The 66,574-nt window shown below is 37.3% G+C and overlaps 1 protein-coding gene across 1 annotated transcript; it reads left to right on the top strand.

Annotated features, from left to right (window-relative positions):
• The first annotated feature begins 17,045 nt into the window (after window positions 1–17,045).
• NMD3 (NMD3 ribosome export adaptor) lies at window positions 17,046–57,459 on the top strand. Its single transcript, XM_004281860.3, has 16 exons — window positions 17,046–17,179; window positions 17,737–17,793; window positions 18,895–19,029; window positions 21,162–21,258; window positions 25,512–25,592; window positions 28,235–28,363; window positions 28,640–28,730; window positions 36,216–36,294; window positions 36,982–37,078; window positions 39,904–40,021; window positions 46,047–46,192; window positions 52,393–52,505; window positions 53,313–53,385; window positions 54,651–54,757; window positions 55,689–55,759; window positions 56,081–57,459. Exons 2-16 carry the CDS (start codon window positions 17,750–17,752, stop codon window positions 56,209–56,211), a joined length of 1,512 nt encoding a protein of 503 aa, XP_004281908.1. The 5' UTR covers window positions 17,046–17,179; window positions 17,737–17,749; the 3' UTR covers window positions 56,212–57,459.
• The last annotated feature ends 9,115 nt before the right edge of the window (window positions 57,460–66,574 follow it).

Genomic DNA, 66,574 nt, shown 5'->3' on the forward strand with positions numbered 1-66,574 from the left:
TTTATTTATTTTAATTACTTTTAGGGTGCATTATCCTGTAAATAGGAATAACCAAATTGTCATGGTCCAGGAAATCTGTTGTTTTCTATTTTGAAAAAAAGGGTTAGTCACTCTATATTGACAAATAAATCTACTCTTTCTCACAAGCTTATACAAATAAATATTGACTTGTTCAATAGATAATCTGAATGTGTTATCAAAATTTGCTTTAATTTTATAAAATTAATATTTGAGAGAGAATAGTTTGCAAAGTTATCAAAAGATCTAATAATAAATATCTAGAAAAATAAGATGTTGACAGAAATGCTTATTTTATGACTTTCAGTGTCAAGGTGCTTGAGAAAGAGAAAAGAATGAAGGGACTGAGTGTGTAGAGCTGGTGGGGGTGGTGGGCAGGAGATTATACTCTCAGAGTCCAGCCCAGGGTCTTGTTCACGGTGGAAATAAATAAACATTGTTGATTGGAGGTGAGAAAAGTTGTTCCCTAACCAACTGAAATAAAATCTCTTCTGGATGAATTGCTAAGATGATTGCGGTGGTAAAATATCTGTAAAATGCAAAAATCCATTGTTTCATTTATCTAAAACTGTCCTGTAAGACTTACATGTTGACATTCCCTTGGATTTGACAAAAGAAATACTGAAATACAATGGTGGAAAGATGATCTTTTCAACGAATGGTTCTGGGCCTATTGGATAGCCATCTGGACAAAAAAAATGAATCTTAGCTTCTACCTCACACCATAAAGAAAAATCAATTCCAAGTGGATTGCAGATCTAAATGAGAAAGGTAAAACAGCAAAGCTTCTAGAAGAAAACACAGGCACCTCAGGGACAGCAAATATTTCTCAAACTGGACATGAACAGCACTAACCACAAAGTAAAAGGTTGATAGGTTGTAGTAACTGAAAATTCAGTACTTCTCTACATAGGGCTTCCCTGGTGGTGCAGTGGTAAGAATCTGCCTGCCAAGGCAGGGGACATGGGTTCAAGCCCTGGTGCAGGAAGATCCCACATGCTGCGGAGCAACGAAGCCCATGTGCCGCAACTACTGGGCCTGTGCTCTAGAGCCCCTGAGCCACAACTACTGAGCCCACGTGCCACAACTACTGAAGTCCATGTGCCTAGAGCCCATGCTCCGCAACAAGAGAAGCCCGCGCACCACAACAAAGAGTAGCTCCTGCTCGCCGCAACTAGAGAAAGCGCGTGCGCAGCAACAAAGACCCAATGCAGCCAAAAATAAATAAATAAAATAAATAAATTAAAAAAAGAACTTCTCTACATAAAAAACACCACTAGAAGACATTTGCAATACATATAGTCAATAAAGGACTTTTATCAAGAATACGTAAAGAAGGGACTTCCCTGGTGGCGCAGTGGTTAAGACTCCGCGCTCCCAATGCAGGGGGCCCGGGTTCGATCCCTGGTCAGGGAACTAGATCCCACATGCATGCCGCAACTAAGAGTTCACATACTGCAACTAAGGAGCCCACACGCTGCAACTAAGGAGCCTGCCTGCTGCAACTAAGACCCGGTGCAACCAAATAAATAAATATTAAAAAAAAAGAATACGTAAAGAATTCCTACAAATCAATAAGAAAATGAACACAGTAGAAAAATGACCAAAAGACTTAATAGGGACTTTATAAAAAAAAGACATTCTATTGATTGATAAACTTATGAAAATGTGTTCAACTTTCTTAGTCATCAGGGAAAGAAAACTTAAATCACAGTGTGACAGCACTATAACTAACGATATCCTGGTAAATATCAGACAATTGGCTTTCCAGAGGGTCAAAAAAGTGTGTACGTGTGTGTATCACAAATTGACAAATAAAAATAAAATATACAACATAATATATACTCTTCATTGTAAATTCCATATAGCCAACAGAATGCTTCTGTTGATTTTTGATGAACTTCTGTATCCTTATCTACAGTTGTAATTCAACCATGCTTCGATAATTGTTTTAGCTATTCACAAGATATCAACTACAAACACGACACTTTTAAGTTTAATCTGCATTATTAACGTTTCCCCCATCCCTATCTTAAGTCTGTATAAATCATCAGAACAATAAATCAAGCTCTGATTAGTAGCACTTCCCAGTTTCCATAGTGTAAATACTCCACTGTGGCCAATTTCAAACTACCTAGAGGATATCGCTGAAGAGATGCATATAGTATTATGCACTATATAGTATTTCCACCATACAGATACAATTACTGTAAATAACCTTAATAGCATAGATGATAGTCAAATGTAGTAAAATAATTAAGAGGTGGTGAATTTTGAATACTTATTATTTTTGTTTTAACATAACATTTATATTTATGTAAGTTAATTTTTTAAATAATGGTTGTATTTAATAACGAGCTCTCAAAATTACTACAAATTTAACCTTTGGCCCCTGAGAGCCGATCTAAGCCAACTCCAACAAAGGTGAACGTAAGGTAGGTTCACCTTTGCACCTACCAGAATGAAAAGATAGCCGATACCACATGAGGCCCTATGACCTGACAATTCCTAGATATATCCTCAAAAGAAATGAACACATATGTTCACCAGACATGTACAAGAATGTTCACAGCAGTACTATTCATTGTAGCCCTGAACAAAAAGCAACCCCAAAGGCCATCAACAGTAGTGCAGATAAGCAAATCATACTATATTCAATGAGAATGAACAGACTATTGTTACATGTGCCAGCATGGATGAATTTCATAAATGTAATGTTGAGTGAAATAAGCCAGACCCAAAGGTATACATGCTGTTTGTTTCCATTTATATAAAGTTCAAAACAGACAAAAGTAGTCTACAGTGTCAAATCAGGAGAGTGGCTACCTCTTCGGGTCAGGGCACAGGGAGACAACTGGGGTTCTGGTTATGTTCTTTTTCTCAGCTGGCACTGTTTCCACAGGTGTGTCTGGTTTGTGAAAATTCATTAAACTGTACAGCTTAAGATCTGTGTGATTTTCTGTGGATGTTGCATTTCAGAGTTTAAAACATTTTTTAAAACCCACTCCCTAGATTTAAAAAAGTAAAACTGACCTAACTGAAAATTCCAAGGTAAAATTAAGTTGGCTAATTTAATTATCCATAACTAAAGGAGTAGGGGAGTAGAAACCAGAAGGTTAAGTCATGGAGTCCCATTGTCTCACCATGAGACCCTGTGAAAGGATTTTTATTCCTTTTGTGACTCAACCTTTTCTACTACAAAACAGCAGTGAATTACAAAAACCAGAAAATTACTGAAAGACAGAGATTACCAAATCTCTATACTAATCTTAAAAATAGTTAAACTCTCCCTGGTGGCGCAGTGGTTGAGAGTCCGCCTGCCAATGCAGGGGACACGGGTTCGTGCCCCGGTCAGGGAGGATCCCACATGCCGTGGAGCGGCTGGGCCTGTGAGCCATGGCCGCTGAGCCTGCGCGTCCGGAGCCTGTGCTTCGCAACGGGAGAAGTCACAACAGTGAGAGGCCCGCGTACCGCAAAAAAAAATTACATACAAAAAGACATTACACTCTGTTGCTACATAAAGACCCTCCTTCTAGAAGTTTTACTGCTATAGCACATTTCACATTTCATAAATTTTCATGTCTGTTTTGCCCTAGACTTTCCTTTCTATGTGAGTTACTTAGCAGAACTTAGTTTAAGAATATGTGATATGTCTAAAAGAGTAATGGATGTGATAGAAAGAGATCCTTTCTTGAAGGTTCGTTCCTGTGAGCCTTACATTTTGTTCAAGGATAAGAACCATCACTAGAGCATCAGTTTCACCATAAATCTACCCATCTCCTTTGAAAAGAGTCTATAATCAGCAAATATCTTAGAATTATTCTAGACATTTGGCTCTGCACACACACCGACTTGACAAATGTGAATAATAGGCTCAGACTGACTGGACAACCAGAAGACGACAACATTTGGGTAAATCAAACAAGGTTTACGTATTTAAAGGTGCAGCATGAAGTCAGAACAGGTAGGCCGTGCAGTAGAGAGATCAGCTCTCATTTCCTATTAATGGACAGAAGTCCTTTTACTTGAGGACCCCTCAAAGGGGCCACACCAGCAGATACACAGTTGGGGGTGCTAAGTTTGAGCAAATGAGGCTCACATCAGACCTTGCAAAGATCAGCTGCCTCCTTCAGACCTAGTCTTGCATACATGGTGCTAAAGCAGTCCAAGATGTGGTCTTGGTCTTGCCTGGGTACACACTGTAGACAACTGCACCCTGGCCAGGTGTACTGCATCTATCAGGGAGTCATAGTACACACCCCAGGTTTGCAGGAGTACATAGGGCTCCACTGGGCTGGATATAATCCTGAATTCCATGCCATGGAGCTAGAGTAAGGATCTGTCACCCATATGGCCCTGGGAGTCATGCTAATGTACCCTTGGACCAGTTTTAGGATCTAATCTACAAGTCCAGACTTATGTTGACAAGGAATCATGAGATTGAAGAAGGAAAAAAAGACTGCAAAATATATGCCCCAACCATAGACAGTCCAATTATGGAGTCACTAAGCATTGTAAGACAACTTTTCTACGTCATAATGTTTTACATGTGTTTTTATTTTGCTTATTTGTTTTTGCCTTCTAAACCTATGCATTGAGACATGAGAAGGTTTCTATCTAGCTATCCTTCATCATCTGGGGGCATCCTTTCAACAGGTGAAACACCCTTTTGCTTTGGATGGTGTCCTTCCTTTCAACTCAGTTTTGAATGATAGGATGCCAAATTGCAGCGTCGCAATGAAATCCCTGCAATTTGGGCTTAATCCATGACATTTTCATTAGGGAAGAATTACTAAATGTTACATGTCTCTGCCTAAAGCTTAATATACCTTAACTGCTCCTTCATGCTGAAACCCTTACTCACCCTGGATCATTCTGCTGAGGCAGAGAGCTGATTTAGATCAGGAGCCAGGCTCAAACCCTGGCTTTACCATCTACTAGGCTTGTGATCTTCAGTAAGTCCCATAGACCTCGAGTTTTGCTTTCCTCATCAGTGAAGTGGGATTTAATCTACCTCATGAGTTTGTAGCGACAGTTCAGAGAATGTTTGTAACCTTGCCTTGAATGGTGCTTGACAGTCTGTGCTCAATAAATATAAATTGAGTCTAAATCTGACAGTTCAGTATTTGAAATATCTCACGTGCAAAAATTCTTTATTGTCTATAATTTTTACTGACATGCATGGGTTTTACTGAAAAGTCTCTAAATTTCAGCAATAAAATAATTGCTAGGATTTTAGAGGATGAGTTTGTTGAGCTCTGAACAGACATTAAAGTGCTTGCAGCTAAAAGCATTTCCTTGTATGTGAACTTAAGGCTTGCGACTACATGCCAAGCAACTCACGAATCAATATCATATTCTGGGCCACCACTTACCCTCTTGGAAGCTTTTTCAGAAAATTAGTAAGTGTAACCAAGAATTTGTTGAACTCAAGTAAATTTTCACTGAGCTGTTTGATTGCTCAGTCTTTTAGACGGATTAAAGGTTATTAGAGAGGGGCCGAGGTTGACAGTGCTGCTGATGGGCCAGGAAGCAATAAGCCTGCACAGTAATGAAGAGAAGGAAAATCATGCCATACAGGGATTAAGATTTTAATTGGTTTCTCAAGGCACTTGCAGACTCTATTCAGGAGCTAATTCTGAATTTTAAAAGAATATTGAAGGAGTGCAATCATGACCATTTAGGGCTTTCTGTTTTACATTTATAAATATTAATTGAATGCATCACCACTGTCTAAAAATAGCCCAATAAACATTTACCAAGAACATCTGGCTATTAGACTTCTTAACGCATCCAGCTATGTTAATTTCGGCAATGAATGTGCAAATCGCTAAGCTTGTTTAGGGATTCTAAACTTGGAAGGGGCAAAGGTTGGGGCGTAGGAGGTAGTTCTTTGAAAATTAGCAAGAAAGGGACTGGACTGTAGTGGTCAGTGGCTCAAACTCTGACTCAGCCTCTAGTTACTGCCCCATCTCCTTCATCTGCCCACACGATCTAGGTTCTGCTGATTACAGCTGCCAGCTCTGAACTTCTGAGTTAATGATGCAAAGAATCAGGACTGCAGGAAGCCTTATGGTAGGCACACAGAGTTCCTAGGGAAGCAGGGACTGAGGTTCTAGCAGCAGTAGCTGTGTCTGCAGGGCAGGCTGCAGTGTGTATCCTGTGGGAGTGATGTCTGTGTGGTTTTGACTGGATGAGTTGTGTGATTTTGAGTGGTGTTCCTTGCTGCATGACTCTGAGTCTTGTCTTCCTCCTTCCTTTGGATTCTGAAGCCTACCAAGAGCATGTCACAAATTCCTTTCTGCTAACTAAGCCACAGTCAGTTTCTCATGCTTCTATTTAAGAATATTATAGGATAAAGCAATTCATTCAATTTTTTAAAAGCCAATGTTAGACATTGTCAAAAAATTCCCATGCATTGGATTTGCTGTAGTACACCACTTTGAGTCCTCCCTTCTAAATTATAAGCTCCTGGGAATTCCCGGGTGGCCCCGTGGTTTGGACTCCGCTCTGTCACTGCCATGGCCCGGGTTCAATCCCTGGTCAGGGAACTAAGATCCCACAAGCCACACGGTATGGCTAAATAAATAAATTGTAAGCTTCTTCATAAATAAAGTGGGAGAAGAGAAAATATGAAGAGAATTCATACAAGTTGGGTTTCTTCATTTTTCCCCTCATTATCAAAGTAATACATCATCCTATCTTTTTAAAACAGTATTTTTAACAGAGTAATAATTATAAAGTAATTCTTTAACAAACTTATAGGATCAAAGAAAATGCAAAGGTCAGGGGGAAAATGGCTGGGTCATAGGGCACATCTAGTTTGCCTGAGTCCTTGACACACCATGCTGACAGGAAAATGCATATTCCGTAATGTTTAGAACAATGGGGTAGCCTGGTGAGAAAGACAAAGGAGGCTTTTCTCTTTCCTTCTTTTAACACATGCCAATTAGTAAATGTTGTTTACTTTGGGCAAAACATTGTGCTAGCAATCTGAAGAAACTCAAAGAAGTATGAATCACCTGACTGCCCTTCAAGGAAACTCATTCATTCACTCATTCATTCATTCATTCATCTTTCAAATGTTTATTAGACTCTCCTATATTAGACCTGATGGATATAAAGGCCTACAAGGTATAGTCCTTTTCTATTGAGGCTTATGGTTAATAGGTATAAACATCCACATGACTAGAGACCTGTGTGGCCTTGTGACATACAGGCACCTATTAGACATATATATATATATATATATATATATTTTTTTTTTTTTAGCTTATTTATTTTTGGTTAACATTTTAAGCATGTACAACCAATTACCATAACTTGTGTTTTTTTGAAATTGATATTCATTGCATATCTTGAGTTTACAGATTTAAGCAGTATATAATCAGAAAAGTTATAAATAAACTCGGATTATACAGGCAAAGGTATGTTCCCAAAGGTGACACGTACAAGTACATTATTAAAAGCAGGCATCTAAAATTGTGACCGAGCTCTTTTAAATGCATAAATGTAAAATTACACTTTTTTTTATTTTGCGGTATGCTGGCCTCTCACTGTTGTGGCCTCTCCCGTTGCGGAGCACAGGCTCCGGACGCACAGGCTCAGTGGCCATGGCTCACGGGCCCAGCTGCTCCGCGGCATGTGGGATCTTCCCGGACCAGGGCACGAACCCGTGTCCCCTGCATCGGCAGGCGGACTCTCAACCACTGCACCACCAGGGAAGCCCACACCTGCATTTTAATTGTCAATCTAGTGTTAAGCTAGTTCTGAAAAAGGTAATGCAACCGAAAGACTTCCAAACTCCAAATTAAAAATCTGCTAGGCCCAGATTAAATTATGGAATGCTGCAGATGAAAAATAAAGATACAATTGGATTACTGAATGGAATGAAAAATTGCTGACATTTCTCTGAACCTTGGAACTACTAAATTTCATTTCGTTAAATATTTCCATTATTTTTTCTTAGTGGTGTGAGTTATCTCAAATAGCTTACAAAATTATTCTCTACAAAGCACTTTTGTTTGCTGCTGTTCAGAAAGAACAAAAACTGTTCTGCGTTAACTTAACAATATATGTATACTTGTTACAAGATTTTATCATGATGGATAACTAATAGTTTTTCCATTAAGACAAAACAGTAAAATATTTTTGTTCCATTAGCACTGCATCTTAAAAATGTTAACATTAAATACAAAGAACCATTATCTTATTTGGCTATTAGATATTGAGTTGGAAAAACCTACAGTTCTGTGTTTCTTCTTTACTCTCACACTACTGCCACACTCATAACACTTCGGACACTTCCGGTCACCAAATGTTTGCATTTTTTTGCCCCACGCCAAGCAATTCTCCAGGAAGCCAGCTGGGTTTATGATTTAATTGAATTCTGGCACTGTCTACCTGGAGATAGAGTCAGATTCCACAGGTTAAGGGGTTCAATCCCACAAAACTGCTCCCGTCCCACTTCAGATGTCAGTTTCAAGTACTAGGTCCCTAGGTTACCGACGTCTATCTGACTTGGCTACAAATAGGAGGTTCTCACAGCTCCCTCTTTGGGTATTATTAATTTGCAAAAGTGGCTCACAGAACTCAAGGAAACACGTTTACCAGTTTATTAAAGCTATAATAGAGGATATAGGTGAACAGCCAGATGAAGATACATAGGGTGAAACCTGAGAGGGTCCTGAGCACAGGAGCTTCCGTCCCCATGAAGTGGGGTGTGTCAACCTCCGGTATGGTATGTGGATGTTCACCCACCTGGAAGCTTTGTGAACCCCTAACTATTGGAATTTTATGGAGGCTTCCTCACATAGGGATGGTCAATTATTAACTCCATTTCCAGTCCCTCTCCCCTCTCTGGAGGATGGGTGGTGAGGCTGAAAATTCCAAAATTCTAATCATGGCTTGGTCTTTCAGATGACCACCCTTCATGCAGAAGCCAGCCAGAAGCCTACCCAGAGTCTCCTGAATGGAATGAAAGATGCTTCTAGTGCTCTTACCACTTAGGAATTTACAAGGGTTTTAGAAGCCCTGGGTCAGGGATTGGAGATGAAGACCAAATGTATATTTCTTATTATAAATCACAATATCACAGATATATTTCAAATCTCTTACTAGAGAGAAAGCCTATGAAGAAAATGCAGAATTTCTTGAGGTTTAAAGGTTGAAGAACCCCCAAAGGCAAAATCCAATCAAGTGGTTTAGCAGCCTAGGAGGAGGTTAAAGCCATTTAAATATCTTAAGACCTGAGTCAGAATGGGCTTCTTCTCTTTCTAGGTATTGTACTGATGACAAATTGAAATTATAGTGGAGTGATCACAGTTCAGGTATACAAAAATGGGGTTGGGCGGCCATGGAGGTTCTGGTCTCAGACATGTCCCTGAACCACTGAGAACTGAACATTCTTTGAACTGTACCAGATCCAAGGACACAACCAGCTGTATTCAGAACAATACCTACCAAGTGCAACTTTATGTCCTCAAGGTCTCCCCTTATAACTATGAAACCATTTCAGACCCCAACCATTCCTTACCTAACAATCACCCTTACTTCTTGCCAGCTCCAATTATAATTCTTGATAAACAACTCATGCAATTAACTGTTACCTTGTGGGTTTTGCCTTTATAAGCCTCTCCCATTTTGTAGACTGGTAGAACACAATTCAAGTGCTTCTTGGATCTGTGTCTCATGGGATACAGTCCTAAGAAACCCCAAATGAACACCTGCTTATTTCAATCAGGTCTCCATTTCATAGGATTGTTGTGAAAATTAAACAGTGAGTGTCAGGTGTCTGGCTTATAGGAGGTAACTTAAACACTTACTCATTTTTCTTTTCTCTAGGAGCTTAAGATCTAGTTGGGATGATAAGCTGTAAACCCCTGAAGAGGTAAAGAAAAATCCAAGATTTAAGCCACAATTCACATGCAGTGAGGTGGCTGGAGAAGATGGTTTTTAATGTCATGTCCAGCTCTAAACATCGATTATTCTATGACAGCTGTAACAGAAGTGTCATGGGGCAGTGCATGATGAATTGGCAGTTGGGAGGTGCAGACAGTAAGTGCTATGAGGTCAAAGAAGGGAGCAACTGCCTTGGACTGGGATGGTTTAGGAAGACTATTAAAAAATTCTGAGCTGTCTGAGCTAGAACAAAAGTCCAATTCAATTAGGAGAGTGACTGGCAAGGGTCTGTTTATAAAACAAATTTAGCCCAAGCTGAGGAGAATAAGAAACATAAAATATTGTAGAGAAAGAAGAAAGGAAAAGGCAGTATCAGCAATTTGGTTTCTGAAACACACAGAGAATATAAAGCAGCTATCCTGTTTTTCATCCTTATAATAGTCTTATCATAGGTGAAGTGTATCAGCCCTGATGAGAATCTCCTGAGTAAGGAATCTGTTAGAAGTGTGTTTGGTTACAAATAATGGAAAACCTGGCCAATGGTGGCTTACACAAATAAAGTGTTTTGTTTTTTTTTATCCTTCAAGAGAAAGAACTCCAGGGTTGGTGCCACCACATAATAACACAGCCAAGACACAGGCTCTTTCTAGCTCTCTTCTGCCTCACCATACTCTGCTTGATAGCATTTGCCCTTATTGCTCTTTGCCTTATGGACAGGAGAGGGCTGCTGTGCCTCCAGGCATCACATTTGCGTTCCAGACAAGAGGCAGACAAAAGGGCAAAGGAGCAAAGAGTGAGGGCAAAATGGCTTCCATTGAGTCTGTGCCTTTTTATTAAGATAGCTAAAGTTTTCTGGAAGATTGCCCAATAGATTTCTCCTTGTAACCTGCTGGCCAAAACTGTGTCTTGTGGTTGCTCCTAGTGGTAAAGAGACTGGGGAGAAGGGGAATATGGTTGGGGTTAAGTCAGCCAACTGACGATGAAGAAAAAAGTGTTGAAGCATTGTGAAAAAAATTACTACAAATTCAATTTTCTTAGTAGTTATCAGGTTATTCAAACTATCTACTTCATTTTGTGTGAGTTGTGGTAGTTTGTGCTTTTTGAGGAATTGGTCTATTACACCTAAGTTTTCAAATTTTTGCGTGGAAATTTCTTCATAGTATTCCCTTATCAATATCCAACTATCTCCCAGATGTCTAACTCTTCAAGATATTCAGAAACATTGTATATGTCATCGATTTTTAGTTTCTTGTAGAGATCTCTCTCAGAGCCATCTGATTGCTCCAATCCAGATGAAGCTCCCTTTGTGTAGCATATAACTATCCCCTTGGGATTTTGCTTAACTTTTCTCATGTTTCCTGAGTCCTGTATCTTCCTTTTTCTTGGTTTACATCTGTCAGGAACTTCCTCAGAAGGGTGAAACTAAGAATATCTTTATTCAATCCTCACACTTTATTGACAGTTTGGTCTAGGATAGAATTCAAGGTTGGAAATAATTTTTCTTCAAAGTTTTCAAAGTATATCTTCATTACCTTCTTGTTTCTGTTGTTGCTGTTGAGAAGTCTGAAGGTATTCTGATCTTGATCCTCTGTATGTGACCTGTTTTTTTCTACTTGGAAACTTCAAGGATGTTTTCATCACTAGTGTTCTAAGCCTCATGACAATGATCTCTGGTGTGTACCAATTTTTTCCATTTTGATGAGAATACGGTGGATTCTTTTAATCTGTACATTCTTGTCCTTATGTTCTGCAAAAATATTTCTTGTATTATTTCTTCAATAATAATAATTTTTATAATAATTTGGGAAGTTTATTAGGAGGTCATGGTTCAACTAACTGAAAAGTATCCTAAAGTAAATCAGCTACAGAGCCAGACATTTTAGAAAGTGCTTTTTTCTGACATCCAAATTTGCTTACATACACTCCCTGTACATCCTTGGCAACTCCCCTGAAACTCAACTTCAGATGTTATAAAATGCCGACATAGGCAAAGTAAGTTTATTTCTAAACAGTTTTGGCAGGAAAATTCTCCCCATCACCTCCAGACAAGTACAGTTTTGTGTATCTTCCCCATTCTTGCTACAGGAGTGAAATAAAAAACAGAGCACCAAGTATCTTTGAGATCATCTGAGAGGAAGAGGTGAGCAGGCTTTTAGACCAATGAGACACTGACATGGTAGCAAGTACTGAAAAGAAGGATCAGAGCAAAAATGTCAGTTTCATATCCCCCAATTCTTAGTTCATTGGGACCCAGCACATATAAAGTTTTATTTTTAACATTTTTATTGGAGTATAGTTGATTTACAGTGTTGTGTTACTTTCTGCTGTACAGCAAAGTGAATCAGTTATACATATGCATATATCAACTCTTATTTAGATTCTTTTCCATATAGGTAATTATAGAGTACTGAACTGTACTGTGCTATACAGTAGTCCTTATTAGTTATCTATTTTATATATAGTAGTTTTATTGTTGAAAGTTATTTTGGTGCATCTAAATTTGTTCATGTTTTTTCCTTTGTTCATCTTCTCTTTTATAATACCTATAAAATTTATTTTTGTAAAATATTTCCTCATCTACTACTATAGTAGTTCTCTCCCATCACTAACATCTAAAGCGAGAAGTCCGTGATTACATCTTTGGAAAACTACAGTAGAACATTACAAATTTAATCTCCAATATTTTGCAATTTGCAAAAGTGGGGAAATTTCTCAAGTACTATTATAGTAATTTTATTATTTTATTTTTTCTGTTTTATTTACTGGGATTCTATGTGAGAGTTTATTTGTATTTTTAAAACTTTTTGTTAAGTATAATACACACGCAGACATATGCACGGATGTTATAGGTGAATGAATTTCACAAAATGAAAACTCAAATTTTATTTTGTTTATAATTTCTTTATCTGTAAATTAAGAGTGAAGCAAGATCACAAGTGTGATGTTTCAAATTCTATACATTGGATGTATCAAATGCTAACCATTCCTTGCCATTTAACTCAATTGCTGTTAAGGAGCTTCACCTGAGAATAACATAACTGTCCATAACAGCTTTTTATAGTTTACTAAGCACTTCTTTTTGCAGCTTACTAACATTTCTACATACCTTATCTCAATCATTTCTCACAATACTTTATGAGGGACAGATTATCACATAGTTTTAGAAAGAAGGAACCAACAAGGGCCTACTGTATAGCACAGGGAACTATACTCAATATCTTGTAATAACCTATAATGGAAAAGAATCTGAAAAACAATATATATATGTTTATATATGAATAACTGAATCACTTTGCTGTCCAAATGAAACTAACACAAAATTGTAAATCAACTACAATATATTTCAATAAAAATTAAAAAAAAAAAAGAAGGAAACTAAGGCTCAGAGAGGTGAAGCAACCCCTTGGGGGCAGAGGGTCTATAAGTCGCAAGTTATGGACATGAAGCAAGGCCCTGAGAGTCCAGGTCTAGTATCAATTCTATAGATAAACTGCTTTTGTGTGGTGCATCCCAGATCCCCTTTCAGAAATGAAGGACTTATTCCTCTGAATGGCTTATTCCTTATTCCTGCTGCTGGCAGAAAGCTCTGAGTCTCACCCACTTCTGGGACTGCCTTGGCTGAAGAAGGAAACCTCACCTGAGGTTACGCCTCCTTCCTTGAGCGGTCACATCCAATGACTCATCAATGAACAATGGCCCAGCCCCCTCAAGAAAACCCTCAAGTCATCTCAGCTTCAGAACTTCTGGCATTATGGTTGCTGAGGCCTCCATCAGACTGCAAGGCACCTCGGCTTCTTTCTCTACCCACTTGTGGTTCCCCTCCTTCCTTTGCACAGGTGTTGATTCTAAGTGTACTCCCTAATAAACCTCTCCTGCGCTAATCTCCAACCAATGACATCTTGATATCCCACACATGCTATCACATTTGATGGTGTGAAAAAAACCACACTCTGCATCTGAAAGTTCTGTGTAGAATTTCAGTGATTAACAGATATGAATGGAGCATTTACTACTTGCTAGGTATTGAAGATATTTAAAATTAATAAAACTCTACTTTTAAAACACTTATTCAGTCTGTCTCCAAGAAAGTTATGTTGTAATCTAAAACAAAACAGATGAAAATCAATATTTATATTTACCTTAATTGGTTGAGAAAGAGATTTTATGGATTCTGATCTAAACTTTTTTTTAATGAGTTTGTGGATGATGAATCTGGTGAAACTGTAACTTCCTAGGAGGTCTGAATTTAAGTTTGTAAAAACAAATGAAAGCTAAGATTCAAATAAGGACAGATATCCTGAATGTAAGGACTATGGTACAAGAGAACACATTTTATCAAGGTGAGATTTGAGGATTAAATAAAAAGTGCAAAATGAGTTTCTCTCAGGTGTAATTTGCCTATATTATCCCACTGTGAGACCAGTCCTAGCAAGGTCATCCTGGTTTGTGGCAGACGTTTAACAGCAAGCACTTACTTCTCACATCTGGAGATCTTAGTACTGAGGGGTGGGAAGTGGGAGGAGAGATATAGGTACGTATTTCATTTATCAAAAGCCTGTGAATCAACTATACTCCAAAAAGAAAAAAAAGCCTGTGGCCTTTCTGCATTAACCAGAGAGGGGTCCACATGGAGGCCTTGTTCTTGGCTCCCCCTTGTAACTTACAGGGAAAATTTCACAATAACCGGAGCCCTTGATGTCCTGCAAATGAAGGAGGAGCGTGTCCTCAAATCCCTCACAGCGGAGCCCACTTAGGTGGCACCAACCTGACTTCCAAATGGAACAGCACATCTACAAAAGGAAAAGTGATGGCGTTACCTCATAAATCTGAAGAGAACGCGGGAGAAGCTTCTGCCAGCAGCTCGTGCCATTGTCGACACTGAAAACCCAGCAGACGCCAGTGTCATACCCTCCAGGAACGCGGGCCAATAATCTGTGCTGAAGTTTGCTGCTGCCACGGGAGCCTCTCTATTGCAGGTGCTCCATCCACTCCTGGCAGCTTCATTAACCGGATCCAGGCAGCCTTCCGCTGTGTGTTGTGCGGTTATCAGGGGTGACCACCAGCCTCACAGAGGCGTCTTATGGTCCCTGCGCTGTGTGGACGCTGCCATCCCTTCAGCACGAGGGGAGCTCCCGGCGGGTCTGATGTGGTGGTGCTGGCCTGGGGATTGTGCGCCTGCGCGACTCCATCTCCGGTGCGCGCTCGTGGGAAGTCAGGTCGTGTCTCTGCTTCTACAGGGATCGTGAAGAGACTGAAAAGGAAGAGCAGGCGGCTGCTGAAAAGGCTGAGACCCCGGAGGAATTTCGGGGTGAATGAGTCGCTCCAGGTCCCGAACTTATTGCTACTCAACCCGAAGTTGCAGACGAGTCTGAAGGCGCAGGTGGCCTCAGCACCTTCTAGCAGCTCCTCCGGAAGGACCGCGGCACGCAGCCAGCCTCTGAAGGCCGGTCTGACGCCGCTGCTCAGACCACTAAATGGGGAGAAACAGCCAGAGTGGTCTCAAAGCTGCTCTTCCACAGACTCTTTTTTTTTTTTTTTTTGCGGTACGCGGGCCTCTCACTGTTGTGGCCTCTTCCTTTGCGGAGCACAGGCTCCGGACGCGCAGGCTCAGAGGCCATGGATCACGGGCCCAGCCGCTCCGCGGCATGTGGGATCCTCCCGGACCGGGGCACGAACCCGTGTCCCCTGCGTCGGCAGGCGGACTCTCAACCACTGCGTCACCAGGGAAGCCCTTCCACAGACTCTTAAACAGAAGATGGAAATAAGGTCGATGGAAAATAAAGTTTCTTAAAAAAAAAAAAAAAAAAACGAAAAAAAGCCCACGAATAGGAATAGCTGACCTGAGCCTCAGAAGGCTGGCAGCCTGGTATGGTGGTACATGTACACAGAGTTAGACAGAGTGTTGTTCAGGTCCTGGTTCTGCCACTTACTTGCTACAGAACTCTCAGCAAATTACCTAGTTTTTTTGAATATCAGCCTCATCTGTAAAACATAAGCTCCATAAGGGCAGGGACCATGTCTTGTGTTGATCCAGTGCCTAACAAGACTGGCACTGTGGCACTTGCTGCCAAATCAAACAGGGTATGGAAGGGGTGTATTGAGAAAGAAAAAAGGAGCAGCCCTTGACATTCTGAAGCTGGTCAGTACTCACAGGTAGGCCAGCAAAGGAAGATTATTTCCTGTAGGACCTGCCAGTTGGTTTGAAAGGCTGTGTGCTTAGGAATGTGACAGGTTACGTCAGGGTCACATCCTGAAGGGTCCTTTTTCTATGCAGAGAAACTGGAAATAATCCAGAGTGGAGACCATTGAAGGATTAAAAGCAGGGGAGAGTAACAAAATCAAATTTGCATTTTAGAAGGATGGATTGGAGTGTGGAAATAAGGAGAAGGAATGGGAGACTACTTAAGTACCCTACGCAAGAAATGGGAGGCCTTCTTTAATGACCTTCTATAAGGCGACCTTGCTTATTTCTTGAAATTTGGGGCGAGAAGACAGAAAAAGAATATGGTTGCACTCTTCAAATATTTGAAATTCTGTCATAAGAAAGTGATTAGACTCTTTCTGAGCTGCGCTAGGATCAAGGTATAAAGTCATAAGGAAATATTAAGTGCACTATGGGGAAACACATTCTAATAATTAGAGTGGTCTGAAAATAACATAGACTTCTTCACAAATAGTTATTTCTTACATTTCTTTCATCTATTCAACAAATATTCCTTGGAGCAGTTAGGATGTGGCAGGCATTAGGCATATAACGGTGAACAAAATAGACAAAGGCACTGCCCTCGATGGAGGTTACTGTAATTTTTGTCCAATGTGGTACCGTTTATAGATAACTTTTATATAATCATTTAAACAAGAAGCAAGCTCCCAATAGGGGTATCTAAAAAGTGGCTCTGAGTGAACTCTGGCCAAGAAGATCGGGAAGGACGATAACCAAATAGAAGAGTTGTAAAGTCTGTGTGAGTCTCAGGCGCCATAGGACGAGAGAGGCAGAGAGCCCGCTGCCTTCTCTCCCTCATCTTTTCCACCAGCCTGGCCTCCGCCCCGCCCCGCCCTCTCCGCCCCCCGCTCGCCAGCACCCTCCCCTTTCTCGGTCCCCCACACGCCGCTGTGATTCGCGCTGTCGGCCCGCGAGATTTCGAGCTATTCTCTCGCGAGATCTTCAGTGTACTGGAGTCAGCTGTGGTGGCCGCTGACTAGGCGGTAGGAGCTGGTCCTGCTGCGGTTTTTCGGCACATCTGGGTCTGGCCCAGAGGCGGTAAGTAGGTTCTGGGGGCCGAGACCCGGCTTGCAGTCGTGCGGGGTCCCTAAGGAGAGAGGGGGACGGACTCCCTGGGCTCGGGCTTCCTCGGGCCGCGTGCGCGCAGCGTGTGTGCCGCCGGCGGGAGCCCGCGTGAGGTCTCACCCGCGAGGTGCGGGGTCGGAGTGGGGTGGGTGGGTGGCCCGCAGGTGCGGTGACACCGCCCGCGGACTCTTACAGTGAGGTTCGAGGCACGCCCGCGGCAGCGGTGAGGGCGTGGGGTGTCCGGTGCGGCCCCAGCCCCCTCTGGCCCCTCCTTGGGTTCGCCGGGGTTGGCGCCCAGGTGCCGCCTGAGGTCAGCGCGCAGTTTAGTGGCTCGAGGGTCTTGCAGACGGGAACCTCCGGAATTCACTTCTTTGTGTTATTAAAGAAATTACTTCTTCCAAAGGTTCCAGGTGGAATTGGTTTTTCTTATTTGTGGCTTTACGAGGCTTGGCTGCCTTATTCAGAGAGGCAGAAGGAAGATGAGCAACAGATGTCTTAAATCTTACTATTCTCTCTCTTTTTAAAATCAGGATATACAGAAAAATGGAGTATATGACAGAACCCGCGAAGCACACACCTGGACACATGTGAGTCGCGTCCCTTTTCCCCCATCCCTCTTAAGTTTAAAAATGTTAACAGTGACTCTTTGAAACTTACTGTGGGGAAAGCTTTTCTTTGCGGGGTGGGGTCGGGGGGATTCTTTTGTCTTAAGTGGGAAAAATGAAAAGCCTTGTTTCCTGAGAAAAACGAGTTCGTTTTTCGCTGGGAAGTTTGTGGTAGTAAATACTGGTTTAAGAATGTTAAAATATTCACTGTACATTCTTCTATGTTGGCATCAGCCATTGACTTTTAAATTTAAGGTAATTAAAATGTAATAAAATTATGTATTCATTTGTTCTGTCTACTACCCACATTTCAAGTCCTCAGTAGTCACATTTGCCTGGTGGTTACCATAGTGGACATCAGAGGTTATAGAACTTTTCATTCTGGGTAACGTCAATGATTCTTAAACATTTTGTGTTCCCAGTACACCTAGGGTTATGACACCCCCATCATAGTGAGTCACTAGACATGATACTCTTTCCATCCTCTAAAAATTTTTCTCCTTTGGGTTAATGTTTACATTTTGGCAGTCCCTGTGCTATACTGAGGCTTAAAAAAAAATTTGCCTTTGGACTATAAAGCTGTCTGATGATTACTATTAGCAGTTATTTTGCCTCTCTAGACCCTTTGTACATCGGCCATATTTTGAGGCTTTTTGGAATTGCGGCCATCCTTGGTTTTTTTTCGCCTCAATAATCCAAGGTTTTTTAATCTACTGCATCTTTGAAGTCAGTTTTTTAAAAAGGGCAAAGATATTATGGCCTAACTTGAAGGCTTTGGTTTGTTTGTTTTTTATTTTTTTATTATTATTTTTTGTTGAAGTATAGTTAATTTTTCAGTGTTGTGTTAGTCTCTGGTGTACAGCAATGTGATTCAGTTATATATATTTTTTAATTCTTTTCCATTATTGTTTATTACAGGTTATTGAATATAGTTACCTGTGCTATACAGTGGGACCTTGTTGTTTATCTCTTTTATATATAGTATTATAGTTTGTATCTGCTACTCCCTGTTTGATAGTTTTTTAATTTAACCTGTGCACTTATGAAATCTAATTTGAAAAACGTATGCTTTGTTTATTTAAGCTTGTGCTGCGATTGCGGTGTCCCGATCAGTCCAAATCCTGCCAATATTTGTGTGGCTTGTCTGCGAAGTAAAGTAGATATCAGCCAAGGTATTCCGAAACAAGTCTCTGTATCTTTCTGCAAACAGTGCCAAAGGTACGGTGTGGTACTATTTTATCCTGCTTAAAGTTGAAATTTGTATGTGGGAGAGCCACCAGGATATACTGACAATATTTTAAGAGTGTTAAGATATTCACTGTACATTCTTCTAGATTGGCATCAGCCATTGGCCATATGTGGCTTTTTAAGTTTAAAGTAATTAAAATGTAATAAAATTAAGTATTCAGTTCTGTCTGCTACCCACATTTCAAGTCCTCAGTAGTCACATGTGCCTGGTGGTTACCATAGTGGACATCAGAGGTTATAGAACTTTCATTTTGGATAACGGCAATGATTCTTAAACATTTTGTGTTCCCAGTACACCTAGGGTTATGACACTCCCATAATAGTGAATCACTAGACATGATACTCTTTCCATCCTTTAAAAATAACATGCGATAAGATATATGTAATAAAGTGCGTGTAATTGAGATTTAAGTTTTATTTATGTTGGCCTAGTTAGAGATTTTAGAATTGGCAATTTTGTAGTGTTCTTTTCTATTTTTCTCTGCTAATTTGGTAAAGTTAGTGCAAAGGTATTTGAATCTGTTCTTTTTCTGTTAAGAGATTAATAGGTTTGATGTATACAATTAATAGATACAAGTTTATGTTTTTAAGGGTGAGAGCAGATTTTAAAGACATATTACTATTAATTACCATGAAGATTTTGTTTTCCGCTTCAGTCATTTAGAAGCCATGTATGATAAAAAGCACCTTATTTTTTAAGTAATTTAGTGGTGTGTTTTAAATTAAAAATCATGTATTAATGTTCCCATGTAACTAAAATGACTATAGCTGATGGAAAAACAGCTCAGTATATCATATCTAGGATGGTCTGAAATGAAGACTGGATTTTAAGGCAGACGTCTTCTGAAAGTTAATGTTTTATTCCTTTTATGTTTACTTTAGTCGTTGGCATGAACAGCTTATGTCTAGGAGGCCATTGAGTAATACAAAACTACCCATTGAAACTACCCATAAAATTATATGCCTGTGATTTCCCAAATGGGTTAGGACTCTAGTGGCTCTTAACTTTTTTGGGAGGGAGGGGTTCATGAATCCCTTTAAGAATTTAAAAACTGCATCTTCCCAGAAAAATACATAAAACAAAGACATGAAACTTGTGTACTGTTTCAGGGAGTGTATAGTTTGTAAGCTTGGCAGGTGTGAGGCTTAATCTATAATAAATATTCGCTATTCTTAAGAGCATCGGTGGAAAAAAAACACTGGACAAAGAATCAGGAGACCCAGTTTATCTTGAATTTTTCACAAACTAGCTCTTTGATACTCTTGGCCACTTCACCTCTCTAAGCCTTAATTTCCTCATCAGAGTGAAGGGGCTTTATTAGATGATATACGAAGCCCTTTCTAACTCCAAAAACATGCTTATAACAAAGGGACCTATATAAATAATTTTTTTCAGTGAAACTTTAAAAGTGAAAATCAGACTATTTACTTAACAAGTAAGGAAAAAAAAGCATTCACATAATACATTTAGAAGTATTAATTTATTGAGCATTTGCTGTATGCTAGGCACTGTCCTAAGTCCTGAGCTGACTGGGCTAAAAAACTTAAAGTACATACATAAGGGATTTCAATTTTAATTTAGTCAGGTTTTATATAAGATTTAAAATTTTACAATTTAAAATTTGAAAAGGGACTTTGAAGTAGATAAATAGTCTGAGGTATTATTGATACATAGTATTAGGTACTAATTTACCTTTTTTGTGTGTGAGAAATAAGCAGTTCTTAAGCATTTTAGATGTACATTATAAACCATTTTAATGCTATTTGGAGGTGATTTTTTCACCTGTGTTTCAAAGTATAGCTTCAAGGAACACTGGGGCATTTTGTCATCCTCACTGGAATGCTTATTGGTGCTTGAAGTAATAAGACCTTTTAATAAGTTATTTCAGATTGACTTTCTTAAATACTCAGAATTTTATCTTTTTAACTAAATTACTTGTCTAACCGAAAGTTTTCTGGAACTTATAAAATATATTTTGGTTAAGTGCCTCAGATCAACCTTGGGTATTATTAATTTAATAATCATTGTTATGTCTGCATATTCACGTGGAAATTTTTTTTTTTTTCTGAGAGATCCTGAATTTCAATATATTTTCTCTCAGATATTTCCAGCCACCAGGAACTTGGGTACAATGTGCATTAGAATCTAGGGAACTTCTTGCTTTATGTTTGAAAAAAATCAAAGCCCCTCTGAGTAAGGTAGGTCAAATAGCTAAAATCAGTTTTTGTGGGGGGTTCTGTGTGTGTGTGTGTGTGTGTGTGTGTGTGTGTGTGTGTGTGTAATCTCTCATTTTCAGATAATCCTTGTTTGAGTAGATTTTCCAAAATAACTATTAAATGCTACTGTTGGTAAGCACACTACTACAAATGCTGTTTTCATTTTTAAAGTTGTATATATTCCTTTTTAATGGAAATGAAAATCTTTTTGCTTTAGAATCAAATTTTTTTCATTCATTATTTGAGAACCTCTTATGTGCAATAATCTTTACTGAAAATGTTTATATAAAGCCATTGCTAAACATAATTTGGAGGCTATAGTATTAGGGCTATGGTATTCGGTTTTAAAAAATTTTTCGTTACTGCTCTGCAAAGAAAATATTTGTGCCTATTACTTAAAGTCAGGGTATAAACATCTTCAGAAAACAAATAGGGTTTGTTAGTGTAGTTAGGCTCTCTACATAAAACTTTCAGTTTTCTTTATGCTAAACTTTATGACTTATTTCCATCAGGTATATTTGTAATTGAAATGGCTCTTTTGGTTTGACGAGCTTCAGATTCTCTTAAAACTCTGCTAAATTACATGTAAGAGTTCTTTGAAGTTTCTCCCTTTATTTTCCTTGTTTTTTCTCCCTGGAATTTGTATCAGTCAAATATTGGCCCTACTAGCTGAAAACTTTGCCTTTTTGCCCTTGTATTGTTTTTAATCTTTTTTTCCCTGTGTTCCTGACAGTTTCTTTTATCTTCCAGTTTTTGTATTAATTTTCTTTCAGTAGTAATATTTTAAGTTTAGAGTTTTTAATGTTCTTGATACAGTCTGTTGAATATTTCTGAAGGTTTAATAATATGCTGTTATTGTTTTTTACTTTCCTTCTGTTCCCTGATTTGTCTTAGTTTTTTTTTTTTTTTCCTGGAGTCAGTTTTTGTGTAATTTGGTCTTTGTTTTTCATACTTCAGGCTTTTGTCAGATGTTCATTAATAATTCATTAGCATTCAACAGATGTTTATTAACTCAACTCTGTGCCAGTCTACTTTTGGTGTTAGGGATATGGAAGTGAATGAGAGAGACGAAATCCCTGTCTTAGAGAGCTTTTATTTTAGTTGAAGGGGAGGGTGTAGAGTAGTCAATGAACAAAATAAATAGGTATATTAAGAGGTATAAATTCTGTGGAGGAAAAAGCCAGAACTGTGCAGGGAAGAGTTGCAATTTAAAATAGAATGGTTAGGGGAGGCCTCATTGATAAGGTGATACTTGAATAAACATTAAAGGCAGTAGGGGAGGGAGCCACAATCTGGAGGAGAAGAGCATTATGGGTAGACAAAACAAGTGTAGAGGCCAAAGGCAGGAGAATACCTGTGTGGTTAGAGTGGAGTGGGGAGGGAAAAGTAATTGGGGATGAAGCCAGGGAAGGCATGGAAAGTCAGTAGGTCAGGCCTTGTAGGCCCTTTTGAGGCCTGGTTTTTACTCTGAGTATAGTGGGTATAGAGCAGGGGTCCCCATCCCTCAGGTCGCGGACAGGTACTGGTCGGTGGCCTGTTAGGAACTGAGCCGCATAGCAGGAGGTGAGCAGCGGGGGTGGGTGAGTGAGCAAAGCTTCATCTGCTCCCCGTTGCTCCCCATTGCTGGCATTACCGCCTGAACAACCGCCCCACCCCCCACCCCCGTCTGTGGAAAAATTGCCTTCTGTGAAACTGGTACCTGGTGCCAAAAAGGTTGGAAGGTTGGGGACCGCTGGTATACAGGGTATAGGGCAGAATAGTGAGATGAATGATTTACAGTTTATCAGCTTCCTTCTGGCTGTGTTTAGAATAGATGTGAGGGGCATGGGCACCTTTAGGAAGCGATTGTAGTAGTCATGAGAAATGATATTTGGATCAGTAGTAGAGGAAGTGAGAAGTGGACAGGTTCTGGCTGTATTTTGAAGGTAGTCAGTAGGATTTACTCATGAAGCTGGATGTATGTTTATGAGTTGGAATAGTCAAGGGTGACTTCCATGGTTCTTAACTTGATCAACCAGAGGAGGGAGTTACTGATAGTGAAGTAGGAAAGGCTTTAAGAGGAGCAGGTCAGGGGACTTCCCTGGTGGTCCAGTGGGTAAGACTCCTTGTTCCCAATGCAAGGGGCCCAGGTTGAATCCCTGGTCGGGGAACTAGGTCCCGCATGTGTGCAGCAGCTAAGAGTCCGCATGCCACAACTAAGACCTGGCACAGCCAAAATAAATAATAAATAAATAAATAAAATTAAAAAAAAAAAGAGGAGCAGGTCAGGCAGGAGAGATCAAAGCTCATCTCAAAGTGGTGCTTAGATGTCCATTAGACATGGAAGTAGAAATAGTGGGGAGCTGGATAAATGAGCAAGGGAGTGGTCCAGACCAGAGATAATAAATTTGGGGTGTGATGGTATTTAAAGCTATAATATTAGATGAGATTTCCTAGAGAGTTTAGAGAAAGGGAGAAATTTCAGGACTGAATCCTGGGATCCTTTAATGATAAAAGTTTGAGAAGATGAGAAAAAAAATCAGTCATTACTTCTAATTAGCTGCAGGGAGAGCAATATATATAAGCAGGAGATCTAGAAGGTGAAGGGAATGTTCAGGAAAGAGATTGAGGATTTTGGAGGTTTTGTTGTTAGTGAATGTTGAATTCCAGAGGCTAGTAAAAGGTTTTCAGGATTTGGGGAGGAGTGTTAGATGGGATAGAAAAGGGCATATGTGGGCTTACCTGGTGGTGCAGTGGTTGAGAGTCCACCTGCTGATGCAGGGGACACGGGTTTGTGCCCCGGTCTGGGAAGATCCCACATGCCGCAGAGCGGCTGGGCCCGTGAGCCATGGCCACTGAGCCTGCGCGTCCGGAGCCTGTGCTCCGCAATGGGAGAGGCCAACAACAGTGAGGCCCACGTACCGCAAAAAAAAAAAAAGAAAAGGGCATATGTGGAACCATATGGAGATCGGAGTGTGGGAGATGAGGGAGTGACTGAGGTAATGGTAAAGAAGAATTAAAGGGCTCGATAAGATGGATTATTCCTGGTTGTCTGAGGACAGATGGTGTGGTGAGGCTGAGGAATGGGGAATGCAGATGGAAGCTGAGGGAGTAAGAAGCTCTCTGTCACCCTCTGTACGTGGTGTCGCTTGTTGACTACTAGGCTTTGCTTTAGGGAACCAGTCGAATGAGGAGGGTTTTACTCTGGACGGCTGTACCTCTACTAGCTTATCTAGTTCTCACCAGAAAGGTCTTGATAAAATTATCTGCCTGCTCATGTCTCCCAAATCTGTTATCTACAGCTCAGATTTCTCCATAGAGCTCCAGACCAAATAGATATCTCACTATCCACTGAACAGCTTCACTTGGATATCTTAGATAAATCCTCTTAAACTTAAATGTCTGAAACCAAATATAGCACATCCCTCCCCATTTAATCTGTTTTTTATTTGTGTCAGAAAAATAGTGTTACCTAGATGCCCAAGCTGGATACTTGACCATCATTCTAGAATCTTCTTTTCTTCCTTCCCATATCCAGTTATTATTAAATCCTATAGATTTTATCTCCTAAATAGCTCTTGGCTTGGATCTTTCTGCTGCTGTTATTTCCGACCCCTCAGTTCAGGTCAGCTACAACTCCTGCCCAAATTATTGAAACAACCTCCATTTTTGTTCTCCCACCCCCTTCCTCAAAACACCCATTTTAGCCATATTGAGCTACATTCAATTTGTCACATATGGCAAACTGTTTCTGGCCTCTGCTGATTTAGCAGTGAGTTACCATTGTGGATTCAGTATTCAGTGCATGAGACTCCTTGTAATGAATGTTCATTCTTTTTTTTTTTAAGCCACATACATATTATAGTGAGAATAATAAAAGTAGAAACCTTTGTTCATGAGATTTCTAGTAGATGATGAGGTCATCAGGTCTTTGTTTTCTTCTAAAAAGTGTAATTTCCATTCAAAAAACTGTACACTGTTTTTAGGGGAAAGGAGTTTTTTTCTATGCAAGTATTTTAATTTTTGCTTGAATTATACCAGTTTCATTAATATAGTCATTAGATTTTCCCTTTATTTGCTGTTTTTGTTGCCATACCTCTGATGATAACTTTTTCTTTTTTAAACTTGTGATGTTGGGTAGATTAATCATGGATTCCTTAAGCATCTATGAAATCTGTTTATTAATGAGTTATTCTCTCATTTCTTTTCTCCTCAGAGGGGAACTTACGTTTCTTTTTGTTTGTGTTTTGTTGAAGGTACGGCTTGTAGATGCAAGCTTTGTTTGGACTGAGCCCCATTCTAAGAGACTTAAGGTTAAACTAACTATTCAGAAAGAGGTAAGCTATACATAATTTTCTCAGCATGGTTTAAAGTATAGGTAGGATAAGGAAACAAAAGACCTTTATGCAGAAAATTATAAGACACTGATGAAAGAAATTAAAGATGATACAAATAGATGCAGAGATATACCATGTTCCTGGATTGGAAGAATCAACATAGTGAAAATGACTCTACTACCCAAAGCAATCTACAGATTCAATGCAATCCCTATCAAACTACCACTGGCATTTTTCACAGAGCTAGAACAAAAAATTTCACAATTTGTATGGAAATGCAAAAGACCCCGAATAGCCAAAGCAATCTTGAGAACGAAAAACGGAGCTGGAGGAACCAGGCTCCCTGACTTCAGACTATACTACAAAGCTACAGTAATCAAGACAGTATGGTACTGGCACAAAAACAGAAAGATAGATCAATGGAACAGGATAGAAAACCCAGAGATAAACCGACGCACATATGGTCACTTTATCTTTGATAAAGGAGGCAGGAATGTACAGTGGATTGTACAGTGAATGTACAGCCTCTTCAATAAGTGGTGCTGGGAAAACTGGACAGGTACATGTAAAAGTATGAGATTAGATCACTCCCTAACAGCACACACAAAAATAAGCTCAAAATGGATTAAAGACCTAAATATAAGGCCAGAAACTATCAAACTCTTAGAGGAAAACATAGGCAGAACACTCTATGACATAAATCACAGCAAGATCCTTTTTGACCCACCTCCTAGAGAAATGGAAATAAAAACAAAAATAAACAAATGGGACCTAATGAAACTTCAGAGCTCTTGCACAGCAAAGGAAACCATAAACAAGACCAAAAGACAACCCTCAGAATGGGAGAAAATATTTGCAAACGAAGCAAGTGACAAAGGATTAATCTCCAAAATTTATAAGCAGCTCATGCAGCTCAATAACAAAAAACAACCCAATCCAAAAATGGGCAGAAGACCTAAATAGACATTTCTCCAAAGAAGGTATACAGACTGCCAACAAACACATGAAAGAATGCTCAACATCATTAATCATTAGAGAAATGCAAATCAAAACTACAATGAAGTATCACCTCACACCAGTCAGAATGGCTATCATCAAAAAATCTAGAAACAATAAATGCTGGAGAGGGTGTGGAGAAAAGGGAACACTCTTGCACTGCTGGTGGGAATGTGAATTGGTTCAGCCACTATGGAGAACAGTATGGAGGTTCCTTAAAAAACTACAAATAGAACTACCATATGACCCAGCAATCCCACTACTGGGCATATACCCTAAGAAAACCATAATTCAAAAAGAGTCATGTACCAAAATGTTCATTGCAGCTCTATTTCGAATAGCCCGGAGATGGAAACAACCTAAGTGCCCATCATCGGATGAATGGATAAAGAAGATGTGGCACATATATACAATGGAATATTACTCAGCCATAAGAAGAAACGAAATTGAGCTATTTGTAATGAGGTGGATAGACCTAGAGTCTGTCATACAGAGTGAAGTAAGTCAGAAAGAGAAAGACAAATACTGTATGCTAACGCATATATATGGAATTTAAGAAAAAAAAAATGTCATGAAGAACCTAGGGGTAAGACAGGAATAAAGACACATACCTCCTAGAGAATGGACTTGAGGATATGGGGAGGGGGAAGGGTAAGCTGTGACAAAGCGAGAGAGCGGCATGGACATATATACACTACCAAATGTAAGGTAGGTAGTGGGAAGCAGCCGCATAGCACAGGGAGATCACCTCGGTGCTTTGTGACCCCCTGGAAGGGTGGGATAGGGAGGGTGGGAGGGAGGGAGACGCAAGAGGGAAGAAATATGGGAACATATGTATATGTGTAACTGATTCACTTTGTTATAAAGCAGAAACTAGCACACCATTGTAAAGCAATTATACTCCAATAAAGATGTAAAAAAAAAAAAGTATAGGTAGGAAAATGAGGGGCTATTGGTAAATTACATTATGACTTGAACAGCTTAAAAGGAAACAAATGCACTCTTAATTTTAACCCTTTGTTTTCTTTTGGATCATCTGCACAGATGATCAGGTTGATAGTAAGCAGCCGTTGTTCATGACAGTGGGCTAAGTTAATCTTCTCAAAGTCATTTTTATTTGGAATAAGATTGAAGTAAAAACATGAGCTGAGGTAGTGCTTCTCAAACTTGGCTGATCATTTGACTCACAGTGACTGAATCAAACTGGATTCAATTGGATGTAAGATCCAGGAATCTATTAAAGCTTCCCAGGTGATTTCTGATGATTGCCTATGTTTGGGGACAATTAAATTAAGGAATGTCTTCTTTTTTGAGAGTTTTCTTGGTCTCCTAAGGAAGAACTTTATACACACACACGCATATACATGAATATATAGCTGTTAAAATTCTTCAAAAAATATCCTTACAACACTTCAACTAAAGGTAAATTTGAAATGTTAATCTAATAAATCCTATGAATTAAACCTATATATCTTTCTTGAAATAGTATGACTTACGATTTTAAATGTAATTCATTTGTTGTTGATTTTCTCAAAGCATTCATGGAAGAAGATTTTAAATTAAATATTGAAGGATCTTCTTTTAAGAAAACTATGTTATTAAACAGAAAGGAAAGAATGAAGGAGTGTGATTGTTTTCTTCGTCAGGTGATGAATGGTGCTATCCTTCAGCAAGTGTTTGTGGTGGATTATGTTGTTCAGCCCCAGATGTGTGGAGATTGCCACAGAGTGGAAGCTAAGGATTTCTGGAAGGCTGTGGTTCAAGTCAGGCAAAAGGTAATGAGAGAAAGATGATGTGTGAATCCTCCATCTTGTATTTCATCTTTGTCGGTTATAAATAGCAAGTAAAACTTTCTCCTTTCCCCTCTTTCCAAATCGTTCAGGCAGTAGGGATATTCCTGGTCTCTGGGGCATTCACCTTTAGAAAGAGATCACTGCCACATTTTAGATAATCTTTAAAGGTTGTTTTTGTTTTAAAAATCAGTGTCCTATATCTGTAGATGGCTTTTTTTTGCATTTCATTTATTAATCCAATAATGCATTTATGTTTAGACTTTGCACAAAAAAACTTTCTACTATCTGGAACAGTTGATTTTGAAATATGGCATGTACCAGAATACACTTCGTATCAAAGACATTCATGGTGAGTTAAAATTTAAAGCATTTGAAATGATGTCAGGATTTTATTGCAGCTATCCTAAGGAGTCTTTTATCTTTACTGATAGTATCTAGAATAGTACTGTCCAAAAGAAATTTCTGTTAGGAAGAAAAAAATCTTAGCTCTTTATCTGCACTGTCCAACCAGTTTGGTAGCCTCTAGCCATATGTAGCTATTGAATATTTGAAATGTGGTTAGTGCAACTGGGGAGCTGAATTTTTAATTTTTTTCTATTTTAATTGAAATTTACACTAAATAGCTACCAGATGAGTAAACCAGTAACTACATTAGTAGAATGTAAAGTGGTATGATAGAAATTCATCAAAAACTTATTTTATGTAGAGGTCAGTTTTCTGATTGAAAGAAAATTATTTTTGAGATCTGTGAGTTGTAATATTTTTGTTTTTCATATGCCTAGCGGCATTTGTGCTGGATACATTAAATCAAAAGGCTAAACTCAGTAATAATAAATAGTGATATACAAATGATATAATTAGATTTCTTGAAGATGGAATTTAAAAATGTGTAATTTCATAATGGCTCCTCACAGCGTGTTCTGTCTTAGCACTTACTATTGATGTAGCACACTTTTATATACTAGCCGATGGATAAATATTTCTTTAATAATAGAAAAAATAAATATTCTTTAGCAAACTCTTAAGTCTCTTGCTAAAAGTTAATATTTTTAGTTGTAGGACATGTGTATAATTTTCCTGGTTGTTAAAGTACAGGTTTAGAGATAGCTATTCTTGAAGGAATGACCAAATTCTTGTACTACTTATTTTAAAAGTGTAAGCTCCTCTGTTACTTACTGATCTGTTAGTCATTTATCTCATATGTCTTGAGGAAAGTAATTAGAAGTGTGATTTTAGGTCCTTAAATGGGAAGAAATGAATATCAGTTATGTCACCTGGAGAAAATCTTTTAAGCTTTGTATCTGATTTGAGTGCATTACCACTATAAGGTTAACAGTCTAAATTTGTAAAACATAGTTTACTGAATACTTATTGTGGGGAAGGTACTTTGCAGCCTGTTTAACATGGTGCCTGGATATTTGTGGCTAGCCGTCAGGCAAAAATATACCTTTGTTCTGAGTAACTTTGTTTTGAGTAACTTTTGGGGATTAGGGGATCCTAATATTCTAGCAAAGGAAGCAGAAAACTCTGATTATCGTTCATCACCAGGGCAGAAATGTCCTTACACAGAATTTTTTGTAGCAAAAGACTTGGATACATTCTGGTACATACCTTTGCAGTCACTTTAAAAATCAAAAATGCTGGAAGTTTAACAATCCTTTTTTTCATCCAGAGGAATTAATCTATTTTTTTCCCCTTACTGGTTCTTGATTTGATGTAAATGAATCTTTTGTTTGTTTGCTTGTTTGTTTGTAACTTTGTTTTTAAAATCATAACAATTGTAAAAATTTAAACAGAAGTATATATGAATAAAGGACCTCTGTCCCATTTATCCACTTGTTATTCCCAGATGTAGCCCCTTAAACAAGGTATTACAATGTGTACTCTGTATATGATTTGTGATAGCATTGGTTTTCCCTCATATATGAGACTGTTCTGTAATATTCTGTGACTTGCCATCTTAATATATTTAGAAACGTTTCCACGTCATTGCATATAATCCTATTTTATTATTTTTAACCACTATGGTTGTGTATTTGTTAATCAGTATGTTTTTAATTATTTAGTTGTTTCCTATTAACTGGTTTACAAGATGCTCTAGTTTTTTTTGCTGCTACAAACAGTACTGTAATAAACATCCTTATGTTTGTGCATAGTGGTTTTTCTGTGGGACTGAGTTCAGGAATTGAAATTACTAGACAAAAGTATGCAAATGTTAAATTTTATATATGTGCTGCTAGATTGTTTTCCAAAATGGTGCCAGCTTACAGTCCAATCACTTGTGAGAATTTCTGTTTTTCCAAACACTTGCCAACACTGCATAAGATTGTATTGGACTTTCTAATTTTTGCTGTTCTGATGAAGAGAACAAAGGCATCTTGTTTTTATTTTCATTTCCTTGATTACTAATGAGGGTTAACATTTTGATGTGTACTGGCCATTTATGTTTATCTAATGTGAATTGTCTGTTCTGCATATATCTGTTTTTTCCTTACATATTTTGTGTCTGTTATTTAGTATATCAATCTCATTACGTGTGTGTATTATTACATATAGAGAGAGAGGAGCATGCAGAGCATGTGTTTGAGTGTGAGCCTGAGAGAGCAGATACTTTCTTACAATGTCTCATGTCTTTTATCATCTAAATTTTTCTTTTTTTTCTTTTTTTGTGGTACGCGGGCCTCTCACTGTTGTGGCCTCTCCTGTTGCGGAGCACAGGCTCCAGTCGCGCAGGCTCAGCAGCCATGGCTCACAGGCCCAGCCGCTCCGCGGCATGTGGGATCTTCCCGGACCGGGGCACGAAGCCGTGTCCCCTGCATCAGCAGGCGGACTCTCAACCACTGCGCCACCAGGGAAGCCCTAAATTTTTCATTTTTTAGTTTTGTATAGCTATGGCTTATGACTTTCTGTCTTACATAGGAAAGTTTTTTATACTCCAAAGATATTTTTAGAAAATAAGTTTCTGTTTTACTTTTGGATCTTTAATCTTACCTGGTAAGAGTTTTTCCCAGAAAGTTAACTTGCATTGTCTCAATACTTACCTACCAAGTAGTCTGTCCTTTCCCCACTGATTTGAAAAATCTCCTTTCTTATATATACTAAATTCCTTTGTACACATGGCTCAGTTCTGGTTTATTTTGTCCCACTGCTTTTATTACAGTATGTAAATTATACTTTATAGTATGTGCCCTTTTATTAATTCTTTTGTAAACCTTGGTTGATAGTGAGTAAGAGCATGGATTTTGGAACCAGATTTTGTGAATTTGAATCTCTGTCCCACCAGTTTTTTGCTGTGTGACCTTAGGCAAGTTATTTAACTTCTCTGAGCGTCAGTTTTCCCATTAATAGAATAGAGAGGATGGTAATAACACTACCTCATAGGATTATAGTGAGGATTAAATAATTTGTGTAAAGCACTTAGAACTGTGCCTGGTGCATAATCATGTTTATTTAGTTCTTTTCTGTATTTCAGTGACATGTTATTGTTTTCATCGTGAAGATTTTGAATGTTTCTAGTTTTTTTGGACTATTCTATGCTTTTTATTATTGTGGATGGCAACTGTTTTCATTATATTTTCTAAGTGATTATTGCTAGTATTTTGGAAAACTGTTGATTTTGTATGTTGATCTTTCTGAAATTTCTTAATCACTAATAGTTTACATTATATTCTTGTGTCATATACATGATCATTTACTAGGTAAATTATTATCTGTACACAATGATAGTTTTATTTCTTCCTTTGCAGTATTATTCCCTCTTTTTTTCCCCTTTGGCTAGGAGTGGAGAATAGCACTGAGTGGTAATGTATCAGGCATTACCATCTTTCTGTGTTTCACCCCTAAATAGAATATTTGTTGAGATTTCTATCTGATACATATGCATACAAAGTTATATTTAAACTGTTCTGTCCCATCATGCTATCAGTTACATTAGTGACATTGAAACAGTTGGAGTTTTCCCCTCTTTCTGCATACTGTTAATCAACATGTTGAAGTTTTGTAAGAACCTGCCCAGTAAGCCATCCAGTTTGGTATGAGGAAAGGGTGTAAAGGCTTTTCAACTCCTTTTATTAGGACGTTAGTCTTTCAGGTATTATACTGCTTCTTGAATCAATTTTAACAGAATTTTTCAAGGAAATTCACCATTTTGTCTAGCTTTTCACATACTTGGCATAAAATTGAACGTGGTACATATATCATAGTGTTAAATCTCATCCATAACTATCATTGTATCTTCTTTATTTTTGCTAATGTTGTTTGTCTTTTTTCATCTCCCTTCGCTTCCTCTCTCTCCCCGTTCCCATCAGATTTGCCAAAGTTTTGTCTATTCTAGTTTTTTCAAAGAGTTAGTTTTATCAAGAAAGTCTTACTTTTTCTTAATTTTTGCTTTTGTTACTAATCCTTCTATTTAAAAATTTTTTTAATTGAGATAGAATTGTAGAATTGACATAAAACATATTAGTTTCAGGTATACAATATATTGATTGAATATTTGTGTATATTGCTGAATGGTCACCCTATTAAGTCTAGTTAACATACATCACCATACATAGTTATACAATTTTTTTCCCTTCTACTTTCTTTAGTTTTTTGTTTGAATTAATTGAAAGCTTAGTTTATTTTCAATTTCTAATATGTAGACTTAATAAATTTTCTGAGTATCATATTGGCTCTGTAGCTGGTACTTAAAGCTGTCTTTTTCCACTACCCATTGCATATTTCTTTTTTTTCTCACCAAGTATCTCAGCTATTTGATGCTCTTGAGTACATACCTAGGTGTAGAATTGCTGAGTCATATGGTAAATTTATATTTATCTTTTTAAGAAACTACTAAAGTGTTTCCAAAGTGGCTGTATCATTTTATATTCCCATCAGCAGTGTTTGAGGGTTCTAGTTTCTGCATATCCTCATCAACACTTGCTATTGTTTCTTTTTATAAATAGCCGTTTTAGAGGATAATTTGAAGTGGTATCTCATTGTGGTTTTAATTTGCATTTCCCAAATGACTAATGATGTTGATTATCTTTCATGAGCTTATTAGCCATTTCTGTATCTTTTTTGGTGAAATAGCTGTTTAAGTATTTTGCCCAGTTTTTGATTGGGTTGTCTGAAGTTGTAAGAGTTATTAAAATATACACTGGATACAAGCCCCTTATCACATATGATTTGTAAACATTTTCTCCTAGTTTATCTTTTCATTTTCTTAATGGGGTCTTTTTTTAAAATTGTGATAAGAACACTTAACATAAAATCTACCCTCTTTAATTTTTAAGTGTATAATACATTATAGTTGACTGTAAGTACAGTGTTATACAGCATATCTCTAGAGCTTAATCTCTTGCTTAACTGAAACTTTATGCCCATTAACTAGTCACTCCTCATTTCCCCCTCCTCTCTGGCAACCATCATTCCACTGTTTAATTCAATGAATTTGACTATTTTAGATACCTCATATGAGTAGAATCATGCAGTATTTGTCTTTCTGTGACTGGCTTATTTCACTTGGCATAATGTCCTCAAGGTTAGTCCATGTTTTTGTACATTGTAGAATTTCCTTCCTTTTTAAGGCTGAATAATGTTCCATTGGAGGTATATATCACATTTTAACCATTCATCTGTTGTGGAAACAACCTAAATGTCCATCATCTTGGCTGTAGTGAATAGTGCTGCAGTAAACATGGGAGATCTTGATTTCGCTTCTTTTGGATAAATACCTAGAAATAGGATTACTGGATTATATGGTAGTTCTATTTTTAATTTTTTGAAGAACATCTGGACTATCTTCCATAGTGGCTGCACAGTTTTATATTCTCCGTAGTAGTGTACAAGGGTTCTAGTATCTCCATGTTCTCGCCAGTACTAATTGTCTTTTGTGGGTTTTTTTGGTAATAGCCGTCCTGACAGGTGTGAAATGTAAACTCATTGTGGTTTGGATTTGCATTTCCCTGACGATTAACAACATTGAGCTTTTTTCATATACCTATTTGCCATTTGCACATCTTCTTTGGAGAAATGTCTTGTTCCTCTGCCTGTTGCTTAATTGGGTTATTAGTTTTTTTTGCTGTTGAGCTGTAGGAATTCCTAATAGATTTTGGAGATTAATCCCTTTGCAGATACATGGTCTGCAAATATTTTCTCCAATTCTGTAGGTTGCCCTTTCACTGTGGTGATTGTTTCTTTTGCTGTGTGGAAGCTTTTTGGGTTTGATGTAGTCTCAGTTGTTTATTTTTGTTTTTGTTTTGGTGTCATCCATGAAATCATTGCCAAGACCAGTGTCATGAAGCTTTTTTTGTATGTTTTCTCGTAGAAGTTCTATAGTTTCAGGTCTTACATTTGAGTCTTTTTAATCTGTTTTGAGTTGATTTTTGTAAGATGAGTTCAATTTCATTCTTTTGCATGTGGATATCCAGTTTTCCCAATGCCGTTTGTTGAAGAGACTATCATTTCCCCACCATGTATTTGTGGCACACTTGTTGAAGATCAGTTAACTGTGTATGTGTGGATTGATTCTATAGACTTGTCTTTTTGTCGATACCATACTGTTTTGATTACTGTAACTTTGTAATATATTTTGAAATTAGGATGTGTGATGCCTGCATGAAATGGTGTCTTTTGAATTGTGAAACTTCTAAATTTTGAAGTCTAATTTATCATTTTTTAAATAGCATGCTTTTGGTGTCATGTTTAAGAACTCTTGTCTAATTGATACCAGAAAGATTTTCTCCTGTTTCTTTCAAATGTTTTATAATTTTAGCTCTTATATTTAAGTCTAACCCTTTTGAGTTAATATTTGTGCATGGTGTAAGTGTCTAAATTCATCTTTTCCCATGTGGATAGCCTGTTTTCCTAGTGAAAAGACTGTTCTTTTCCCAATGAATTGCCTTGGATCCTCTGTCAAAGATTTATTGACTATAAATGTAAGGGTTTATTTCTGGATTCTCAAGTCTGTTCTGTAGATCTATATAATCTATCCTTAATATACTAGTACCTCACTGTCTTGACTACCTAAAGTTATTGAGTTTTGAAATTGGGAAGTGTAAATTCCTGACAACTTTGGTCACCTTCAAAATTGTTTTGGCTATTCGAAGTTATTTTAGTCTTCCTAGTTAGCTGAGTTATTTGGAAGAATATCTCTAAACATTTCTTAGCAGGTAGTTTGCTTTTAGTTATCTCTTTGCTGCTTATTTTTAATGGTACTGCATTGTGATCAGATAACATTGTAGTAATTTCTGCTGTTTGGAATTTATTGAATTTTTTTTATTCTTAGATATGATTATTTTATGAATATTCTATGAATTTTTGAAAATAATAGTCTTTCTTGGGACCATGTTCTACAATGTCAATTAAATCAACCTTGATACTTGGTTTTTCAAGTTCTGTGTATCCTCCCTATTTTTGGTCATTTTGGTCATTTTGGTTTTGATAGTCTTATACTGGTCTCCCACAATGATTGCATGTGTATTAACATTTGTTAATTTTATTCTTTTTAATAGTTTTTGTTTTCTTCATCTCAGTGCTGTGTTATTAGATGAATTCCTATTGTCTTCTTGGTAGATTGTTCCATTTATTACATAAAATATCCTTCTGTTTAATATTGTTTTCTTTTAACCTTTATTTTGTCTGAAATTTAAATTGGGCATCTTGTTTTGTTAGTATTTATCGGATTTGTCTATCCTTTTGTCAAACAAGCCTTTACGTGATAATGGTATTCCTGCTGTGCTATGGCTAGAATATTGTAATTGTTTAATATGCATTGAATTTTTGGTATAGTCATGTTAGCAGAGGAAAATCTTACTTTGTGGTATTATTTTAACATGGCTTTTTTCTTTAAAAGATGGTCTGGATTTCTATTATTCCTCAAAACAACATGCTCAGAAGATGGTAGAATTTCTTCAGTGCACAGTTCCCACTAGGTATGTTTTGAACGTACATGTGATTAAATCCAGGGAACTGGGAATGAACTTAGGTCACATCCATTCTTCAGGCTTTGGCATCCTATCTTAAAATATTTAAATTATAGTAGGGATACTTACACAGTTAGTAAGTATTTATTGGATTAGCCATTTTAAGGGAAGTATTAGCCAAAGAGCATTAACAATCTCTTTGGGGAGCTAGACCTCACCCCACAATAGTAAGCACTGTAGTACTGAACCACTGATTGAATATGTTTAAATAAGTGAGAAGAAAAACGGGGGTAGAGGACTTTGGGGAGAAACTTCATGGAAGAGGAAGAACTTAAGCTCATAAAATGGGGAAATTTTCAAAAGTAGAGTTTGTATTGAAAAGTGAGATTAGTGTGAACAATGACTTTGGGCAGGCATTAGTGTGGCTTTTAATGGATGCTATATGTAGACTAGATTGGTCTAAGCCAAGGGCATGTTTTGGAGGTTTTCAGTAGGTAAAGTTGAAAATAGGTAGGGTGCAGTCAGATTGGTGAAGGTTTTTAAATGAAGTGGACGAAATGAGGGTTCACCATAGCAGGCATTGCTGTTTCAGACCTTGGACAGTAATGGTTTGTTTTGATGAAAATTTATATTCTCGAGACTTGTTACAAGTAAGGACCTTTGTTTTTTTATATGATTAACTTTTTCTCTTAACAGATACAAAGCCTCACAGAGACTGATCTCTCAGGATGTCCATAGTAACACATACAATTACAAAAGCACTTTTTCTGTGGAAATTGTTCCAATATGCAAGGTACTTTTTCTCATTTAATTAATCCATGTCCTTCTTTCTTTCTTTTTTTTTTTTTTTTGCGGTACGCGGGCCTCTCACTATTGTGGCCTCTCCCATTGCGGAGCAAGGCTCTGGACGCGCAAGCTCAGCGGCCATGGCTCACGGGCCCAGCCGCTCCGCGGCATGTGGGATCTTCCCAGACGGGCACGAACCCGTGTCCCCTGGATCGGCAGGCGGACTCTCAACCACTGCGCCACCAGGGAAGCCCAGCTTAATCCATGTCCTTCTTAATTGGTTTATATGTAGTTATTAGGTCCTGGTTTCCTTCTGGGATTGGTTAAACATTTAGAAAACTTCCTTCTTAATGCTTGCTGACACATTTCAGCCATGTTAAAAAGATGTTTAAAAGTAATCATGCTTAAAATTATAAATTTTTGGTGTACTAATTAAAAGGCCTGTTTGCAGTTTTTATGGTGCGAATTCCTTAAACTTTGCAGTCCTAGTGGACACTTGACAGTTCTGTGAAACTTTGAATACAGGAAATTACTTTATAATAATTATCAGCAAACCACTTTGTGGAATATATGCAAACTGGATTTTGGCATGATAAAATTAAACAGTATTGTGGAAAGGAGATCACAGAATTATTTTTGTGATTTTTGAAAAAATCAATTTATTTATTTTTGGCTGTGTTGGGTCTCTGTTGCTGCACGTGGGCTTTCTCTAGTTGTGGCGAGCGGGGGGCTGCTCTTTGTTGTGTTGCGCGAGCTTCTCATGGCGGTGGCTTCTCTTGTTGTGGAGCATGGACTCTAGGCACGCAGGCTTCAGTAGTTGTGGCACACGGGATTAGTTGCTCCGCAGCATGTGGGATCTTCCCGGACCAGGGCTCGAACCCATGTTGCCTGCATTGGCAGGTGGATTCTTAATCACTTCACCACCAGGGAAATCCTTGTGATTTTAAAAATATAACCTGAATAACACTTAAGACATAGATTATCATTTCATTAATTGTACTAAGGTAAAACTCTGCTTTAAAAATATAAATGGATTAAAATTCAACAAATAGTTATTGAGGATCTATTGTATAGAAGGCTGTGTGTTAAGGATTAAGTACTAGAGGTCTCTGCCACGTAGGAACTTGCATGTCCATGTTTAAATCACTAATAATAAATGCCATAATTTATTGTGAGCATTCTACATAAAGTTATTATCTCTTATACTTATTATAAGTATATTTCACCTCTTCAAGTCTCATAACAACGGGAGTAAGTCATATCATCATTTGAAGATGAGGAAGTTGAAGCTTGGGGAGGTTAGATGACTTGCCCAAAGTTACATAACTACAAAATGATGAAGCCAGGATTTGTGTCTAGGTCTGTGACTCTGAGGCTTTAAAGTTATCACTAATTTATGGTGTAGCACAGTACCAGGGATGAAATGATGGCTTAAAACCGAGTCAGCAGATTTTTTCTGTAAAGGGCCAGATAGTAAATATTTTCAGCTTTTAGGCTATATAATCGGTTTTGCAATTACTCAACTGTGCTGTTGTTGCACAAAAGTAGCCATAGATAATAGGTAAATGAAGGGCTGAGGCTGTGTTCCAGCAAAACTTTATTTACAAAAATTTGGCCTGAGGATCTTATTTGCAGACTCCTAGTTTAAAACAGTGAACATTTTCCTGGTGCAAAACTGGGGAAATATGAATCTAGGTGTGAGGGCATATTTAGGCCATGTGTATTAAGTGCTTTGAGAGACTCATACAGGTATCTGGATAAATACACAGTGTAAAGAAGTTTTTTCATTAATCTTTGGAGACTCTTACTAAGTTAAAAAAAAGAAAAAGGAAAAGGACTGAACTAGGTGCCATTAGGGAGGCACAGAACGTTCCTTTAGTGGGGGAGGCTTGTGAATAGATACAGCTTAAAATATAACCCAGATCCTTTCTATATTTCAATAACAGCTTAAAAACAGTAAACCGCATTGGTGGTAATACTTCCTGATGCACACATAGGCATATGTGCTTTTAAGGGGGCATTAGATCTTTGATTTCATATTGGTACATGTAGACAAGAAGGAGGAACACGTGGCTCCTCTGAAATTAATTTTTTTTTAATAATGGTTATTTTTTTTTAAAAATTATTTTTAGCTGTGTAGGGTCCTCATTGCTGCATGAGGGCTTTCTCTAGTTGCGGCGAACGGGGGCTGCTCTTCGTTGCGGTGCGTAGGCTTTTCATTGCAGTGGTTTCTCTTGTTGCAGAGCATGGGCTCTGGGCGCGGGCTTCAGTAGTTGTGGAACGCAGGCCCTAGAGTACAGGTTGTGGTGCACAGGCTTAGTTGCTCCACGGCATGTGGGACCTTTGCGGACTAGGGGTCAAACCCGTGTCCCCTGCATTGGTAGGTGGATTCTTAACCACTGCGCCACCAGGGAAGTCCCTGAAATTAATTTTTATAGAGATTAAATGAAGGCACAAATAGATTAGAAAATCCCTCTCCTTCTGGTGTTTATAATACTTTGCTTGGAATGTAAACTATATTAACATAGAGTAAAAAGCAGGCGTTCACACTTTAATAAAATTGAAACAAACTTAATAGTTTGGTGAAGGATCTGGAAAATATTTTTTAAAGCATTTTTATTAAGACAGATATTCCCATCTTAAGAAGGTGTAGCTTATTTTCTGTTTCTTTAAGGTCTGATTCTTTTTTTTAGGCCCTTTGTTGATACATAGAATTAAAAATGACATTTTGGTTTGGGCAAATGCGCTTGGATCAGCTTTACATTGATGATTGTTTACTGGAGACTGTTACTTAGGATTTCCTTCATACTAAATGTTAGTTCTTATGCCTAGGATAATGTTGTTTGTCTGTCTCCAAAACTGGCACAAAGCCTGGGAAACATGAACCAGATTTGTGTGTGTATTCGAGTAACCAGCGTCATCCATCTCATAGATCCAAATACCCTACAAGGTAAGTTTTCGAAGCTATTTGCCTTGACATTTCTCTCCAGCAAGCAGTAATAATTTGTTAATGTTGTTAATTTTATCAAGCATTCTTAGTAACATTGTTTTAAAAAAGTACTATACAGTGGTTAAAATTTTTACCATACGGTGTTTTAAAATACTGGAATTTTTAAAGCTTTTAATAAGTTATCCTTGTATTTTTTTGTTTGAAGAAAGATTTCTGTGAACTTTTAAATTTTTATTAGTTGTATTCCATTTAGAGTATAATTGCTTTACAATGGTGTGTTAGTTTCTGCCTTATAACAAACTGAATCAGCTATACATATACATATATCCCCGTGTCTCCTCCCTCTTGCGTATCCCTCCCTCCTACCCTCCCTATCCCACCCCTCCAGGCGGTCACAAAGCACCGAGCTGATATCCCTGTGCTATGCGGCTGCTTCCCACTAGCTATCTATTTTACATTTGGTAGTGTATATATGTCCATGGCACTCTCTCACTTCATGCCAGCTTACCGTCCCCCTCCCCATGTCCTCAAGTCCATTCTCTATGTCTGCATCTTTATTCCTGTCCTGCTCCTAGGTTCTTCAGGACCATTTTTTTTTTGGATTCCATATATATGTGTTAGCATACGGTGTTTGTTTTTCTCTTTCTGACTTACTTCACTCTGTATGAGAGTCTCTAGGTCCATCCACCTCACTACAAATAACTATTTCGTTTCTTTTTATGGCTGAGTAATATTCCATTGTATATATGTGCCACATCATTATCCATTCATCTGTTGATGGACACTAAGATTGCTTCCATGTCCTGGCTATTGTAAAGAGTGCTGAAATGAACACTGTGGTACATGACTCTTTTTGAATTATGGTTTTCTCAGGGTATATGCCCAGTAGTGGGATTGCTGGGTCATATGTAGTTCTATTTTTAGTTTTTTAAGGAACCTCCATACTGTTCTCCATAGTGGCTTTATCAATTTACATTCCAAGCAACAGTGCAAGAGGGTTCCCTTTTCTCCACACCCTCTCCAGCATTTATTGTTTGTAGATGTTTTGATGATGGCCATTCTGACCGGTGTGAAATGATACCTCATTGTAGTTTTGATTTGCATTTCTCTAATGATTAGTGATGTTGAGCATCCTTTAATGTGTTTGTTGGCAATCTGTATATCTTCTTTGGAGAAATGTCTATTTACGTCTTCTGCCCATTTCTCGATTGGGTTGTTTTTTTTTTTTTGATATTGAGCTGCATGAGCTGCATGTATATTTTGGAGATTCATCCTTTGTCAGTTGCTTTGTTGGCAAATACTTTCTCCCATTCTGAGGGTTATCTTTTGGTCTTGTTTATGGTTTCCTTTGCTGTGCAAAAGCTTTTAAGTTTAATTAGGTCCCATTTATTTATTTTTGTTGTTATTTCCCTTTCTGTAGGAGGTGGGTCAAAAAGGATCTTGCTGTGATTTATGTCATAGAGTGTTCTGCCTATGTTTTCCTCTAAGAGTTTGATAGTGTCTGGCCTTAAATTTAGGTCTTTAATCCATTTTGAGTTTATTTTTGTGTATGGTGTTAGGCAGTGTTCTAATTTCATATTTTACATGTACCTGTCCACTTTTCCCAGCACCACTTATTAAAGATGATGTCTTTTCTCCATTGTATATTCTTGCCACCTTTACCAAAGATAAGGTGACCATATGTGCGTGGGTTTATCTCTGGGCTTCCTATCCTGTTCCATTGATCTATATTTCTGTTTTTGTACCAGTACCATACTGTCTTGATTACTGTAGCTTTGTAGTATAGTCTGAAGTCAGGGAGCCTGATTTCTCCAGCTCCATTTTTCTTTCTCAAGATTGCTTTGGCTATTCAGGGTCTTTTGCATTTCCATACAAATTGTGAAATTTTTTGTTCTAGTTCTGTGAAAAATTCCAGTGATAGTTTGATAGGGATTGCATTGAATCTGTAGGTTGCTTTGGGTAGTATAGTCATTTTCACAATGTTGATTCTTCCAATCCAAGAACATGGTATATCTCTGCATCTATTTGTATCATCTTTAATTTCTTTCATCAGTGTCTTATAATTTTCTGCATACAGGTCTTTTGTCTCCTTAGGTAGGTTTATTCCTAGATATTTTATTCTTTTTGTTGCAGTGGTAAATGGGAATGTTTTCTTAATTTCACTTTCAGATTTTTTTGTCATTAGTGTATTGGAATGCCAGAGATTTCTGTGCATTAATTTTGTATCCTGCTACTTTACCGAATTCATTGATTAGCTCTAGTAGTTTTCTGGTAGCATCTTTAGGATTCTGTATGTATAGTATCATGTCATCTGCAAAGAGTGACAACTTTACTTCTTCTTTCCTTTTTGAATTCCTTTTGTTTCTTTTTCTTCCCTGATTGCTATGGCTAAAACTTCCAAAACTATGTTGAATAATAGTGGTGAGAGTGGGCAACCTTGTCTTGTTCCTGATCTTAGTGGAAATGCTTTCAGTTTTTCACCATTGAGCACGATGTTGGCTGTGGGTTTGTCATATATGGCCTTTATTATGTTGAGGAAAGTTCCCTCTATGCCTACTTTCTGCAGGGTTTTTATCATAAATGGGTGTTGAATTTTGTTGAAAGCTTTCTCTGTATTGATTGAGATGATCATATGGTTTTTATCCTTCAGTTTGTTAATATGTTGTATCACATTGATTGGTCTTCGTATACTGAAGAATCCTTGCATTCCTGGGATAAACCCCACTTGATCATGGTGTATGAGCCTTTTAATGTGCTGTTGGGTTCTGTTTGCTAGTATTTTGTTGAAGATTTCTGCATCTGTGTTCATCAGTGATATCGGCCTCTAGTTTTCTTCTTTTGTGACACCTTTGTCTGGTTTTGGTATCAGGGAGATGTTGGCCTCGTAGAATGAGTTTGGGTGTGTTCCTCCCTGTGCTATATTTTGGAAGAGTTTGAGAAGGATGGGTGTTAGCCCTTCTCTATATGTTTGATAGAATTCGCCTGTGAAGCCATCTGGTCCTGGGCTTTTGTTTGTCGGAAGATTTTTAATCAAGTTTCAATTTCAGTGCTTGTGATTGGTCTGTTCATATTTTCTATTTCTTCCTGATTCAGTCTTGGAAGGTTGTGCATTTCTAAGAATTTGTCCATTTCTTCCAGGTTGTCCATTTTATTGGCATATAGTTGCTTGTAGTAATCTCTCATGATCCTTTGCATTTCTGCAGTGTCAGTTGTTACTTCTCCTTTTTCATTTCTAATTCTGTTGTTTGAGTCTTCTTCCTTTTTTTCTTGATGTGTCTGGGTAATGGTTTATCAGTTTTCTTTATCTCTTCAAAGAACCAGCTGATGTTTGCTATCGTTTCCTTCATTTCTTTTTCATTTATTTCTGATGTGATCTTTATGATTTCGTTCCTTCTGCTAACTTTGTGGGTTTTTTGTTCTTCTTTCTCTAATTGCTTTAAGTGTAATGTTAGTTTGTTTGAGATGTTTCTTGTTTCTTAAGGTAGGATTGTATTGCTGTAAACTTCCCTCTTAGAACTTCTTTTGCTGCATCTTATAGGTTTTGGGCTGTCATGTTTTAATTGTCATTTGTTTGGAGGTATTTTTTGATTTCCTCTTTGATTTCTTCAGTGATCTCTTGGTTATTAAGTAGTGTATTGTCTAGCTTCCATGTGTTTGTATTTTTTACACATTTTTTCCTGTAATTGACATCTAGTCTCATAGCATTGTGGTCAGAAAAGATACTTGATATAATTTCAATTTTCTTAAATTTACCAAGGCTTGATTTGTGACCCAAGGTATGATCTATCCTGGAGAATGTTCTGTGAGCACTTGAGACGAATGTGTATTCAGTTGTTTTGGATGGAATGTCCTATAAATATCAATTAAATCCATCTTGTTTAATGTATTATTTAAAGCTTGTGTGTCCTTATTTATTTTTATTTTGCGTGTGCTGTCCATTGGTGAAAGCGAGGTTTTAAAGTCCCCTACTATGATTGTGTTACTGTCGATTTCCCCTTTTATGGCTGTTAGCATTTGCCTTATGTATTGCGGTGCTCCTTCATTGGGTACATAAATGTTTACAATTGTTATATCTTCTTCTTGGATTGATCCCTTGATCATTATGTAGTGTCCTTCTTTGTCTCTTGTAATAGTCTTTATTTTAAAGTCTATTTTGTGTGATATAAGAATTGCTACTCCAGCTTTCTTTTGGTTTCCCATTTGCATGGAATATCTTTTTCCATCCTCTCACTTTCAGTCTGTATGTGTCCCTCGGTCTGAAGTGGGTCTCTTGTAGACAGCATATATACTGGTCTTGTTTTTGTATCCTTTCAGCAAGTGTATGTCTTTTGGTTGGAGCATTTAATCCGTTTACATTAAATTAATTATTGATATGTATGTTCCTATTGCCATTTTCTTAATTGTTTTGGGTTTGTTATTGAAGTTCTTTTCATTCTCTTGTGTTTCCTGTGCAGAGAAGTTCCTTAGCGTTTTTTGTAAAGCTGGTTTGGTGGTGCTGAATTCTCTTAGCTTTTGCTTGTCTGTAAAGGTTTTAATTTCTGCATCGAATCTGAGATCCTTCCTGGGTATAGTAATCTTGGTTGTAGGTTTTTCCCTTTCATCACTTAAAATATGTCCTGCCACTCCCTTCTGGCTTGCAGAGTTTCTGCTGAAAGATCAGCTATTAACCTTATGAGGATTTTGAATGTTATTTGTTGTTTTTCCCTTGGTGCTTTTAATGTTTTTTCTTTGTATTTAATTTTTGATAGTTTGATTAATGTGTGTCTTGGCATGTCTCTCCTTGGATTTATCCTGTATGGGACCCTCTGCATTTCCTGGACTTGATTAACTATTTCTTTTCCCATATTAGGGAAGTTTTCAACTATAATCTCTTCAAATATTTTCTCAGTCGCTTTCTTTTTCTCTTCTTCTTCTGGAACCCCTATAATTCGAATGTTGGTGTGTTTAATGTTGTCCCAGAGGTCTCTGAGCCTGTCCTCAATTCTTTTCATTCTTTTTTCTTTATTCTGCTCTGCAGTAGTTATTTCCACTATTTTATCTTCCAGGTCACTTATCTGTTCTTATGCCTCAGTTTTTCTGCTATTGATGCCTTGTAGAGAATTTTTAATGTCATTTATTGTGTTGTTCATCATTGTTTGTTTGCTCTTTAGTTCTTCTAGGTCCTTGTTAAACATTTCTTGTATTTTCTTCATTCTGTTTCCAAGATTTTGGATCATCTTTACTATCATTATTCTGAATTTTTTATTCAGGTAGACTGCCTATTTCGTCTTCATTTGTTTGGTCTGGTGGGTTTTTATCTTGCTCCTTCATCTGCTGTGTGTTTCTCTGTCTTCTCATTTTGCTTAACTTACTGTGTTTGGGGTCTCCTTTTCGCAAGCTGTAGGTTTGTAGTTCCCGGTTTTTGGTGTCTGCCCCCAGTGGCTGAGGTTGGTCCAGTGGGTTGTGTAGGCTTCCTGGTGCAGGGCACTGGTGCCTGTGTTCAGGTGGACGAGGCTGGGTATTGTCCTTCTGGTGGGCAGTACTGCGTGTGGGGTGTGTTTTGGGGTGCCTGTTACCTTATTATGGTTTTAGGCAGCCTCTGTGCTAATGGGTGGGGTTGTGTTCCTGTCTTGCTAGTTGTTTGGCATTGGGTGTCCAGCACTGTAGCTTGCTGGTCGTTGAGTCGAGCTGGGTCTTAGCGTTGAGATGGAGACCTCTGGGAGAGTTTTCAAAGCCTTTTGATATTACGTGGAGTCGGGAGGTTTCTGCTGGATCAATGTCCTGAAACTGGCTCTCCTACCTCAGAGTCACAGACCTGACACCTGGCCAGAGCACCAAGACCCTGTCAGCCACATGGCTTTTGGGGCCGCCATTGTAGATGAAAGTATAGGGGGAGTCTGAGTGTCTGAAATCTGCCTGCTGCCTTCCTGCTGCTGAAACCCTGGAGGCGGGCTCGGACGCTCTGGTTGTTCACCCGGGACTGCATTTAGTGGCTTTTGAAATACTTCAATTCTTTTGTTCTTTAATGTTCTTTGTTTATTCTTAGTTGCAGATATTGATGGCAACACTTTTTGGAGTCACCCTTTCAATAGTTTATGCCATCCCAAACAGCTAGAGGAGTTTATTGTTATGGAATGCAGCATAGTCCGAGATCTAAAACGCAATGCAGGTGCTGGAATGATATCAAAAAAGGTAAGTTCCATCCTGCTTACCTCCCCCTAGCCCCCAACTTACTGTTTTAGTTTCACTCTCTCTCTTTTTTTTTTGTATCTTTGTTTTTAAAAGTTTGTTGGTAATTTCAAAATGTGGTTCCAAATAAGCTAACAGCACATTCAGTTAAAAATGCATTGTGTGTTTGTATAACATTTGCTTTTAACATGTGGTCATTGTGGTGAAAACTGTCAGACGTATACTATCTAGTAAGTTAACTTTTCCTCTTTAATATTGGAAAAATTAAAAAAATAGTATTATGAAAAAGCATTTCCTTTCCTTTTGTACAGAAGCACCAAATGACAAGCTTAACCCTCTTTTGCTTTTTAAAAAATTTCAAACATGTTGAATTAAATATATATATATATTATCACTAATTACTGAATACTTCAATAATCATCTCTGAAACATAGAAACATTTTCTATATAATCAAAGTACTATCATACATATAAACTGCATAGTTTGCCAGATTTCCTTATTTGTCCCAAAGTGCCTTTTATGGTTCATTTAAACCAGTGTCTAGTTGGGGACTGTATATTGAATGTGAATATTGTACCTTTTAAATATTTAATAACAGCTCCCCCTTTTTTTCTCATTCATTTTTTTATGATACCAACTTCCTAATGCAACTGGGGCATTTATTTATCTTGTGGATCTAGTGTTATTGTTTCCTCATGATGTCATTTTTTAAAAAAATTATTTATTTTTGGCTGTGTTGGGTCTTCGTTTCTGTGCGAGGGCTTTCTCCAGTTGCAGCGAGCGGGGGCCACTCTTCATCGTGGTGTGCGGGCCTCTCACTGCCGCGGCCTCTCTCATTGCGGAGCACAAGCTCCAGATGTGCAGCCTCAGTAGTTGTGGCTCACGGGCCCAGTTGTTCCGCGGCATGTGGGATCCTCCCAGACCAGGGCTTGAACCCATGTCCCCTGCATTAGCAGGCAGATTTTCAACCACTGTGCCACCAGGGAAGCCCCTCATGATGTCATTTAACTTGCTTCGTACTCTCTTATATTTCCTTTAAACTGGAAAATGGATCTAAAGTCCTATTTACGTTTAGGTTAATTTTTTTTTGGCAGAACATTTCAGAGGTGATGCTATGTACCTTTTATGATATATCAAGAGGCAAGTAATGTTTGGCTGTTTATCTGATAGCCAGGTGTCTCCATTGTAATTTAAGAATTTTTTCCCTTTGCTACTACCCTCCCTCCCTCCTCCCTCCCTCCCTCCCTCTCAGATGGCCTCAAATGTAGCCAGTAGGAGCCCCTTCAGAATAGTTTCTATTTCCTTCAAAAAAATATTTTTTAATGACTTACTTTTTTTTAGAGCACTTTTAGGTTTGCAGCAAAATTAAGAGGAGGTAAAAGATTTCCCGTATACTCCTTGCCTCCACACACGCATAGCCTCCACCATTATCAAATGCCCTTCTCCTGCCAAAAGAGTGGTACATTTGTTACAATTGATGAATCTACATTGACACATTATAATCACCCATTGTCCATATTTTACATTAGGATTCCTTCTTGGTATTGTACTTTCTATGGGTTTGGACAAATGTATAGTGACATGTATCCATGATTATAGTATCATGCCGGATATTTTCACTGCCCTTAAAATCCTCCGTGCTCTGCCTTTTCATCCTTCCCTCACTCCTAACCCCTGGCAATCACTGATTTTTTTATTTTTTAATACTGTCTGTATAGTTTTGCCTTTTCCAGAATGTCATATAATTGGACTCATACAGTCTTTTCATATTGGCTTCTTTCACTTAGTAATGTGCATTTAAATTTTCTCCATGTATTTTCATGGCTTAATAGCTCTTTTTGTTTTAAGTGCCAAATAATATTGTTTTGATGTACCACAGTTTACTCATTCACCTACTGAAGAACATATTGGTTGCTTCCAAGTTTTGGCAGTTACAATAAAGTTGCTATAAACATTCTTTTGCATGTTTTTGTGTGGACATGAGCTTTCAGCTTCTTTGTGTAAATACCAAGGAGCATGTTTGTTGGATCATTTGGTAAGAGTATGTTTAGTTTTGTAAGAAACTGCCAAACTGTCTTCCATAGTGGTGGTATCATCTTGCATTCCCACCAGTAATGTATGAGAGTTCCTGTTGCTCCACATCTTCACCAACATTTGATGTCAGGATTTTGGATTTGTCAGTGTTTAGGGCCTTCCTAATAGGTATATAGTAGTATCTCATTGTTATTTTAATTTGTATTTCCCTGATGACACATGATGAGGAGTATTTTCTCATGCTTATTTGCCATCTGTATGTCTTTTTTGGTGAGGTGTCTGTTAAGGTCTTTGGCCCATTTTTTAATCAGGTTGTTCTCTTATTTTTGAGTTTTAAGGGTTATTTGTGTATTTTGGTTAAAAGTCCTTTGTTAGATATGTTTTTTGCAAATATTTTCTCCCAGTGTGGTTTATCATCTTATTCTCTTGACATTGTCTTTCATAAAGCAGAAGTTTCTAATTTTAATGAAGGCCAGGTTATCAACTATTCTTTCATGGATCCTGCCTTTGTTATTATATTGAAAAAGTCATTGCCAAACCCAAGGTCAGCTAGATTTTCTCCTTTGTTATCTTCTAGGAGTCTCATAGTTGTGTGTTGTACACTAAGGTCTGTGATCCATTTTGAGTTAATTTTTATGAAGGGTGTAAGGTTTGTGTCCAGATTGACTTTTTTTTTTTTTGCATGTCAATGTCCAATTATTCTAGCACCATTAGTTGAAAAGACTGTCTTTGTTCCATTGTCAAAGATCAGTTGACTGTATTTATTTGGGTCCCTTGTCAAAGATCAGTTGATTGTATTTATTTGGGTATATTTCTGGGCTCTTATTTTGTTCCACTGATGTATAATATTTGTTTATTCTTTTGTCAGTACCACACTGTCATGATTACTGTAGCATTATAGTAAGTCTTCAAGTTGGGTAGTGTCAGTCCTACAACTTTGTTCTTCTCCTTTAAAATTGTGTTGACTGTTCAGGATCTTTTGTCTTGGTATAACTTTAAAAGCAGTTGTCGATATCCACAAAATACCTTATTGGAAATTTTTTTTAATTGAAACATAGTTGACATACAACAGTATGTTATTTTCAGGTGTACTACACAAGTGATTTGATATTTTCATGCATTATGAAATGATCACCACGATAAGTCTAGTTACCATCTGTCTCCATACAAAGTACTACGGTATTACTGACCATATTCCTTATGCTGTATATTATGCCTCTGTGGCTAAACTTGTTGGGATTTTGATTGGAATTGCATGAATCTGTAGGTCAAGTTGGGCAGAACTTACATCTTGACAATATTGAGTTTTCCTGTCCATGAACATGGAACATCTCTCTGTTTTAGTTCTTTGATTTTGTTCATCAGAGTTTTGTAGTTTCCCTCATACAGATCTTATACATATTTTGTTAATGAAATACACCTAAGTATTTCATTTTTGGGGGGGTGCTAATGTAAACGGTATTTTAAAAATTCAAATTCCACTTTTTATGTTGGTATATAGGAAAGTGACTTTCGTTTATAACCTTGCATCCTATAACCTTGCTATATTCCGGGAGCTCTTTGGTCCGTTTACATTTTCTATGTAGATGACCATGTCATCTGCAAAGATAAGTTTATTTTTACCTTTCCAATTTATATATACCTTTCATTTCCTTTTCTTATCTTTTGTATTAGCTAGGGTTTCCAGTAGGATATTGAAAATGAGTAGTGAGAGGGAACATTCTTGCCTTGTACCTGATCTTAGTGGGAAAGCTGCAAGTTTCTCACCATTAAGTATAATGTTAGGTTTAAGGTTTTTTTTAATAGATATGCTTTATCAGGTAGCGGAAGTTCCCCTCTATTTCTAGTTTACTGAGAGGTGTTTTTAATCATGAATGGGTGTTGGATTTTGTCAAATGCTTTTTCTTTATTGATATCATCATGTGATTTTTTTTCCTTTTTAACCTGTTGATTTGATTAATGGGCTACATTAATTTGATTTTCACATGTTGAACCAGCCTTGCATACATGGGTTAAATCCCACTTGGTAATGGTGTACAGTTCTTCTATGTTTTGTTGAGGATTTTTGAATCTGTGTTCATGAGAGATTGGTCTGTAGATTGCTTTCCTTGTAATGTCTTTGTCTGGTATTGGTTATAAGGTAATGTTGACCTTGTAAACGAGTTAGGAAGTATTCCCTCTGTTTCTGCCTTTGGGAAAAGATTCTAGAGGAATGGTATAATTTCTACCTTAAATGTTTGCTAGAATTCACCAGTGAATCCATCAGGGCCTGGTGCTTTCTATTTTGGAAGATTACTAATTATTGACTCAATTCCTTTAATAGATATAGGTCTATTCCTTTGTTCTTTTGACATGACTTTCCTAGTCTTTGAAAGCATCCTTACTTGGTGGGACAACACCACAACATTTCAGTGTTCCAAAATCACAAAATCACATAATTCCTACTCCATATCTGAAATCAGGTGTTTCTTCAAGGATGTAAGTCTGATTTCTTCTACTATAAAATAGTATTTAGAGGCCCCCCCAAACTGTATAGTAGCAGTGCTCATTTCCATTGAGTGCTATTTCTATTGAGGTAATATTGTGTCTTGAGACAAAAATAACTTCCAGTAACTTGAGAAAATCAATGGGAATGGAAGAATTACTTTTCATATTTTTAAAATAAAAAATTTGATGATATGATTAAGAACAAACGTTTAGGGTTTCCCTGGTGGCACAGTGGTTAAGAATCTGCCTGCCAATGCAGGGGACACGGGTTGGAGCCCTGGCCCAGGAAGATCCCACATGCTGTGGAGCAACTGAGCCTGCGCTCTAGAGCCTGTGCTCTGCAACAAGAGAAGCCAAGACAATGAGAAGCCCGCACACTGCAACAAAGAGTAGCGTCCGCTTGCCTCAACTAGAGAAAGCCCATGAGCAGCAACAAAGACCCAATACAGCCGAAAGTAAAAACAAATTAATAAAGTTATAAAAAAAAAAAAAGAAATGTTTATTATTTAAGCACCACCACTTCCCCTCAGGCATATATAAGACTACTTTCTTGGGCTTCCCGGTGGCACAGTGGTTGAGAGTCCGCCTGCCGATGCAGGGGACACGGGTTCGTGCCCCAGTCCGGGAAGATCCCACATGCCGCGGAGCGGCTGGGCCCGTGAGCCATGGCCGCTGAGCCTGCGCATCCGGAGCCTGTGCTCCGCAACGGGAGAGGCCACAACAGTGAGAGGCCTGTGTACCGCAAAAAACCCCCCAAAAAACAAGCTACTTTCTTTGCTTTCAAAAAATGCATTTAGCTAGAATTTAGTGTTTCCCTGGTAATTCGATTTTTTTTTCCAGTTTTTTCCTAAATCTGGGACCTGTCTGTTATTTCAGTTTCTTCCCTCTCTCTACCTCTTCTTTTCACCTCTTTGAGATTCCTTAATTCTATCTATAATTCTTAGTATTTTGCTCTTGATCCCACTTTACTTGTTTCTGTTTTTGTTAGTAAAAGGTATTGGCATGTGCTATACTTCATTCAGCCGGGAAGTTGGAAATGTTAGTTACAATTGCTTGTAAAATTCCATGTTGGAAAGGGACATTAATGGTTTTCTGCTTTAAAAGTTCAAACTTGAGATGATGTTTCCATGGTAAATGGTTAAAAAAAAAGTTATACCTCAAAATAGTAGACATTCAAAAAACTGATGAAGATTTGGGTTCTGTTGTGGTGGTAGTGGTGCTGCTGGGATTGCTAGATTATTTTCTCTGAAGGCTGTTTTTTTTAACCTTATGTGTAAAACAAGGGGTTGCTTAAGTTATTTTCTGGATTTAAGATTCCCCTACTTTTTTAGTTATTCTTTTTGCTCAGTCTGTGTTGGCCCATCTCCCTGTGAGAACATTTCTTTTGAAAATTCTACATATGTGTCTGTTTTTAGGTGACAATGTTAACGTTTTATAAAAGCCTTGAATAAAATCTTAACAAAAATATTTATTTTATGAATTACTTATGAGTCTTTTTCTGTACTCATAATTCAGTAATCTGTTAATTTTGACAGTGTTTCAGAGATCTGGAAAATAAAACAATTTCTGTCTTTAAAACGAAAATCAGAAAACCAAAATCAACATTGTATTTAACTATTCTATGAGATGCTTTTTAAGTTACGCCTAGATTATTGAAGAGTTCATTTTCTTTCCTGTTAAGCATACTCTCGGGGAAGTCTGGGTACAGAAAACATCTGAAATGAATACAGATAAACAGTATTTTTGTCGCACTCATTTGGGACATCTTCTAAATCCTGGAGACCTGGTGTTGGGGTTTGTATTATTTTATATTATTTTGAACTGCCGACTAGCATTGCAGATTTTCTCTGGGAGCCAGCAAAGCTATCTAAAATAAACTTGTTTATCTTAAAAAGAATTTAAGAGTTCTTAGGAGCCATATAGCTCACTTTATTATTGATAACTAAATGAAATTATTGATTGGACAGAAACCCATAGTTATTCCATTTTGGCCGTCATCTTAAAGAGTCATTTATTACAAGATTTTGAGTAATTGAACCCTGAAGTAGTATGATTAGATTATGTTTGTAGTTTTTGGGGGGAGCAGGTAGTTTTTTATTATGCATATGCTGTTGTTAAAATATTTCACTTTTAAAATATGGCAGCTATATATGTAAAGGGTCTTTATAGGCATAGGATAGTCCATTCTGATGCAGAGCTTATAAGCATGCCTTAAATGTTATTTTTGCTCTTAGGGTTTCAGTTCCTTTTACTAGAGAATGAGGGGTGTTTTGTTTTTGTTGTGTATAAACTGAATGGAACCATGTAACTGAATCCTAATGTTAGACTGATATATAAGTCTGTTTTGCTTCTTTTACAAGAGTATAGTAAGGTGGACAATAATGGATGACATGTGAAACTGAGAGATAGAGTGCATTATTATCTTTACCAGGTCTGTAGAAGCCTGTTCACTGTATAGTACACTGCAAAACTTCTAAAGTGGGAAAGCGTATTAAATGTTTGATCTTAGGAGGAACTGTTAGGTGATCATCTATAAAATAAAAAGTTACATGGAAAGAGTAAGGGTTTTTGTCATTAAGTGTTTCATTGTTTTCATTTCAGGTTTGATTTGGCCAACTGTAACTTAAATGATGAGCATGTCAACAAAATGAAATCAGACAGAGTCCCAGATGTGGTAAGGCTTCAGATTTTCCTCTTTTTCATGTGTTGAAGACGATTGATATAACTCTTATGAGTAAGATGCATGAGTTCACATTTTTGAAAGTAATCAATTTAGAGGTTTCTTTTGAAATTGCAGTTAAGGTATAATAGCAAAACCTTCATTTAAGATAATTATTCTTAGTGGATAAAATCCAAGATTTATTGAGTTTTTTGCTTGCTCTTATAATCAAATTTTCAGTCTGTCAAAATACTTGATAATATCTTTAGAGTGAAAATAAATTTGCAGCTAAAAATGATGACCTTTAGAATTTATCCCTGTTCACTGTTTTAGGCTCAGCTTATTCCATGTATTGTTAAGAAGGCATTTAGAGTTAAAACCATCATTCAGGTTTGAATATAATTGTAGTTGAAAATAATCTTCACAGTGTTAGGTCTTAGAGAAAGAATGTTACTTCTGAAAAAAATCTGTTAAATTCCAACATGAGTTTATCAGAATCCTGAGTAACAGTGAATATGAAATGTGAAAGACTCTATCTCCTGTTTGCTTTACTTAATCTTTTAAAATAAACATTGATCTCTTTAGCTGTGGGCAAAAATAAAGTCATGGTATAAGAAAGGCTCCCCTCCTCACCACCCAGTTGTGCTTTTATTAATTAATAAATTAGGAAATAGGAGCATGGTTTCGGTGTAATTCTAAATAGGTATTTTTCAAAAAGGTCGTAAGAGAAGATCAAATGGTCTTACATAGATTTTGTATTATAAAGTTATTTTCATTTATTCCACACTTTATTAAATTGTTCTAGGATATACAGTTGTGAAAAAATATATATATAATTCTATAAGTGCTTATTAGTAAGAATGAAAGGGAGAAAAATGTCTGCCTCTAATAATGTTTCAGAGTGATTTATGTGAATGGTAGCTGAAAACGGAACTTTGGTATAAAGGAAGAAAAAAAACCACCAGAAGCGAAATTTTTGGTATAAAAAATTTTAATTTTCAGTCACTGGAAAATTTCAGTTAGTAAATTTTAACAGTTATACAAATAATGGCTAAATGAATTCTCATAAAATATTAAGTACATTAATAAAAATGTTAAAAGTTCTCTTGACACCACTTCTTGATCCCTACTCCTTTCCCTTAAGGTATAACCACTGTCATTAGTTTAGTGTCTTCCTGGCATTCCCATAAGCTTTCATTTTAAAAATTTTGTTGGATTTTGAGGTCCTGTTACCTAGTTCCCATTTTTTGTAACTTTGCAAATATTTCTCTTACTTTTAGGTGTTAATCAAGAAGAGCTATGACCGTACCAAACGTCAGCGTCGTAGAAACTGGAAACTGAAAGAGCTTGCAAGAGATAGAGAAAACATGGATACAGATGATGAAAGGTCCCACTTTCTTTATATTTTATATGTTGTCTCGAAGGAAATTCTTATGATAAATCTTTATGGGTTTTTTTTTTATCATAAAGAAATAGTCACCACACACTTGCTCCTTGCACTCAATATTAATTTTCTGTTCTTATCAATATGTTGTTTGGATCAGTATGAACAGATGTAATGACATTTAACACAGATTTAGTTATTATTTCCTGGGTTATGACCTGACAATTGCAGTGTTATTATTGATGATTCATTTGAAAATATAATGAGCAATTACCTTGTGGATATCACAAATAGCAAAGTATTACTTATGATTTAGTATAAAAAGAAAATACCACATTGATATCAAATATGCTGTTTTTCATACAACTTAAGGAGAAATGAAGATACTGTGTTCTAGAAAAGTTTATTGGATGATTGGAAAAGTGGCCTTAATGATGACATTAATGACACTGATGTATAAAAAACCGAAAAGTTTAAATAAAGTTGTGTCATGAAATGTGAGTGGGAAACAGCAATATTTCTAAAATATAGTCTCATAGTATAATTTAAAATACATATATATAAGTATATAATGTTAAGTAGATATTGTAAGTACATATTTGACTATTTCATCTATAGTCTTAAAGTGTGTGTATTTCAACTTGACTGTACATTTTTTTTGGGGGAGGGTAAAGTATGAAGGGGTCTTGTTATTGTCTTATATTTAATGTCACCTATATTTAGGTGTGTGTTTTTTTAATCATGTAATTTTGAAAGAAAAGAATTTTTAAAAACCTGTTAGTATTTAATTAACATTCATACTTTACCTTCAGTTACTATTTTTAAAGATTTTAATACTTGGAACACACTTATAATGCTGAAAATGAAGAAAACATTAACTTCATACTTTCTTGGTAAAGGTGAAATACTTAAATGTTTCTTTACCCTTCTATAGGCAATACCAAGATTTCCTTGAAGATCTTGAAGAAGATGAGGCAATTAGAAAAAATGTGAACATTTATAGAGGTTGGTGAATTAGGAGTATTTGATTTAAGTTGTAGCTTCTGTAAATAAATATATTAACCCAGTATGAGTATTTTGGTATCCTAAACTCTGATTCCATAAATGACTTTTGTCATGTGTCTTTAAAACTACTGTAAACATTTACCCCCCCCAAAAATCCCAAACTTGCACAACAGTAAAACTTATTAAAATGTTGTTTACTATACCACATTTGATATCATTTGCATCCTAGCATGATCCCTTCCTTAATTTGCTGACCCCTATACAAATATATTTGTATATTTCTGTAGTTGTATTTGAAATCCTCTTTGTATTCTTTCTTAGATTCAACTATTCCTGTGGAAGGTGACACAGATGATGAAGGAGCACCTCGAATTAGTCTGGCTGAGATGCTTGAAGACCTTCACATTTCCCAAGATGCTACTGGTGAAGAAGGTGAATCGATGATGACATAATGAGATCATGTTGTAGATGGTTTCCACATCCGTAGGCTCAGGATGTTGGAAAAAATAATTTTTACTGTCTGTTCTGTCTATGCCTTCATATTGAGAGAAGAGAAATTTAGTTTTAAACCTGAATATGACTATTTTGATTGTTCACTTGAAGCACTGATAAAGGTTGATGGCTTTGAAGTTTTAGATTAAAAAATGCAGAATGTAATTATTACTGATATTTAGGCCATTTTACATATGGGATTTTATTGGTTTGCTTTTTTATCAGACACTAGTATTTTCACACACTATAGCTCTGGGTTTAAAAGCTCACAAGTTCTGATTCCTTGGAGGTTACCTAAATCTTCAAGCAGAAAACAAGCTTTCATATTCTTTTTATATTGATTGCTTTAGTAGAAGAGCATATGAAGAATCATTTTTAATAAGAACTTGCCATGCACTTAGTCCACTTTAGATCATTTTTATGTCTTTGGGATAGAAAACTTGGGGTTCAGTTTATCATTGGACATTCAGTAGGAAAGTTTTCTTTTTTATTTGTAATATTTACATCTTCAAAAGCTGTTAAGCTGGAGATTATCTTAATTTTCATTGAAGAAGAAAGTATATTTAAAATATTTGTAGATTTGTAGCAAACAGTATTTAAAGGTTAAATAACAATTTGTACCTTTGTTGTTTTGGCTTGTGCCAGCAGCTTAGTGAAGTAGCTACTTATGTCATAAAAATGTCTTCCTATCACTTCAGGGATTTTACTTTTAAAATTTTGGTTTACAAATTGAGAAGGAATTCTTTTTTTATAAGTTTCTATCACTGAACACATCACTATCAAAAAGAATATTAGAATCCAGCATATAGTTGATGATGTAATGAAAATGATCTTCATGCTTTATAAAACCATGAATCAGATTTGAATGAGGAATGCCTTCCACATCCTTGAAGGATAAACATTGGCTTGGGTTTTAAAGTGTTCTGAAAATGAAGTATTAAGATCCTATTTCTATAAGCAAGATCAGACTTACTAAGCGCTAATTCATAAATTCTATACATACCACTATATAAGGAAATTGAGTAAGTGCTGAATGGCACATTTTCCTTTTTTTAAGATCAGACTCCCTAATTCTGAAGTTTTGAATAAAGGCCTGTGCTTCTAAAGTGGCTTCTGTCTGCATATTTAAAGTTTTTACCTGTGGTCTGTGTTTACCTCTTCTATGTCAAGACTTTAAAAAGCATGAAAATAAAAACGTTCTCCCCCTTTTTTGTGTCCTTGAAGTGATTATGTGGGTGTCATATTTAAATTTCATGCAGGTTTCTGAAGTAGAATTAATGTTATTTAAGTATTGTCATATGACTTTCCCACTGAAAAATGTAATTTCTCACTAACCTTATTTAGTCTTTCTTGTTTTCATGTTGTGTCTTTATGAGTAATGAAATCTGTTGGTTGAAAGAAGGCTGTGACAAGATGAGGGAGTATAGCTAAAAGAAAAGCTGTTAGCCAAGAGTGCACACAGTTATATAGCCTTGATAAATCTACCATTTTAGAGGATAATTTCCAGGCTTATGTCCCAGAGTTGATACAACTTGAGGATGCTGGTATTAATCAGAATAACAGGAACCTGATTTATAACCCAATTTATAAATATTCTAAGTCAGTATGATTGATTATTTTTTTGTGGCCAAATCTGCATTTGATTTATTGGCAAGGGGCACTTGATGAGCAAGGAAACAGTTGAGGGGAGAGAGTTGCTTGTGTGGTTAGATGTTTAACAGCATCAAGCTAATTCCTTGCCGCAGTGGAACCCAGAATTGCAGACTTTGTGCTAGAGCACACTTCTCTGATCAGTTCTGAGTACCAGCTTTCCCATGACTCTTAAAATTTTAGTAAATGTGTTCATGTTGAGTCCCATCCTTATTTTTGGCTGCGTTGGGTTCATTGCTGCACGTGGGCTTTCTCTAGTGGCGGCGAGCGGGGCTGCTCTTCGTTGCGGTGCGTGGACTTCTCATTGCGATGGCTTCTCTTGTTGTGGAGCATGGGCTCTATATGCACGGGCTCAGTAATTGTGGCTTCCGGGCTCTAGAGCTCAGGCTCAGTAGTTGTGGCGCACGGGCTTAGCTGCTCCGCAACATGTGGGATCTTCCCGGACCAGGGATCAAACCTGGCAGGTGGATTCTTCTCTGGATGCCACCAGAGAAGTCCGATTCCCATCCTTTAGATAACTTGATCTGTTATTTTTAGCCCAGAGGACGTTTACTTTAAAAAGTAATTTATTTTAAATTTTGACATAATTTCAGACAAAAGTTGCAAAATAGTACGGAGAATTCCTTGATACCCTTCACTCGGATTTGCCAAACGTGAACATAACCTTATATTCTTTCTTCCTCTTTTTAATTATTTTTTTCCTGAGCCATTTAAGAGTAACCCCCCTAAATATTTGGTTTTTCCCCTCCAAAACAAGGAATTTTCTTACATAATCACAGTGTAATGATCAAAATCAGAAAATTAACATTGACACAATACTGTTATCCAATTGATGGACCACATTGAGATTTTGTCAGTTATCCCAACCATAAAGTCTTTTATGGAAAAAATAAATATCTAAGATTGTATGTTGCATTGGGTTCTCTTATGTCTTTAGACTTCTTTCATCTGGATCCATTCCTGATTTTTTTTAATGTAATTGACTTTTTTTTTTTTTTCTTTTTTTACCATACGCGGGCCTCTCACTGTTGTGGCCTCTCCCACTGCGGAGCACAGGCTCCGGACATGCAGGCTCAGCGGCCATGGCTCACGGGCCCAGCTGCTACGCGGCATGTGGGATCTTCCCGGACCGGGCACAAACCCTTGTCCCCTGCATCGGCAGGTGAACTCTCAACCACTGCGCCACCAGGGAAGCCTGTAATTGACATTTTTGAAGAGTCCAAACCAGTTGTTTTATAGAGTGACCTCAGCTTAGGCTTGTCTGACTTTCCTCTTGATTAAATTTATGTTAAGCCCTTTTAGCAGGACTTCCCCAGACGTAATGCTAAATTCTCAATGCATTGCATCAGGAGACGTATGCTGTCGATTAGTCCAGATGTTCCCAAATGTTTTTGGGTTATATTAGTTGGTTTTCTGTTTGAAGAGATTTAATCCTTTGCAATTGTTATTTTAACTTGATTTTTCTTTTTAAATTCATAAACTTATAGATGGTGAAGCTTATGCTTTGATTTACAGTTCTTTGAATTTTAACATGTGTATATTCATGTAATCGCCACTACAATTAAAATACAAAAAAATTCTATCATCCTCCCCAGTCCCCCTAAATTCCCTTTGTTTTCAAACCCTTCACCCATCCTTAACTCCTGCCAACTTCCAATCTGTTTTCTAACCTTATGGTTTGCTTTTTCCAAAATATGTAAATGCAGTCATACAGTATGTGACCATTTGAGTGTGGTTTTTTTCACTTAGCGTGGTACACTTGAGATTCATCTAAGGTGTGGTATATATCAAGAGTTTGTTACTTTTTATTTTGAATAATATTGCATTGTATGGATGTACCACATTTTATTCATTCCTCTGGTGAGGCACATTTGAATTTCCAGGTTTTGATGATTAGGAGTAAAGCTGCTTTGAATATTTGTATACAGGTTTCATTTTATTTGGATAAATAACTAGGGATGCGATTGTTGGATCCTTATAGTATTTGTATATTTAACTGTTTTCCAAGTGGTTCGTGCCTTTTTGCTTTCCCACCAGAAGTGTATCAGCATCTCAGTAACTGTGCATCCTCACCACCACTTGATGTTGTCATTTTTTTAAAACCATCCTAATAGGGGGTTGGTTGTGTGCTTTGTGGTTTTAATTTACATTTCTCTAATGGCTTATCATGTTGAGCATCTTTTCATATGCTTATTTGTTATCCGTGTATCTTCACTGGTAAAATGGCCGTTCAGAACCTTTGCCTACTTTTAAAAATCAGATTGTTTTCTTTTCGTTAATCTTTTCTTTTGTTGCTCACATTATCCCAGAATTGGCTAGTGGGTGCCCCATCAGTGTGGCTCCTGTGTCCTTTTGCCAGGTTCTTCTCCATATATTTGAGTTTATTCATGGATGCTGATAATGTAACTCTTTGAGTAGGTTTTGGATTTCCCTTGTTCAGGACATGTGTGCAGTCTCCTCTTGGCTTATTTTCATGATGGGACCAATTTTCCTAAAAATAGACCAATTTTCTTAAAAATAAGCCAGCCTTAGTTGAGTCAGCCTGTGAATTAAGGAATCATGAAATAGCATCATAAGAAACACAGATATAGGCTATTCATTCTCAGTTTATCAATTCTGTCACATGTTAAAATAGCTTGAGCAGTAGGGTGGTGAGCCTTGATGAAGGCAAGAAATCAGTCTCAATATCTCTTTGAACTTAACAGTAGTGTAAGGAGAATAATTGATTTGATACATTTTGAAAGAACCACCTTATTGCCTAGGAAAGAGGCATGCTTGAGGATGCCTCCTGGTAAAACAAGATCTAAATATTTTAAAGTTATTAGAAGTAGGTTTGGCAGTCACTGTGTTTCTGTAGCAGTGCTGCTTGTACAGTTGCTCACTGACTTACGATAGTTCAACTTAGGATTTTTCACCTTTACCATGGTGTGAAAATGATATGCATTCAATAGAAACCATACTTTGAATTTTTATCTTTTTTTTTTCTCTCTCTTTTTTTTCCTCTTTCTTTTTTTCCTCCTTTGGCCGCGCTACGCGGCAAGCAGAATCTTAGTTCCCCGACCAGGGATTGAACCCACGCTTCCTGCAGTGGAAACACGGGGTCTTAACCACTGGACCACCAGGGCAGTCCTTGAATTTTGATCTTTTCCCAGGCCAGGAATATGCAGTACGATACTCTCTTGTGATGTTGGTCAGTGGCAGAGAGCATAGCTCCCAGTGCCATGAGGGAGTAAACAGTCAAGGTACTTAGGGTCATTCTGTACACATATAACCGTTCTGTTTTTCACTTTCAGTACAGTGTTCATTAAATTACATGAGATGTTCAACACTTTATTATAAAATAGGCTTTGTGTTAGATGATTTTGTCCACTGTAGGCTAATTAAGTATTATGAACATTAAGGTAGGCTAGGCTAATCTGTGATGTTTGATAGGTTAGGTGTATTTAAATGCATTTTCAACTTAATGATATTTTCAATTTATGATGGGTTTATCAGGACCTAAACCCATTGTTTTATCTGATGGAGGTTTTGTTTTGTCTTTGGTAGAGTTGGCACTGCAATGGTGCCTGTCACATTTTTCTTCTAACACAGTTTCACATAAATACGGTTATTTAAAACTGACTTCATAGTGTTGTTGTGAAGTACTTTAAGATAATATATGGCACTAGTGAACGAGTAATTCTAGGGAAGCTATATTATCTAAAAATAAAAGCATGTTTGAAGTCAGCTTATCTGCCATCTGTTAGCTCTGTGGCCTAAAATTTCTGAACCTCTAGTTCCTTATCTTTTAAAAAGGCACAGTGGTGTTCTTTTAAAACGTAATAGTAGTGTTCACAGAGTATTGATAAAATTCTTAGCAGGGCTTCCCTGGTGGCACAGTGGTTGGGAGTCCGCCTGGCAATGCAGGGGACACGGGTTCGTGCCCCGGTCCGGGAAGATCCCACATGCCGTGGAGTGGCTGGGCCCGTTAGCCATGGCCGCTGAGCCTGTGCGTCTGGAGCCTGTGCTCCGCAGTGGGAGAGGCCACAACAGTGAGAGGCCCGCGTCCTGCAAAAAAAAAAAAAAAAAAAATTCTTAGCACAATCAGTATGCAACAAGTTGTAATTATTCAATAAATAGTATCTGCTTTTAAAATTTGTAATCACAGTTCTAGTGTTTAGTATTTAAGTTGAGCAAACAAATCTTGTATGCTTATATGTTTTAGAGCAACATAGAGCTTATTCTAGAAAATGTGTATGGCACAGAGAACTATAAAGACAAATCATAAATTGCCCATATTTCCAGTAGAGAGAGATCTATCATTTAACACTTGGCTGTTTTTTCTTTTTTAATAGACTTTAATTTTTAATAGTTTCAGATCTTCAGAAAAAGTGAGAAGATAGTACTGAGTATATCAAACGCAGCTTCTCCTGTTTTTAACATTTTACATTTTAACATTTTATATACTTTGTTATGCTTAATAAACCAATATTGATATATTGTTATTAGCTAAGTCCATAGTTGATTTGATTTCCTTAGTTCTTATGTAATGTACTTGTTCTTTTCTGAAATCCTATCCAGGATACCATGTTACATTTGGTTGTCCTGTTTCCTTAGGCTCCTCTTGGCAGGGGCAATTTCTCTGAATTTCTTTTTTTTGATGAACTTAACAGTTTTGAGGAGTACTGGGCACAGATTTTGTAGGATGCCCCACTATTGAGGTTTGTCTGATGTTTTTCTCATGATAAGAATGGGATAATGGGTTATTGGGAGGAAGACCACATGCAAAGTGCCATTTCCATGACATTATATCAAGGGTATATACTGTTAGCATGATTTATCACTGTTGATGTTGGTCATGGTCACCTGACTGAGATAGTGTTTGTCAGGTTTCTCCACTGTAGAGTTACTCTTATTTTTCCCCTTTGCATAATGTACACTTTGGAAGGAAGTCACTATGCACACTCCACACCTACGAAGTAGTGAGTCATGCTGCTTTTTCTTGAGGGTGGGATATCTACATAAATTATTTTGAATTCCTCTATATGGGAGATGTGTCTCTTTTTTCCCATTTGCAGTCATCCCTCCATGTCTTTGGGTTCTGCATCCACTGATTTAACCAACCTCAGATTAAAAATATTTGGGGAAAAAAAGAGTGTATATACGTGTATAATTGAATCAGTTGCTGTACAATAGAAATTAACATTGTAAATCAACTATACTTCAATTTAAAAGAAGTATTTGGGACAAAAGTTCCAGTAAGTTCCAAAAAAAGCAAAACTTGAATTTGCCAAATGCCAGCAACTATTTACATTGTATTTGCAACTATTTACATAGCATTTATATTATATTAGGTATTTTAAGTAATCTAGAGATGATTTGAAGTATATAGCAGGGTGTGTCCAATATGCAAATACTGTGCCCTTTTACATAAGGGGCTTGAGCATCCTCAGATTTTGGTACTTATGGAGGGTCCTGGAACTAACCCCCTGCAGACTCTGAGGGACAACTGTACTAGTTTGTTCAATCATTTATTTAAAGCAACATGGACTCATGAGTACTTATTTTATATTTTGGGTTATTAGCTAATACTATTTTACTTTGCTCTTTGACTTGTTCTAGATTTGGCCATTTGGAGCTATTTGGTTGGCTGCTGTGCTCCTTTGACATAACCCTGCTGGGCTTGTGTATGTAGATTTTCTTTTTTCTTTTCCTCCTCTGCCTCTTCTTCCTCCTCCTCCTTCCCTCTCCTCTCTTACCCTTCCCTCTTCCCTACACCCTCCTCTCCGCTTGTCTCCCTCTCCCTTCACATTCATCTTTGCATTTCCTTATTCTCTGCCACCATAATTATGGCACTACAGAGTCATTTTGTATATTTACTACCTTAGAATCAGCCATTTTGCCAAGAAATTCTGCTTCCATTTATTGGAGAATGGTTTTAGAAACCAATGTCTAGGCACAAGGAATGCTTGTTGCTCCTGTGTGTCATTTCTTTTAGGCCCTCTTAGCTGACAGGCTGAAAAAAATGCTTTTATACTAACCTATGTATTTACATATATTTATAAGTATTTCTATATGTAACCATCTCTAGCTCCATTAAGCTAAACATGAGTTCATACTGTCTCCAACTCTTAATTCATTACGTCATGGATCAGTCTAACTTCCCTCGTTTATCTGTAAACTCCCACTCCAGTAGTAAAATAAATAAATAAAAAAATAAAAACCCTGGTCCCTGTCATCTGCCATTCATTTACTTAATTATTCAATTCTGGTATACATGTATAGCTGTATCAGAATTGTTAACCTCTGCCCATTACAACATTATTTATTACAGTAAGTGCTTATGTGCAGTTCCTTTTGCCTTTAGTCTTACAGACTGCAGTCATTTCCAGAGTTATTTAGTGACCTAAATAAACCCACCCCACCTCCTTCAGTGAGGTTGTTTTTATATATTTGTAATACAGTTAGAATCTCTTGTCACAGTCTGCATTTAATCCCCTAACCTCCTAAATGATTTTTTAAAATTTGAATGGATTAGGTTAAGGTTCATTTTGTGCTATAAAGTTACATGGGTTTTGACAAATGCATCATGTCTTGTATTCACCATTACAGTATCATACAGAATAGTTTTACTGTCCTAAAAGTCCCCTGTACTTCACCTATTCATCATGAACCCCATACCCTTGGCAACCACTAATCATTTTACTATCTCTATAGTTTAGTCTTTTCGAGTGTCATACATGTGATATACATATCATATATACATATTATATGATATGTAACCTTTCATACTGCCTTCTTTCACTTAGCAATATGCCTTTAATGTTATTCTATCTTTTGTGGCTTGTTAGTGCATTTATTTTTATTGTTGAGTACTATTCCATGGTATAGGTATACCATACTTTGTTTATTCGTTCACGTGTCAAAACATATCTTGGTTATTTCAAGCTTTTGGTGATGATGAATAAATCTGTTATAAACTTTCATATGCAGGTTTTTGTGTTGATAAAGGTTTTCACATCAATTGGTTGAATACCTAGGGACATATTGATGGCTTTTATGGTAACACTATGTTTAGCTTTGGAAGAGACTATCAAACTGTCTTCCAAAGTGGCTGTGCCATTCTACATTCCCACCAGCAATGTGTAAGAGTTCCTGTTGCTTTGCATCCTTGCCAGCATTTGGTATTGTTAGCTTTTTTGATTTTAGCTATTCTAATAGGTGCATAGTGGTATTTCATTGTTGTAATTTGTAATCCCTGTTGACAAAGGATGATTAGCATCTTTTCATATACTTAATTGCCATCTGTATATGTTCTATAATGAGGTGTCTGTTCAGATCTTTTTTTTTTTTTTTTGCGGTACGCGGGCCTCTCACTGTTGTGGCCTCTCCGGTTGCGGAGCACAGGCTTCGGACGCGCAGGCTCAGCAGCCATGGCTCACTGGCCCAGCTGCTCCGCAGCATGTGGGGTCTTCCCGGACCGGGGCACGAACCCGTGTCCCCTGCATCGGCAGGTGGACTCTCAACCACTGTGCCACCAGAGAAGCCCTGTTCAGATCTTTGGCCTTTTTTTTAAATTGAAGTATAGTTGATTTACAATGTTGTGTTAGTTTCAGGTGTACAGCAAAGTGATTCAGTTACATATACACATATACCTATGTTTTTCAGATTCTTTTCCCTTATAGGTTATTACAAAATACTGAGTATAGTTCCCTGTGCTATACAGTAGATCCTTGTTGGTTATCTATTTTATATATAGTAGTGTGTGTATATGTTAATAACAAACTCCTATTTTATGCCCTCCCCTTTCCCTTTGGTAACCATGTTTGTTTTCTATGTCTGTGGGTCTATTTCTGTTTTGTATGTAAGTTCACTTGTATCATTTTTGTTTTGGATTCTACATATAAAGGATATCATATGATATTTGTCTTTGGCAGCCCATTTTTATTTTTTTTATTATCATTTTTAAATTAATTATTTTTGGCTGCATTGGGTCTTTGTTGCTGTCCGCGGCTTTCTCTAGTTGCGGGGAGTGGGGGCTACTCTTCGTTGCGGTGCGCGGGCTTCTCATTGCGGTGGCTTCTCTTGTTGCGGAGCTTGGGCTCTAGGTGCGCGGGCTTCAGTAGTTGTGGCGCTCGGGGTGTTACTCCACGGCATGTGGGATCTTCCTGGACCAGGGCTCGAACCCGTGTCCCCTGCATTGGCAGGCAAATTCTTAACCACTGTGCCACCAGGGAAGCCCTGGTGGCCCATTTTTAAATTGAGTTTTTTTCTTTCAGTTTTACTGAGATGTAATTGACATGCAGCACCATATATATTTAAGGTATACAACATAATGATATACATCATGAAATGATTATCACAATAAGTTTATTGAACACCGATTATCTCATAGAGATACAGAATTAAAGAAATAGAAAAAAAAAATTTTTCCTTGTGATGAGAACTCTTAGGATTTACTCTTAACAACTTTCATATATAACATACAGCAGTGTTAATTATATCCTTATTGAGTTTTAAGAGTTCTTTGTGTATTTTGGATACAGGTCCTTTATCAGATACCTGTTTTGAAAATATATTCTTTATTTGTGGCTTGCCTTTAAAAATATATATGAAAATAATATATGTATATGAATTATTTATATATAATATATGTAATTTACTTATATGATTATGTAGAGGTGAGATCATACT

Source organism: Orcinus orca, chromosome 5, assembly GCF_937001465.1.
Source record: "Orcinus orca chromosome 5, mOrcOrc1.1, whole genome shotgun sequence".
In the NCBI taxonomy this organism is placed as follows: Eukaryota; Metazoa; Chordata; class Mammalia; order Artiodactyla; family Delphinidae; genus Orcinus; species Orcinus orca.

What these genes read in the sequence shown, in the direction of transcription:
- NMD3 (XM_004281860.3), top strand. Translation starts at nt 17,750, where the DNA reads ATGGAGTATATGACAGAACCCGCGAAGCACACACCTGGACACAT. An exon ending in AGATCCAAATACCCTACAAG is followed by an intron (nt 40,022 to 46,046) that starts GTAAGTTTTCGA and finishes GTTTATTCTTAG; the next exon opens with TTGCAGATATTGATGGCAAC. An exon ending in CCTGGAGACCTGGTGTTGGG is followed by an intron (nt 52,506 to 53,312) that starts GTTTGTATTATT and finishes TTTTCATTTCAG; the next exon opens with GTTTGATTTGGCCAACTGTA.